A 72,089-nucleotide genomic window follows, 5' to 3' on the forward strand; every position below is an offset into this window, starting at 1 on the left:
ACACTCACTTTCTAAAAACAAAGGATGGATGCCAAAAAAAATGTTAGATGTCACCGTGCCACCCACGGGCACTACTTTGAGGACTCTTGGTTTAGGCAGGGCCTCAAATTATGCAGGATCTCTAAATACAAAAACATGACTTAATTTATTCTTGTGTTTTGGGAGGCTAATGTTTTTGTTTTGTGCTTAATCTTAGCCAGCACCTTTAATTTTATAAATCTGAATAATCTTTTTCCAGATTCAGACTGTGTGGTGTTATCATACAATCATAACATGCATCTAAATGAGTTCAAAACTGCATTTGGGCAGTTGCAATAAACAATTTCTAACCTTTTGGTGATCATTAAAGCAATTAATTTTAGACTTCTTTCATAATTATTTTAAATTATCATGATGATTTAATTGGATCTGTAGCTGAAGAGGAGGGAAGATTTTTTTCAAAATAGGTGGTTTCCAGTTTCTCCTGTTTATGAAAGGGAAGACTAGGGAGCTACACCAGCATTGTGTAGTGGTTATGAGCAGTGGACTCTAATCTGGAGAACCAGGTTTGGTTCCCCATTCCGCCACAAGAGTGGGAGACTTTTATCTGGTGAACTGGACTTGTTTCCCTGTTCCTAAGCATGAAGTCTGCTGGGGGACCTTGGGCTAGTCACAGTTCTTCTGAACTCTCTCAGCCCCACCTACCTCACAAGGGCCTTTTCCACTCAACCAAAATAAAACATTTTGAGGCATGAAATAAATTGTTTAGTCTATGGAGTTCCACATGTTTTTTCCCCCCTAAAATCTTTTATTTTTAGCCTGAAAACATTTTATTCACAGCTTTAGTGATTCTTTTATGGAAATTTTTTCACAGTATTTTCACTTGCTGTGCGTAACTCCTTAAAATGTTTCCCACACCTCTTTGCAGTCCCCAGACTTCCTCCTCAGCACCATTTTCTGAGCTCGTGTCAACCGTCTCACCTGTTTATTTTGTTTTTTATTTTAGGCCCCTTCCTCACGGAGGCAGAAGGGGTTGGGTCGGCGTAATCTACGCCGACCCAACGACGCTGGGATCGTCCACATGGACGGTCCCAGAACCGGCTGGGACAATGGCGCCGTGGAGCGCTGTCGCCTGGCTGAACCGCCTCTTCCCCATCCCTCTCCCGTCGCCTCCGTCGCCCTGCTGGCCTCCGTAGACCTGCCCACGCTGCCCTCCGACCTCCAGGGGTTGGAGGACAGTGAGGGAGGGCCTTCGGAGGCCAGCAGGGTGACGGAGGTGATGAGGTGAGTGGGAGAGGGATGGGGACAACAGCGCATTCCCGGCGGTGCCGTTCGCACCGCGCCGCCGGGAATGCGCTGTTGTGCCAAAAATCTCCCTCCAGGAGGGAGGTTTTTGGAGGCGGCCTGACGCCGCCCTGGGGGAGGGGGAAGGGAGCCAGGTCGGCGCTGCTGCGTTTTGGCAGCGCCGCCTGCGCGAACGGCTCCCTGGCGACGGCGTTTTTGCCATCCCCAGGGCGTCGTTATTGGCCCGTGCGGAAAGGGCCTTAGAGATTTATTCCTTCAAAGCTTTAATTATACATGCTATCATGAATTGCAGCATGAAACATTGAAGCACTGAATCCACAAAGATGTTGAAAAGAACCCAGAAGAATCACAAAATGGTGACCTTGAATCGTTTTGAGGAGTTGAGTACAAACAAACCAGGGGGTGGGGATTGAAAATGTTTTGCAAGTGTATTGCAGACTTTTTCAATGACTTATGTAGAAATGGTCAAGATGTCTGTTGTAGGGAGAGGAAGGGAAAGGAGTTTTCTCTGCTTACAGGAGAGAGAAAGGTGAGGTATAAATCCAAACTCTTCTCTTCTTATACTTTTCTCTGGGGCCCCTAGCCTTTTGTAGAATCCCACAGAAGTATTCTACATTTAATAAACTGCATTACAGGATAAGTTTGAATTGAGTAGATTTCCTTGCAGCAGGAGCAGCAGTGGCGTAGTGGTTAAGATTAGATGCACTCTAATCTGGAGGAACCGCGTTTGATTCCCCGCTCTGCCTCTTGAGGTGTGGAGGCTTATCTGGGGAATTCAGATTAGCCTGTGCACTCCAACACACACCAGCTAGTAGACATTGGGCTAGTCACAGTTGTTCTGAGCTCTCTCAACCCCACCTACCTGACAGGGGGGCTTTCCCCACTTACCATTTGCAGCGCGCTACTCCCAGCGCGCTCCCGGCACGAGTGATTCATGCCGCGGGGTTGCGTTTCCCAGAGCGCGGGGCAGTCAGAAGGTGCCGTTCCTTCAGCGCCAAAAATGACGCATGCTGAAGGGGCAGGAGAGTGGCAGTGTCGGGGTGGCTGCGTGGTTGCCGCCCTTGCAAGTGGGGAGTGCCGCTGGACCCCGCGCTACTTTCCCGAAGTAGCGCGCAGCAAATGGTAAGTGGGGAAAGCCCCAGGGTGTTTGTTGGGGGAGGGGGCGTGGTAAGGAAAGGAGATTGTCTGCCTCTTTGAGTCTTCTTACAGGAGAGAAAGGGGGATATAAATATAACTGTTGTTGTTGTTGTTGGGGACCAGCACTGGTGGGAAAAATATTTTCCTTAGTTTTCTTTCTCCCTAGGTATAATGTGAAAACAAGGTGATAATGCTACTTAAGGCACAGTGTGCTCTGTCTGTATTTGGGTTCTAGTTTTTTCCAGTGTTATCATTCTCTTAGGAGCTATATAGTTGCTTTTTCCCTTGTTTACCCTGTTTTGGAATTTATTTTATTGATTTGTCAGAAAAACATGCTTACAAACAGAAACAAAGTACATCTTGGTGCCTGCAATCAGAATGTTAAGCCTTCCAGGGCCATTCTCCAAAAGCCTTACACGTATAATTTATGATAGTCTACTAGACGTTATAGAAGAATTTCTGTGCTTCTCAGATACTTACAATTCTCTGTATCTCTGAAAGATACCCCATTTTCAAGAGTTTCTACCCACTTTTTTTAGCACTGTAAAAATGAACGGAAATGAGAAGTCTCATACTTTTAACCTAACAAACATGTTATAAGTTTTTTTTTAAAGAAAACCTTTAGCCCAGATATGGCAAAATTAGCTTCCTCTGCTAATGTTAGTAGGTTTGACTCCCCAGGTATGGACTCAGTAGTGACAATGAATGAGTCAGCTAGAACTGAGGAAGGTAAACTGCCCTGAGGATACTCCATTGGTGGAAAGAAATGGGAAAAACAGAAGAGTATGTTATGTTATTGATATTCCAGTTTCTTGACTACCAACTATAAGTCTAGTGATGAATTTCTGTCTGTCTGTCTGTCTGTCTGTCTGTCTGTCTGTCTGTCTGTCTGTCTGTCTGTCTGTCTGTCATCACCAAAGTCCCTGGGTGGGATGCAATCATAAAAACGTGACAAAAATAAAATCATACAAAACCATCCTAAAATCTCATTTAAAAACCATCCTGATCCCCATCCTAACCCACTCACCTAAAAACATAATCAACCAATCTGAATAGCGCCCACCCCAACAATTCCATATATAGCTAGGCACTTAGAACTGGTTTAAAAGGCTCCTTTAAAAAGCAATGATGAAGCCTTCTGTCACCACCCAGGACCAGTTTTCTGCTCAAGTCACCAAGATGCTACTAAAGGTGGCCTGAACAGAACACACTAGCATATTGTTGGCACTCAGCTTGCACTCACAGAATGTGACAGGCAATCAATGACTTCAACCACCTATGCCTTCCCTGACAGGAAGGGTTTGGTAGAGTGCGAAGGGGATTTCCCAGCTATTTGCTATTGTAGGTATGAATAAAATACAGATAGCTAGAGAGCCCCAGAAATTCAAGAATGTAGTCCTTTGCAGGAATGGCTCAGTTCTTGAATCATCTGCAAGAGGGCAACTCACTTAAAGTGATATTTTGTTCACTTTGCCCTTGTTGAAGCTGAAGTCCTTTCTCATTGGAGTCAGTTATAAGCTCATTAATGGACTTCAGCAGGGCAGAGCTTTCACCTCACCATTTTTGTAATTTTCAGCATTTAGAGAGTTTTACAAGGCTATATTTATATACTTGGAGCGCTGCATTTTAACTAATATAAATTTTAACTAATATAAATTTTAACATTTTATTCTATTTATCCACTTGTATTATGTTGTAAACCGCCCTGAGCCCCCTGGGGGAGGGCGGTATAAAAGTGGAATAAATAAAAATGAAATAAAAAATAATATAGTTCTGGGTAAAATAATTATTTTATTCTGTTGCCCAAAACAATGAAAGAGATGGTGCAAAGGAATACTTTTTTTAAGCATGGGTGGCCGAAACCATGAAAAATGCAGCAGCCCCAACCTTCCATACTTGTTTCTTTGTGAACTTATCTACAGATGCATAGCTGGTCCACAATGGGCTATAAATTAGAAGAGCTGATGGCTTATGTTTGAATACTGGAAAAGCTGATTCTCCACCCTCAACCCCCAACACAGAGCTATACTCTCTCCCTTATTTTCATCACTCAGATTTAGACAAACTACCGAGCATATCATAAATCCTCAGAAAGGCTAAGAGAGATGTTCCAAACTGTTTCCAAAACACGGTTGTTGGTGCATAAAAGGCCAGTAAATTTTAATCACCGTATAATTCAGCTGAGTAGCGAGTGACAATAATGTAATGGTGTAGGAGAGATGGAGACAGAGTCCTTTAGATGCTTGTTTTTATCTGTGGAGGGTTTGTCGTGGTGTTTGAACACTTTTGTCTTCTTTATAGCCTCTTTTGTCTTTGTGTTATTTCGGTGTTATCAGTCTGTTTACTGTGGCTGGTCTTATCACCAAGTGATATTCAGAGCATTTGAGAAATTTAGTTTTCATAACAGATGTCAACAGCAGAGTTGGGAGGGGGATTAGACATGGGGAAAGAACAAGCAGAACACACCTGTAGTATGATCACAGTGTGGCCTTGAAGACTTCTAACTGCTTTACAGCCTAAAATAAGAAGTGGAGGGCATTAAGCAGTTCTATAAGAGGTCCTTTTTTTCTCATCTAGAGTGAATTTCATATCCTGCTTAAACATTCCTGGCTTTCCTTCAAATCCTTGCCTTAGATTGGTCTATGTAGGATCCCCACTCTGCTATGGAAGTTCACTGGCTGTTCTTGGGTCAGTCAGGTTAAGATACCTCAGAGCAGTGATGCTGTGAGGATAAAATGGAGGAGAGGAGATCATTGTTGGTTGAGAACACTGCAGCCAGGATGTTGACCGGAGTGGTTCTAGAGACCATATCATTCCAACCTGGCCTATCTGCAATGGCTTCCAATTTGTTTCCAGGCTCAATTCAAGTCTTGACAGTCAAAGCCTTGTATGGTTTGGGACCAACATACCCGAATGACTGCCCAGTCCCTTATGAACATGCCTGACCATTACAGAAATTTTTGGAGGCCCTACTTCAGGTGCGCTTGCCTTCTGAGATTAGGAGGGTGGCAACTCAAAAGAGGTCCTTCTTACACGTAACACTAGAGCTCTGGAACTCTTTCCCCTGGGAGATTTGTCTGTCTCATTTTATCTTCCACTAGTAGATGAAGCCTCTTTTGTTTTGTTTGTCATTCCGTCAATTATCCCTCCTTCCTAACCAATGGTTTTATACTTTTAACTGTTTTTTACTCTTTTAAAAATTGTTGTAATGATGCATGTTTGGGAGGGGGTGTTGATTGTAATGGTTTTATAATGGAATTTAATCTTGAATGTTTTAACTTATCTGCCTTGACAGCCCATGTATGGGCAGAAAGGTGGGATATACATTTTGTTAATGAGTGAAATGTTGGAAACTGCTTTAGCTCCACGTTGGGGAGAAAAACAGCTTATAAGTATATAAATAATGAATGCATATTTTCCTGGCTCTGGTCCTCCCGGGATTTTTTTCCCTTTGAAGCTTCACCCCTTTCTGCTATTAGCTGGTGACACAAGGTTGCCACAATAATGTTGCTTTCATCGCTCAGGTGCTGTGGGGTTGCCATGGTTACAGTTCACATGTCCTTGGGCTCCACCCCATCCAGTTTGGCATCATTTGGTTCCTGGCGTTGTGCTGTTGGATAAAACCTCCATTCACATATGCTACAGCAACCAATTCCAAAACAGTTTTAGGCTGGAGAATAATCAATTTCATATTAGTTTACCACCCTCTAGGCTTTTTGAATTGGCAGCACCCCTCCCCAAATACTCAGCAATGAAATCGTAATACAATACGTTCCATGTGTCGTGGTTTTTATTGTTATTATTTGCATAATTGAATTTTGAAACCTGTTTTTTTTTTCCAAAAAAAAATCCTTCTCCGCAGATTATTCTCAAGAAATTTGTTTGGTGATAGGGAGATGAATGAGTTCAACACATTACCCTCTATTGCCACTATCCTCGTTTTCTGTTGGATTAAAGTTTCCTTCCATATGTTACCTCAACAATCTTTTATTGTGATCTCTTTGGATATTATACGTTTCTGAAATGATTGATTCTGTGGAGACATCTGGTTGGTGTTTGTTTCCTGCTGGGATCCACTGTACGATTTATTTGTTCTCCCTGGTAACTTCTGCTACCATTTCAAAAAGTCCTGTAAGTGGTGATTTCCAAATACTTTTTAAACAGACTGATTAATTCTGCATTGTACTAGGGCCAGTTCTGCACCCACTGAATAGATTATATTTTGGAGTAGTGCCCAAGAACACCTGGTTAAATACCAGTATGTTGCTAGGAAATACCTATGAAACAGAGTCAGGCAGGATTTTGAGTTCAGCTCAATAGGCCAACTTTTGTGGGTGGCCTAGCCACAGGAAACATTTTGCTCACATGGATCTAGCAGCTGATTCCTCTGGTTCTCATCAGATTCTACGTATAGGTGACAAAAATAGGAATACAGTGGCACATTAAAGATGATCAAAATTTATTCTAGCATAAGTTTTTGTGAGTCAAAGCTCACTATCAGGCAAAGTTACGTATACAAGCGAAAAACTGGGGGAGGGACATGTTACAAAGAGAGACTGACAAGAAACAAGATTCAGTCCAAAAAGCAACCAGCTAAAAACGGAATCTCCAGTTCCAGAAATAGCAAATATATGATTGCCTGTAGATACGATAAATGATTGCAGGGAGGGGAGCTATATCCTTCATTCCCTGTTTGTCAGCTACACAAAGGTATCTGGGTGGCTAATGCTGGAGACAGAATAAAGACCAAACTAGATGATACAGGTGATATTAATCGAGTCAGGTGCCCTAACATGACTTGCAGCCACATATATCTTTGAGAAATTAACATTTAGCACATGGAGCCTCACAGAGTGGCCAGGAAGCCCCCCCCCCCCGCCCTGCTGTTTCAGCTTGGAAAATGGCATGGAATGGAAGGCTGAAGTCCCTGCTCTTTCCACACCATGCTTTCAAGATGATTCCAGCTCTAGAACACTTGGGAACAGGAGTTTCCTGAAGTCACATCAACTTGGATCAGGATCCCAATTTGTGTAACATATATTGTCTAGTTTGGCCCTTAGACAGCAGCAATCTTGGATCTTACTGGCAAGTTCTTATGCTTTTAAATTATTGTGGTGATTGGAGATACAGATACCCCTTCATAAGACACAAACATACTGAAATAAAGTGACCTGTATCTCTAGTAATGTATTAATTTCACTCAAAGACACTTAAGAAAAATTACAGCCAGATTTGTGTCTCTGGAATACTGGGCTAAAACATAGATTTATTTATTTTATTTTATTTATTTGTTCGATTTGGTAAACCGCCCTACCCCCAAAGGGCTCAGTTCCTACGGTTGTCAATATGTTTATATACCATTGCTTTTGTTATAATTATAATTAATAGAAAATGCATAAATTAATAGAAAAGAATAGCAACATTTGCTCTTAACATTCATGCCTATTGCACAGCATACCCTTAGATGTATCCAGGAACAATCCTTTGGACCTTGCTGAATCTTGGTATCTCCCTTTTGAAATCTGAAATGGTGTGCCTGCTGAGAAGAATAAATGTTGAGTCAAAGCTGAGCACTTAATCTTAAAGCAGTTTTTCCTGGGGGTGGGGGTTGAAGGTTATTTCCACATCGCTGGGCTAATGTTGCAAAAACATAAGGTTTTTTTACTGCTTTAGATGCATGAACTTCAAGCAGGAATAGTAAATGCTTACTCTGTCTCTAGCAAGTGGCAGCTTAGCCTCATGAAGTATTATGAAATTGTGAACTTTGAATGTCAACATTTTAGACAAGATGGCATCAGACAAAGAGTGAGGGAAATTAAGTCTGGTCATATTTACATTTTTGGGAACCACTTACTCTGTCACCTTTACTAAAATTTACCCAGCTCATTGAAGCGGTAAATACTTTTCACCCCTTCAGTAGGCATGACCTAAGCTGTTACATGTTGATGTTTTCGATTCATCTGGGCTATGAGCCCCCTTTTCCAGTTCACCGATCTCTTGAGTATGCCAAAATGACTAAGACAGATCTGTGGGTCTTTTGCCATGATGCGATTTCCAGTATTGACAGTTCCCAGACGAAAATCCTGTCACAACAATAACTTGAGCTTGAATGATCAAAATAGATCTAAGTAGACTAAGCTAAGCTGGCCATCCTTGGCTCGGTTTTAAATGTTGAGTGTGTGTTGCATGAGTTGAATCTTATCAGTGTTAATAACGAAAGACCGAGCAGGCTTGTCTTGGCAGTAGCACTGACAGAAAGGCTGGTGGAGTCTTCTAAAGCTCCAGTCTGTTAATATGCTATTTCCAATCTGTAATTTCAGTGAGCATATATGAAAACAGGAAAAAGTATACACCATTGACTGCTTTCACAAAGTGGTCTACACTTTAGCAGAACATGCATGTGTTGCATTTATATGTTGCCTTTCCTCCAAGCAGCTCACAATCCCCTATTTGGGCACTGGTCTAACCCAGTCCCGATCATCTTTGTTCTGTGTCTGACTGATCTGCTGAAAGCAGGATGTGAAATTACTACTGCTTTTGATGTTTGAACAATTCTACGTAAAGTAGGGAAGGTGATCCAAAATGCTAATGCAGATGAAGTCTCAGGGACTAGGAACTACGACTACACCTTCCCCTCATTAGCCATTGAGGGTTGTGATAGGTAGAGGGACTGATAAAGAACCCTGCCCATTACAGTCCCTTGGAGTACACACACGGGTAGAAGCTGAACATATGCAGATGGGAGTCTTGTGTGTGATTTCCATATCTCTGTGGTCACCCTTCCATAGATCCCACACCCTCCTCTTGGTCATGCTTGCTTTTTTTTAACTGAGCAGGGCAGCAGAGGACTAGGTAGGGATATGGAAGGAGTGTGAATGCATGGGGTAGTCCCATAATGTGCTGGCATACTGAATGCCCAATGTTAAGTCCAACATTGGGCATTCTACCGTTGTCAAGACAGTGGTCCATCCAACTCTGCATTGCCCAGGCAGCAGCTCACAGGGTCTCAGGCATCCGAAAGTCTCCTCCAGCATCCACTACTTAAAATTCTTTAACTGGATGTCAGGGATTAAATCTGGGACCTTTTACATGCAAAGGGCGTGCTCTATTACTGAGCAAAAAGTCATTTTGATTCAATTATTAAAACCACCGCTTTATTGATATAAGAGTATTATACCGGGAGAGTGAAGTAAGCAGAATGAAATTTATTCCTGAATTCTTTATTTAATTTTCAGGTTACCTCATCCAGAGAAATCCATAAAGCAAGATTTGAAACTTTGTTGCTGCACCTTTCAAAAGTTGCTTTAGCATTTGAAATTTTTTAAATCCCTACTCCTCTCCATAAACCAAAGAATATATAAGGATCTTCAAATAAGAGCAGAATGTGGATTTTCCTTTTTTAATTGTAATTTGACTTTATTAGCATGAAATTGCTCACTCACTGAATTGGAAAGCTGTATCAAGGAACAGAGAAATGAGGGAGGCCTAAACCCTGGGAGATTAGAAAGTTTGCAATACTATTCTTGGAGAGCCAGGTTGATTTACATTCCACTTAAAAATGCTGTGAATGCACGCTCCTTGCCATTCATTTTAACACACCATCGCCTAAGTAAATATTTAACATAGTCTCTACAATCAGGGGACTACTAAATGGGTGGTCTTGTAGGCAGAAGTGCCACACAGGTTCAAAATCACTCTTGGAATTGAAAAAATAAGTGTTTTTGAATTGGTGGACAATATCCATCTCATCTATTCCTACAATGATCTTTGTCATCAAAGTAAGTCTGTTGTAGTTTTAATCAAAATGACAACCTTCCTTTATTTAGTGAATGTTCAAGGGTGATGACCATAGTTGCGAGCTGTATGACTTGGATTCCTGCTCCACAGGGCCAGGAAATGGCTAATTCAGCTACAGAAAGTAAATGCCCCATCATGCATTTTGCTAATTTAGCACCAGTTAGGAGTGATTAAATCCACTCTGGGTCTTCTGCTCATTTGACTAGATCTTGTTTTCATTTGTGGTTCTGCATAATAGACTTGAGCAGCCCTATTCAAGAGCCGGTCACCTGGCCAAGGCACTGCAGTCACATCCTGCTGCCTTCCCCAAAGAGGCTTCCCAGCAGTGTGGGGAGACCTGAAAAGTAAAAAAAAAAAAAAACTTCCCAGCCACCAAGAAGCTTGAAGGGGCCTCAATAGATTTACACCACCCAAAAGGGTGGCTTAAGTCCAAAGTACATACTGCTGGCATGACAGTGGCAATGGACAGGAGGAAGCTGACTCAAGTTGGCTCCTCCCGGCCCCTGCCCTTCCCCAACTATGCCAGCAGTGGTAGGGATCCTGGTGGGGCCTTGGGGGCCACATGCCAGCAAAATCGCCCCTTTGCTGGGGCAAATACCCTGGGGAGGGCGAATCTGCTGGTGTAGCAGCACACTGGTCGGACAAGCGAATTCGGCCCCCCTTTTGGATGGATTGTTGAGTCTTCCAGCCTTTTTTTAAAAATTAAACATCCCCCAAGTTCCTCAATCTCTGTCTCCCAACTGAGAGCACTACTTCATGCATTGAGAGTAATACATCTTTCAGTAATGAAGGAGGCTCTGAACTACAAAAACTTATGCCACAATAAAATTATTAGGTGCCATAAGATTCTTCGTTGTCCTCAGGGGGAATCCTGTCATGAGCAGTGGTTTAAACCTGTGCTCCATTGTATGGACAACAACCCTAAAACTTTCATAGGAAAAATTTAGAGTGCTTATTTTGATGCCAAAAGCCATGACTGGTTTGATTACTGTATTCTATGGCATAATCAAAAAGTGCTATAGAATCTGTTGGGACTATAGATTTTAAGCCCATATTTTGCCCCAAACTTATGTGTTGGGCAGAAGAGCTAGTACCTGTTGATACGAAGCTGTATATGTATATACGAGCTGTTGGATTGGTTAATATCAGCCAAGTGGTGTCTTAAGAAACATATACAACAGACAGGCACTTTGAGGGAATGCTAAGAGAGCAAGTTGAGGCCATGTTTGTAGGTCTGCCAGATATAGGGCTGCCAAAATGTAGGTGGGACCTGGAGATCTCCTGGAATTACAATTGATATCCAGGTGGCATAGACTGTTTCGCCTAAAGAAAATGGCTGCTTTGGAGGGTAGCCTTTATGGCACTGGACTCCAATGAAGTTCTTCCCTGTCACAAACTCTGCCTTCTTCAGGCTCCATCCTGAAGTCTGCAGGAATTTCCCAGATTGGAGCTGGCAATCCTACCGAGGGACATCAGGTTAAACCCTGTGTGAGAGAGCATACTGGACTAGGTGGACTGGTTTGATCCAGCACCACTGGTAACTCTGTGGTAAACAAGTGATCTTGAATCAAAGACAAGAGGATGTGAATGCACCTATGTGAAGACCGATAGTGGAAAAGCTGGGGTTGCCTAAAGGTCATGCTTTTTTGAAAGCAAAATTGAAAAAGAGAGAATCCCCAAGAGCATCAGGTATTTTGTCCATCAGGTATTTTGTTTCAGAACCATGCAAGCAAGGATCGATAAATAACAGGGCTGTGTGAGAATACTGAGCTTATGATGAAATTTCAAATATCTTTTGCAGCAAATGGAAAAGCAGAAAATATCATTTCTGTAATTTTGTGTAAATAGCAATGCCAAGCCAGTTCTGATCTTTCTGGAGAAACATGTATCTGTTTGTGTAAATGGGGAGAGACTCTGCTGTGCATATTAATGGCTGTTTATGTGGAAGAGTATCTTAGACAGTAGGAGAGTAGCCTATCTATTTTGTTTGAATGTCATTAAAACTGTTACATTGTAATTGGACTGATAATTACTTTGATTACATGGCAAGGGAGTCAAAGGCATTTTTATCTACATAGCAGCCCTGCTTATTGAGCATCTTTGGACTCACTGAGGAAACACTGGTTGCCAATCTCCAGGTATAGCCTGGAGATTTCCTGGTATTGACATTTCCAGACTCCAATTTCCTCCCCTTCTCAAATTCCAGCATCCTCAGGCTCTGCTCTGAAATTGCCAAGAGTTTCTCAACCAAGAGCTGACAACCCTAGGAGCTTTCCAGAAAATTTGGAGTGTTTCAGAACATTTCATCAACCTTTGTTGTTGGTTTATGCGGCAAAAGCCAAGGGGGGCAGAATTCTCAAAGGTGATTGGATGCTAGAGCAGTATTCTGATAGGCTTTGCCCTGGACTCAGTTTGTTCGTTACACTCCTCCTACACAGATCACACATATCAATTAATAAAATATGGTGCTCAGTTTCAAAAAAGTGGTGTGTTTATTTTTATGGAATGAATCTTTGTGTTTAGAGTTGCTTTAGGAACTTATTATTTTCTTAAAGTGCCATTATGCCTATGTCCAGCATACTAAGTAACTAAAAGAAGCAATACTACAGCTGTATCATGCACACATTCCCAATGATCTCCAAGCATTTGATGCAATATATAAATGGTGAGCATATACCACAAGGGGACTTTTACTCAACATATTTCAACATCTACTTTTAAATAAGGGAGTAAGGTAAAGATTACATGGGATTGATATACTTATATTGCCATGTATTTGAACATGCATCAATTCTACATTAATTGACCCAACATGCATCATGTTCAGACGACCTCAGCTGGTTTGTGCCATAGACGCTGAAGCTCGATTTGATGATGATGATGATGATGATGATGATGTATCTACTTGCCGGTGGAGCCACGGGACTGTTCACACTGTCTCATGCAGGTGACCCCGAAGCTGCTGCGAACTGCAAACTGGCAGTGTAGGCATGTCCCTTCTCCCTCCGGAGCCTTGGAGGAAAGACAAGGTAAACAAAACACGCAAACAGGCAGCGCCTGAAAGCTGTGCCCTCATGCCACTGCCCTGCACCAGGCTCCGGCAGGAAGATGCTGCTTTCCAAAAAACTCGCTCATGGAGTGAGTTTTGAAAGCAGCATTTTCCCGCCATTTTGGGGGTTGAGCATGGTGCTGCTATTCTGCAGCAATGACAGCTGTGCAAACAGCCCCAGGGACGGTGTTTTCACCATCCCTAGGGCGTTGTTTTTTGGGCTATGCAGAAATGGCCTAAATGCAGTTTTCATGCTGGCATGATTCTGTACTGAAGTACACGACTTCATAGAAAGACTTATATGAAAGGACTGCATATGTGGGAATAGGCCAAATCATTGCTGTGGTGGTAAGCTGATTTCTCTCAAGTTGTTGAGATTGCAATAATAATAAAAAAGACAATCTTTGCTGCAATGGTAGCAAGAGTTTGAACACACAAGAATGTAACTGTTTCTGTTTCTGACAGCCTATGATTCTGCTTCCCTGTAACCTTGTTTGTTTGTTTTTAAAAACAACTCTTTTCTGCTTCATGCAGAATGAGTGGCTTTTTGAGAGGATTCCAGTAGAAAAATGGCTCCAAAATGTTAACTTCCTTTTACAATTAATATGCCAATAACACTTGAATTCTTTTAAACTCATAGACCCTTAGAAGCTAACAAAGAATATTAAGTTTGGTAACAGGGTAATTCAGCTCTTTTGGCCTTGATCAGTTCTGTTTTTGGCACGATAAGAGGCAATATAGAGTTTGTAAAAGCATAACAGTTGTGGAACTTAATTGTGGACTTTCCACACTGAAGAAACCTATGGGTTGTCCTTGGAAAAGCCATTAATAAGATGCCAGCCTTTGTTAATAGTTACTGGTCTTTCATCCACCTTGAAATCAGATGAGCTTGGAAGGAATGGAAACTCGTGGTTCTAGGGGTGAGTATCAGCTCATGTTTTATGGATTCTGAAATAATCTGTTATGTGTGATAACATCATACAAGACACCCAGAAAAGCAAAGTTGTGGTAAAATTAGCTTTTGTAGTGAAAAAACCTCCTCCTGTCATCTGATACATTAAATGTTACTGTGTGCAGGGAGTTTTGTGTCTGTGGAAACATAGATAGGAGAAAGTAATGGAGTTTCAGAGTTCTAGTCAAGATATATGGTCTCTGCCATTGCTGTAGGAATGTGTGTTATGGAGGTAATGAAATATTTCCTAGCATTCTCAAAACACTTCAAGGTTCACAAAGGTTGCCTGATTTTTATTCATTTTACAATTCATGTCCCAGTTTTTTGTTTAGAGCAAACAGCTTTTTATTGATATGATTTACTGAAAACGAGAGAAATGTCCAATTGTGTCCACATAATTGCCAGAAGGGAAAATGGTCCTTAATGAAGAAAGTGTTGAAAGTTAATGATATTTTCCCACATACTTGCTGCTGCCATGTCTCATTTCTTTGGGTTCCATAGTAACAGAAACCAAAAGGTCAGCTTCTATTATAATCTCATTTTTTTGAGTAAGCAAGTTATACAATCCATTATATCTATAATAATAATTAAAAGTAATTGGAACTTTCTCTCTGTTTCATTCATCACATAGACATGAGGTAATGTAAAAAGATCAGCAACATTTCCACAGGTCAAATTTTTGAACTTCTTCGATGGATTGAGTCCTGTTCACGACAGGGGTTCAGTTACTTTTCTAGGTTATACACTTGGAGTAACAGAAATGTAGTTTTGGATTAACAGGGAGATGCAGTCTCTGGAACCAGCAGAGAGGAGTAGCAGCAGAAGAGACTTGGCCAGGAAGAGCAGAGTGACCTGCTGGTGTTCATTTTGGAGGGCTTTTCTCAAAGCCACAGCTTTTAAAACAGTGTATTTTAACAGGGGTTATCTCTTTTTCTCCTTGTAAGGCTGCTGAATCTGGAAGGTGGGGCTTAACAGGGGTTAACGGAGTTCATCTCTTGTTCCTCTTTGTCCTGAGAGGTGGGGCTTTTGTCCTGAGAGGTGGGGCTTTAGTTCAGTCTCTGGAACCAGTGGGGCAATTTTAATTTAATTTTTTTGTTTTTTTAAATTAATAAGGACATATTTGACAGATAGTACGTGCAGATAGCTCCAGGGGGGCAGTGACTAAAAGCTTAATATTTAAATATCTAAACAAATCAGATATGAAGGCAGAAAGCCAGCAGGGGGATGGGGGCTTTCCAGTGTTTTGCACTGAGTGTCACATGTATGACTATCTGCCACTAGGACAGAAGTCGTGGGTGTGCCCTCGCTGCAATGAGCTCCTGGCACTCAAGGAACATGTGCGTTCTCTTGAAGCCAAGGTGGCAGACCTGGAGAAGCTGAAAGAGGCAGAGAGGGCAACAAACGAGGCTTTCAGGGACCTAACAGCCGGGTCCCACTCCCAAGGTGACATCTCTTCAGATGTCATGGAGAATGAAGGCCTTGGGGATGGAGGGTGCCAGTCTGAGGTGGGGGAAGATGCTCCCTTAGATGGGATCCCTTCCTTAACTGGTGATCAGCTATCCTCTCGCACTGAGGATACCCCTCGGGGAGGTGGGGGGCTCCTTGTAGTGGGTGATTCGATCATTAGAAATGTAGAGAGTTGGGTTTGTGAGAGGCGTGATGACCGCATGGTGACTTGCCTGCCTGGTGCGAAGGTTGCGGATGTCACGCTTCGTCTAGATAGGCTTTTAGACAGTGCTGGGGTGGAGTCAGCAGTTGTGGTCCACATTGGCACCAATGACATTGGGAAATGTAGCCAGGAGGTTCTGGAAGCTAAATTTAGGCTGCTAGGAAAAAGGTTGAAGTCCAGGACCTCCAAGGTGGCATTCTCAGAAATGCTACCCGTTCCACGCCAAGCAGGGCGAGCTAGGCAAGCCGGAGATACAGGGTCTCAATGCGTGGATGAGAAGGTGGTGTAAGGCAGAGGGTTTCAGATTTGTCAGGAACTGGGGAACCTTTTGGGACAAGGTAGGCCTGTACAAACGGGATGGGCTTCATCTTAACCAAAGAGGAACCAGGCTGCTGGCGCTCAACATTAAAAAGGTGGCAGAACAGCTTTTAAACTGATCACTGGGGGAAAGCCGACAGGAGCTGAGGTGACTTCGGTTCGCAATACAGTATCTATGGGGATGCAGACAGAGAGGGAGGTTTTTCTAAATCAACCACATACAAGCCAGGAACATAGCAATGTGCATGTGACAAGGGATAGTGTCTACAAAGACTTGAGGGTAAAGCACATAAATCCCAGGTTAAGGACAGAGACAGGGTATACAGGTGTCTCTATGCTAATAGTAGAAGCATTCGACCTAAAATGGGGGAGCTAGAGTACAGAGTTTTGAAGGAGGACTTTGATATAGTGGGCATTACAGAGACATGGTGGAATGAGGAGAACCAGTGGGATGCTGTTATACCAGGCTACAGGCTCTATAGGAAGGATAGGACAGGGCTACATTGGGGTGGAGTTGCCCTTTACATCAAAGAGAGCATAGTATCACATAAAATAGACAATGCAAGGGGAGTTGCTTCCCCTACAGAATCACTGTGGATATCAATACCAGGTGTGAAGGACAGTTTAATATTAGGAATATATTATCGTCCCCCTGACCAAAGTGCACAAGAGGATTCTGAGATGGAAAAGAAATTAGAGAGGCCAACAAAGCAAAAATGTCGTAATGGGTGATTTTAACTATCCCCATATAAACTGGAAAAATGCATGTTCAGGTCATAGTAAGGAGAGAGCATTCCTGGATATGCTAAATGACTGTGGCTTAGAGCAGATGGTTGTGGAACCAACCAGGGGAGAGGTGATCCTAGATCTAATTCTATGTGGGACCCAGGACCTGGTGCAGGAAGTCAGTATTGTTGAGCTGATAGGGAACAGCGACCACAATGCTGTCAGATTCAGTATCTCAGCATGCGAACAAGTGGCAACTACTAATGTAGTTACATTCGCCTTCAGAAAGGGAAATTTCTCAAAGATGAGGGGGATAGTGCGCAGGAAGCTGAAAGGGAAAATCAAGAGAGTCAAAACTGTCCAGGATGCTTGGAGGTTATTTAAAAACACAGTAATAAAAGCTCAGCTGGAATGTGTTCCACAGGTTAGAAAAGGCAGCACCCAGTCCAAAAGAAAGCCACCATGGTTAACAAGAGAGGTTGAGGAAATTATCAGAAAAAAGAAACTGTCTTTTAGAAAATGGAAGTCCAGTTTGACTGATGAAGAATATGAGAGGGAACACAAATGGTGGCAAAAGAGAAGCAAGTTAGCTGTAAGGGAGGCAAAAAAAGGATTATGAGGAACGCATGGCTGCGAACATCAAGACCAGCAACAAACAGTTCTTCAAGTACATCAAAAGCAGGAAGCCAGCAAGGGAAGCGGTACGCCCGTTAGATGACAAAGGAACAAAGGGTGTGCTAAAAGATGGCAGGGAGATTGCAGGGGAGCTGAATGGAGATTCCCTTTGCGATCCTGTCTTCACCCAAGAGGCGGTGAGGAACATTCCTGCCTGCACCTGAACCAGAAGCTTCTCAGGAGGCCCATCCGAGGAACTAGCGAAGATAGTGGTAGACAAGGAAGAGAGAAGTCTCTGGCAGCCATTGATAGAAACTAAAATGTTACCAAATCCCCTGGCCCAGATTGCATTCACCCAAGAGGTTGCTTAAAGAGCTCCAAGCATGGAAATTGCTGATCTTCTCACCTTTAATATGCAATCCTTATCCCCACTGAAATCCAGGGCTCCATCCCTGAAGACTGGAAGATGGCCAATGTCACACCAATCTTTAAGAAAGGAGCTAGGGGGGACCCGGGAAATTACAGGCCAGTCAGTTTGACATCTGTTCCTGGTAAATTAGTAGAATCTATCATTAAAAGATAAAATTATAAAACATGTAGAAAAGCAAGACCTAAGCTGAGAGAAGAGTCAGCATATGGCTTTTGCAAGGAGGCAAATCCTGTCTTACAAACTTACTATAGAGTTCTTTTGAGGGTGTAAACAGGCATGTGGACAGGAGGGTGAACCCGGTGGACATTGTCTACTTCATTGGATTTCCAAAAGGCTTTTGACAAGAAGTTCCTCACCAGAGACTGTTGAGAAAACTCAGCAATGAAGGAATAAGAGGGAGAAGTCCCTCCTATGGATTAAAAAAAACTGGTTTGAGGAAACAGGGAAACAAAGAGTGGAGTGTAAAATGGGAAGTTCTCACAATGGAGAGATAGTCGGGAGTGGTGTCCCCCAAGGATCCAAGGTTTTGGGACCAGGTATGCTCTTTTAACCTATTCATAAATGACCTGGAAGTAGGGTGGGTAAGCGTGGTGGCCAAGTTTGCAGATGATACCAAATTATGTAGGGGTGGTGGAGAACCACAAAGAAGGATTGCAAAAGAGCTCCAAAGCGGACCTTGATAGGAGAATTAGGTGAGAGTGGGCTCCAGGGAAATGGCAAATGCAGTTCAATGTAGCAAAATGTAAAGTGATGCAACATAGGGGCCAAAAAAAATCCAAACTTCACATACACGCTACAGGGGTCAAAAAGTGCTATCAGTCACAGACCAGGAAAGGGATTTAGGCGTCTTAGTTGATAGTTCCATGGGAATGTCAACTCAATGCATGGCAGCTGTAGAAAAAAGGCAAACTCTATGCTGGGGATCATTAGAAAAGGAGAATTGATAATAAAACTGCAAAGATTGTCATGCCCTTATATATAAAGCAAGTAGATGCGACCGCGACCTGGAGTACTGTGTCCAGTTCTGGTTGCCGCATCTCAAAAAAAGGGATATTGAGGGAGATAGGAAAAAAAGAGATGCAGAGAGAAAGGGCAACAAGGATGATTGAGGGACTGGAGCACCTTCCCCTATGAGGGAGAGGCTGCAGCGTTTGGGACCTCTTTAGTTTGGAGAGGAGGAGGCTGAGGGGGATATGATTGAAGTCTACAAAATTATGCATGGGGTAGAAAATGTCGACAGAGAGAAATTTTTCTCTCTTTCTCACAATACTAGAACCAGGGGGCATTCATTGAAAATGCTGGGGGGAAGAATTAGGACTAATAAAAGGAAACACTTCTTCACGCAACGTGTGATCGGTGTTTGGAATATGCTGCCACAGGAGGTGGTGATGGCCACTAACCTGGATAGCTTTAAAAGGGGCTTGGACAGATTTATGGAGGAGAAGTCGATTTATGGCTACCAATCTTGATCCTCTTTGATCTGAGATTGCAAATGCCTTAACAGACCAGGTGATCGGGAGCAACAGCTGCAGAAGGCCATTGCGTTCACATCCTACATGTGAGCTCCCAAAGGCACCTGGTGGGCCACTGCGAGTAGCAGAGAGCTGGACTAGATGGACTTTGGTCTGATCCAGCTGGCTTGTTCTTATGTTCTTATGTTCTTATGCATTGCTTAAACAAACCTTTTATTGAAAATGTCAAACCAAACTTGCATTATATAGATATTTCAGAATATAAAGGATATGCTGTTCACATCTGCATAAAACATGAAATTCAAATTGAAATCTTCAACATAAAGAAAGCTGTTTTATAAAATTAGAGCAGCTGCTGAAAAAAACCTAGGTCTATCAGTGATTCTCCCAACTACCTTATAGGAGGGAATTACAAATATGTTGACCTGGGAAGTAGAGTGTTAATGTTGATAGCATAAGAGGACGAATAAAAGTTGTCATATGCAATTATGTGATCTTTTTTAGTGGAGTGGTAGCAATAGCGTAAGACAGTGAATGTCATCATATGTAGCTGTTTGATCTTGTTTTAGTGGAGTGGTAGCAGTAGCATAACAAGATGAATGAATGGCATGACATGCATATGTTTGAATTTTTTCAGTGGAGTGGTAGCAATGCTGGCCCCTGCCTGGCTTATTTGCAGTGCAATACTGTGTTTGGATGCTCAAACACCTGTCAGATTGGTTCACTCTGAAACAAGGAACCAGTTTTTCAATGATAAGTTCAATTAAAAGTTTGTGATTGTTTGGAAGTTGATTTACTGTGCTTCTTTCTAACTATGCAGCACAGATGAATTGTCTTTTCATACATTCATGTTTTCACAAATCCCAATTAAGTTCTTTTACTTACTACCATGTTTCCCCAAATATAAGACAGTGTCTTATATTAATTTTTGCTCCCAAAGATGCACTATGTCTTATTTTCAGGGGATGTCTTATATTTCTGTATTCTGTTCGTCAGGCATGCTTCCAAACAAAAACTTTGCTATGTCTTACTTTTGGGGGATGCCTTATATTTCGCACTTCAGCAAAACCTCTACTATGTCTTATTTTCCGGGGATGTCTTATATTCGGGGAAACAGGGTATCCTTACAGTGACATCTTATGTTATAGCTAATGTCTCAAGAGTGACTGTTAAAGGAAGATGCTGTTTCCCTATTGTAAATAGAAGAGAACTGTGTAGCAACTCTTATGTGCCATACAACGGCACATAAGCATATGCATGCTCACCACTTTCTTTACCTAGGCAACACTGACCTAAACGGTTGATGAGACAGATGGCATCTGTGTCATGTGGCAGAACTTAGCTATTCTCTGGAGTCCCTGCGGTAAAATATTATGTCGCTTCATGGCAATGAATAGTTTTCATTCATTTGAAAGATTGATTATGGTCTCATCATCTGCTCTAAAGGGTGCTGGCAGGATAGTGAAAACTATTAAAATATCAAATAGCAGAAAGGAGCAGGCTAGATTTTCTACATTTGGAGACAATTCAACCTTTCGATTGAGGACAGTTTCTTTCTATTCCCATCTTTCTTTTGGCATGCACCATTTGAGCTTGGGTCAGAACTGTCTGTCACAGTCAAAGAACTTTCTGAAAATTGTACATGGAAATAGACAATTTAGACAGTGAAAATTTCAAAATGGTTGAACAAAATGCCTAGTTTTTATTCAGTCCCATGAAGCATGCAAAGTCATATATCCAGAAATAGCATGCCTGCCTCCTACTAATCTAGGCAGAATGTTTAATGTGTATCGTGAATATTATACTGAATCCTGGATACATTTGCCGACCCAAATACCTTTCAAATATGACATCTCTGCATAAGACCACTGTGATATAGTAGGTTTATACAAGGGGTTCTAGAGTCAAATCCCTATTGAATCTTCATGCTCACTGGGTGGTTTCAGAAAAGTAATTATCTCTCATCCTAACCTACCAAACAGAAACAATGTGAGAATGAAATTGGTTATGAATGTCCTGTGTATACAGTGCATATCCAAGCTCCTTTGAGGGACCATTGGATCCAAATGTGGCAGTACTTTTCTCAGTCCAGATTTTTTTCTGGTCATTTTCTCACCACAGGTTCAGTTTTCTAAGTTTGCAAAGAATACTTCCTCCAATGTGGAATGAGCGCACCTGAGTTGCTGACAATTTATATGGTTGTAACTGAGTAGCCAAACTATCCACATCTTGTTATCTACAAGCTGTACACATAATGTTGCATTTTATGCTTCTAGCTAGTATGAAAGAATGTTAAATTTGTCTATGCCGTGTTCTGAGGGTTAAACAAAATGCAACACTGGGAGATTCATGACCTTCTCTGCATTTTGAAAATGTAAATGGTGGGACACTGATTCTGATTGGAGCTGTAGTGAGGGGGAGGGAGCATTTAGCACTTCTCTTCCCTTGTAGGTCTAACAATGGCTAAAGTGGGGGCTGGTTGAGAACAGCATGGGAGAAGGGGAAAGTTTCTTCCCTATCATCTCCAAACCCAGCAATCCACATCAGAAGCTCCTAGAGCTCGTATTTCCTTTTACGTACTGCTAGGAAGATCTGCTTACTTATTTCCCAGTAGGTCATTTTGTTTGCTAGCCTGGATGGGCTGGAGAGCATTGGGTTGCTCAGAGACGGGTTGCACCTTCTATCTGAATTAAAGGTTATGCAAAAGGGATGCATCTGCTAACCTGGACAAAAGGTTATGTTTAATACAGAATAGAACAGGGTTGCATCCGGACTGGGGCTCTATTGTGGCATAATCGCCTTAGGATTTTCCCCATGTAGAAGGTACCAAGCAAACCTCGCCACCCAAAAAGGGGGGAAAGATGCTAGGGGACTTTTTTTGTTTTGTAAAGCCCCCACACATTTTGTAGTACAGGCTTCATCAGGGCTATCAGAGTTTCTTGGTGCCAACTCTCTCCCCAACAGTTGTGTTGTATTGTTCAGTTGGTGCGGAGAAGGTCAACACAAGAAACTCTGATCACCCTGATCAAGCTTGTATCATATTGCTAGATCAGCCCTATTTTTTGTTCGTGGATACCCATCACAATCCATAGACGAATACACATGTGAATACATGTATGTGTCTTATACTGAATCAGACCATTGACCTGTGAAGTTTGTATTGTCTACTCTACCTGATATCAGTTCTGCAGAGCTTGAGAAAGAGGTCTTCAATTGAAGATTCTGGAGATTAAACCTGAAATCTGCTGTAAGACACTGAGAGATAGTCCCTTCCCATCAGACAAACCATGTGTGTCAGAAAAGTTAGGTTCTACCCCCAGAGCTGATGAAAAGTTGGTGAGGGAATGGTTAGAAAACAACAGTTAAGAGAGGGAGTTGGCAGTTAGTGAGCGAGAGGTAAAAGAGAGTGTCTGACTGAGTGAAACTGTGGTGAAGAGCTTCTCAAAGCTAGCTGAAAAATGTTAATTTGTAACAAAGGATTCCAGTAGAGGGAATAGGGGAACAGTTCAAAGGTTAAATGGAAGTGAAATGTTGTAACTTCTACCTTACTTTCTTCAGTAGTATGTCCATACCGTAAATACAACATCTGGCCAGACACATATCACACTGGTCTTTAAGGAACTTCACTGGCTCCCATTTCACTCCTGGGCCCAATTCAAAGTGTGGACATTGATATACAAACACCTAAGTGGCTTGCACCCATATGTATCTGCCCAGGTGCTGAGGTCGGAGGGGGAGGCACTCCTGGGGGTACCTCTCCCTGCCAAGGTGCAGGGGATGGAAGCACATGGGAGGGCTTTCTCTGTGATTGTCCCCAGGCTCTGCAACTGCCTCTCCTTGAAGAGTTGCCATGTACCTTAATGGGTATGGGCACATGGTGAAGACCTTCCACTTTGCCCAGCCATTTAGCTAGCCTCCTTGGAAACCCCATCTGGTATGGGGGTAGGGTTGGGGAAGTGGGGGTTGGAGTTTTAAATGGAATTTTATTGTTGTTTTAATTGTTATGTTTTTTGATGTTTTTATTGATGTTTTTAATTGTTTTTAATCTGTGTCAGCCAATTAGAGATATAGTATAAAGTAGGATATAAATATTTATAAATAAATACATATTGTATAGAAGATTAGCCTTTGTATGTGATGGCTGGCAAGGGAGAAAGTGTGATTAATCAGTCAGCAGAGTATGGTTTCAGGATCTCATTTAACCAAGGGCCTTCAAACCAGTGTTGCTAACAATTGCATAAAACTAATCGTTTTATTTTGTTAGAAGCTTTTTACTTGGAGCCATTTGAATTTATTTTTTGCTGATAAAAGCATATTTTTGGATGAGTAGTGGTGGTTCAAAGTAACAGCATGTTAAAACACAATCCAACCTATAGTAATTCCAAAGAAGGTAACTATTGGGCAGTATGTGAATCTGGAAGATTCATGATTAGATTTGTACTATGACTGTGGAAGAACCATTGGTGGGTCTGTGCTAGCTGTTTAATGTTGCCTTGTTTATATGGTGAAATACATTTTCGTTTTTTTTTAAACATTGGGTGTGCAGAGGTGGCAGAGTTGACTCTTCAGGATGGTTGTGTGTGGAAGCAAAATGCATAAGGATACTGTACTTGCACAAGGAAGCAAAATGCACAAGGATCTTGGTGGTCATGCCTTGCCAACTTCACCTCTTGATATGTGGCCAAGACTCTGTGTTCTCTTGAACCCACTGCTGGTGGCATCAGAGGATGACACCCCAATAACAGCACCAAATCCAAATCATTACCCCTCTTTATGCATTTGCCCACTGAATGGTTCTAGAGAGCCCCACCTGCACTGTCTTCATCTTCAGGAGAACATCTTCAGTAATCCCCTATAAGCAATGGTACTTGCTCCACGGCTCATGGAAAGCCACAACTTCAATTATTGTCAACAAAAGAGCCACATATACCTCCATTTCTGGCGTGAGGCCTGCACCTTACGGAGGCTTGATGATCACATGCCCCACCAGACAAGAACCTTGCCCACTTTCCTGAAATATGGGATAGGTGCTCGGGAAAGTCACAGGTGACATAACAAAAGCTCATAAACTACTAAGTGCCATTGGATTATAATAAATGCTTTATGTCTTCTTTTTTGCTTATGTTACTTTGTCAGTGTACCTTGTACACTATTGTACACTGTGTACAAGGTACACAGCGTACCTTGTACACTGTCAGTGTACCTTGTACACTGTATAGATAATACATTTTAAACATTTGCAATCCTACACCCTAGAATAATTGTTCAAAAATACCTCTGAGACATTTTGCTTCTGAGTGATCACATTTCCCACATCTTCCACTGTTGCCCACGCTTTATGATATGGACAGCCTTTCCAAACGTGATGGAGGACAGAGTGCCTATACATCGAATAACCCTGTGCAAGATGAATAGTTGGTAGGTACAATTATTTTTCCCTAACAGCGATGTAAGAGGACAAACAAGGCATCAAAATGCAGGGGTGGAATAGTTGCTTGGGGCAGCATAGTAAGGAGGATACTGACATATCACAGGCTTGCTTCTGGTCAGTGGCTGCATAGGAAGCAATGGGCCATTTCCTCTCTGTCCCATGCCAATCCCGAATGGGTCAGATCCAAGCTCTTTGCAGCATTGTTACATAGACTTAGTTTGGACATAGACTTAGACATAGTTACATAGACTTAGACCCAGGAGCCAATAGCACATGAGAACATAATGGATGCATTAGGGCAACAAATACCTTGAAATGACCCTGTCAAAATGGCCTCTTCAAAACAGCCATTAAAACCACAGAAGCTCCATATCTCGTTGCATCTGTTTTACTTAAAAGAACACAAAGCATCTTCTGTGACAATCTATGCCATCTTTATTCATTTTTTTATCAGAATATTTACTCAGGCCCACAGGGAACATGGGCAGTAACTGCTTCAGTATCTTCCTTGATTACAAGCGAATGCAGATTCAATCTAAAGCTGAGATTAACTTGGAAGTGTGGGCAGATATGACAGGGAATGACTCCTGAGGATATGCATATTACAGCAGGTTCACATCAAAAATCTCTCAGTCTACTCCCAAACCAGATTAGGAAGCAGGATATTATCTTCCTTCCCTCCATAGCTCCCCACCTTATATTGTATTTAAAAATCATTTAATTTTCTTTTCATAATCAGTGCACAGGGTGGAAAAAAGAATGAGGAAATAGACCAAAAGTAGACAGCTGAGACATTTCTGTAGCAGAATACGTTTGCAAGCATTCTTTTTAAATTTATCACCTGTTAACATCTGTTACTATTTCTCACTTCTTTGTGTAAAGACAGATATAATAGATGATAAAAGAAGGCACAGCATGTTCTTCACCTGTGGTGTGTGCTCAGCATCCTCCTGCCCTCATAATTTGCATGACAGATGAAGATGCCAGGGAACAGAACACTGGTTCAGCTATTGATTTTGCTTCAGGTGAGCTACATACCCTTTTCTTGATGTCTGAATAGCTACTTGTGTTTTAATTTATTTGTTCGTTCACTACTGTGTTTAATTAAAAAGCAAGCATTTGCAAATGTTGCAAAACTCTAAGGGTGGCAGCCATACTGTTATTTTTGATGCTTAGATTGACAGGTCTCTTCCATTTGAGGTCTACCAACTTTTTTAAAAAACTGCTTGGGGATAAAAAGTGTGCATAGATCAGAAGAAAATAGGCCTGTTTTTTTAAAAAAAACTTTTTCCAGGTAAGAAATGACAAGAGTACGATGTAGAAGAATCTGATAATGCCAACTGCTATTATAGGTAAATCAGGAACTGGAGGTGGGGTAGAGGTTTATGGGAATATCTTGAAATATTTCCTTCTGTTGGAAACAGATCTATATCAATCTAAATCAGATCTATACCAAGTGTATTTATTTATTTACTTTATAACTCACCTTTATAATTGAGACTCAAGGCAGATTATGCAGTCTAAAACAACTGTACTATTATAGCATGAAATAGTCAGTATCCAATGCACAAATATGAGAAATAGTACAAAAACAACAAATATTAGGCGACATCAGATTATCTAGTTTCCTACCTGTCCCCACCACTCCTGCAGCTAGAGAAAGAAACTAATGTAAGAAAAAAAATTGCTGGAGGCAAAGCTGGGGCATCACTCCCAGAGGAAACCCAGGAGGGATGTCACTCTATGGTAGGAATCCCTGGAAACTCTGTGGTTTTGCTTCTGCTGGTTGCTGGCTGCTGACTGGCAACTCTTGGTAAAAAAATACCATAGACAATGCAGTAAGTGCTGACAGTGCTTACAGTAAACAGTGTAATAGACCTTGAAGCTCATTTACGGGGCCTGGGATAGATCATGTTGGAAATTTTAGAATATTACAGGGAAGGTAACCAGAACTGCAATTCTGAACTGAGCTCTATCCTTCTAAGCCCATAGACTTCAATAGATTTAACAGGTCTCAACTTTGGTTAGGATTACAATGCAAGTCATTAAGAAATCAGCCTCACTAGTTTGGTCCCTGCCCACTTACAAATGTATTGATTTTTATATCCCACAATGAAAGGTTCCTAAGAGGCCTCCCATCCTGGTACTAGCTAGAAGAGCTCAGCTTCAGCAAAGCTGCAACATTTGTCTTCCAAATGTATATTAAGGTCCTTAGAAAGCAGCAAAAGTTCCTGAATGCTTGGCCACAGCTTTATTTGAATTCTCTATGATTTAAATATTCCATTTAAAGTTAATAATGGAACCTAGTAGTAACCCATTGAAAGAGCCACGAGTCTCCCGAGCTTGTACGTTCCATCCATCCTGTTGATAACTGTCTATTCTGCTGACCCAACTGTCTTTGGTCCGTTCCACACAGCCTAAATAAGATGTCCTGGGGATGCTTAAAAAGGTGTTTTGGCAAGGTAGTCTGCACAGCAAGATGTCCTGAAGAAGCCTTGTTTTAGCTCAAGGTGTCTTTTTTGGAGAACACTTCAAAGTGAACCTTTCCTCCAAGCTGCCTGCAAGACATTTCCTGCCTGGCTGTACAGAATACAGAGCTCAGGAAGTGCCTTATTTTTCCTGCCCAACTGTTTTGCTCTCTGGTCAATTTCACTCTCAGCTTGACCTGACATTTTGTGTTCAGCTGAAGGGATTCTCCCGGCTGACATTTACTGAAGGTTGCCCCAGGACGTTTGCTCTGCAGGTTCTGATCCTGGGTGCCCTTTCAGCGCAAAAAGTACATTGTTGTACTCAGTTGGTCCTGCCGATTCCGGCAATATATAGTTTTCCTATTTTTGTTTATTTTCAGTGAGTCACCTCCTTAGCTATAGAGGCACAAATACAAAAAATTTAGCCACTCGGAAGACCCATCTACCTCCTACTGAGCATTGGGTTGATCTGCTCTATGTGGACTGACTTAGATTTTCTGTGCAGTAAGAAAAAAAAACTGTTGGTCCACAGAGGGCAGGTCAACCCAATGCTTTTCAGGGCAGGAAATTGCCTCTTTTCCTCTCTGATGACTTTGCTGTCTATAAAAAGCACACCAGAAGCCATCTTTTTTTTTAAAAAAAATGTCCCCCAGATGTCTTACTTTGGATGCGTGGAGTGAAAACAGGCAATCTCCTCTTTTTCAGACATCCCACAGACATCTTTGTCGTGCTGTGTGGAATGGACCTTTGGCAAGTATTGTGTTTCACAAACGCAGCTCTCAACATACATAAAACGTAATGGGGACAGTGGGAAGATGAAGCCGGGACACTTCTCATAACCGAGTGGTTTATGCCTTGAGGAGACAAGTGGTGAGTTAATTAGTGTTTCTGAGAACGTCTTTGTTTTATGACGAATAGAAGGAAACAATATCAAAGGCAGTTTCTTTCTGGATGTATTTGCTTTGCTTTGGTTCCCGAGAGTGAATAATGGAAGGGAGAAAAAGTAACAAAAATGTTTTGAACTGTAGATGTACCCTTACAATTGGAAAGTGGAATTTGCAAACTGCGTGGAGAAGCAAGGCGAATCATCTTCAGGCTCGCTCAGCGTTCCTTTTGGTCGAGGAATGTTTTTTTTTGTAGCTTAAGTTTAGCTGTGTGTTTTTGCTTGACGATAAAGAAGCGGGCCATTTGTCTATGAAACAAACGCCAAAACTGCAAAGTAAGGGCATTCTTATTCATAAATAATTTAAGCGAGTCTATTATTTCTTCTGCTCAGGTTCTTTTGGAAAGGGTCCAGTTTGGCAGCTGCATGGTCTTTTTATCTTCAAAGTTAGTTACATATTGCTCCTCTATATATTACTGCAGCTCCAAAAGCTTTAAGGGTGGGCAAAATGTGAAAAAAAAAATCCCAAGAAACTTAGAAAATAAGACTTGTACAGCACAAATATAATTCAGAGAAGTCCTGTTACTGATGGATAACAGGTATGATGTCCAGCTGCAAACGTGGGAAGGGCTTTTGTAACATTAATGGTGGAGTATGTGCTTGTATTTCACATAAGGATTTCATCCGGTAACTTCTGCCTTAACTGCTTTCTCTTCTCTACACACATCTGGACAGAGCATTTCACCAGGCAGGGGCCAGGAATGAAAAGGCCCTGGCCCTGGTTGAGGCAAACTGGACTTCCCTTGGGCCAGGAATCTCTTATGTGTAAACTGACTTTGTAGAATTTCTCACTTTTTAACCAATAAGCTGAATAAGCACTGCTCTGATAAATACAGAAGGAGAGGGAAAGGGTAGTATGGGAATACAGCTTACAATTTTTTCATTTCTTTCTCCCCCCTCCTCCCCAAGAGAATCAGGGGGATGTCTAAGAGCATCGTGAGAAAGTGTAGTGGGAGGAGGAATTCTTCTCATGGTGGCAGCTGATGCTGGGTAAGGGACTCTCTATAGCTGTGGTGGCGAACATTTGGCACTCCAGATGCTATGGACTACAATTCCCATCAGCCCCGCCCCTGCCAGCATGGCCAATTGGCCATGCTGGCAAAGGCTGATGGGAATTGTAGTCCATAACATCTGGAGTGCCAAAGGTTCGCCACCACTGCCCTATAGGGTAGGAAGGGGTTGGAAAGTATAAAGGTTTTTTAAGCAACTAGTTCCACTGAGCTGTGAACAAACCTAAATGCAAAAGTGGCCTATGGCCAAGCAGACAATTTTGATACTACTCACTAGTGTACCAGTACCCAATTGAATGTTGGGTACAAAGCTGTAGTTTTAAAGTTCATTCAGGTCTTCTTGTGTTGTGCTTGTGCCCTTATGAACCTAACCCATTGTGACCCACCAATTATCTGAATAATCCATGCAGTCTGCACCCAACTCCACTCAGTTTAGTCCCCCTGCTTAAATCACACACCCAGCTCTTTTCCTGAAAAGTGGGAAAGACTGAATTGATGGCAGTTGAAGATGGATATTATGGCTTTCATTAAGGGCCCCAACCTATTAATGAAGCTCTGACCTGCAGATCTTGTCACTTTTATCTTAATGCGTCATCTTCCCTGTGTCTGTTTCATCAGAATGGGACACTATAGTTGGCCTCCTGTGCCTTAGGACCAAATTTTGGCCCAGTAAATTATATTTAAACAGTAATTGCAGAGATAGTGTTGTATGAAAATCAATAAGAGCCCATTCACAAGTCAAGCTCAGCTGCATCAAGCAGTGCAACAAGATGAAGCTGTTATGCTTACTGTTGAGAGGGAAATGTGACGTTTCTTTTTGCTAAAAGGAAACAGATGCTGTGCTGCTACAACCTCAAAGTTGGGCTGATTTGTTGAATAAGCAGTTGTCATTTTTTTGTAGTCGCTGGAGAAGAATTATCCTTTGAAGCGGCTATAGTAGCTGACATGGTCTGTCTTTTTGGTGCCACAACTTGCTGATAAACGGTTTTGTTATTTCCTGATCCTGCATTCTGCAGTCAAGTGGGATTTCCATTCTTGTTCTTCTGTGCAATTTTTGCCTAAAGGGACGTAGACTTGAGCTTGGTTAAGAAGGCACAGACTCTCTTTTCTGGCATGTATTTAGCTGAAGCTTCCTGATTTGCTGCTGGACAACAAATTACCCACTTGACGTAGTTTGAAGGGTGAACTCATGGACCCATGTCTATGGGTAATGAAGCAAGGAAGGTTTAAATGAGGGAAATCAGTATTACTTCAGTCCGTGTCCTAATGAGTTTGGGTATGATAATGTTTTCCCAGGATATCCTATGTTCCTTCTGCTCATATGTACCCTGATATTCCACCTTCAACAGATATTGGTTTCTCATTGCAGATTGCAGGCCATGGCCTCTTTACAACCTCAGTACAGTAAGGGATGTACTTCCAAGTAGCACTTTTGGAGGCTAGAATATGTTTTTACCTCAGAGGATTTCAGTGGGGCTAGATCATTACTAGCCACTCGTTGCTAGGCATAGTCAGCCATCTTTGCTGGTTCATCCTCCTGACTGCTATCTACTTTGGATAAGCCATCCTGTTTTATGGAGAACAATGTGGCTGGTGCCTTATGAATGGTCTACAAGGCCACCTCTTTCCATTGGTGCCCACAAGGCTGCTCCAGTTATTACAGCAGGGATTATTAATAGGTCTCCTATTCAGATTAGCATGAACCATTTTTGCTGGGGGATCAGGGTTTCTTGGTGGCTGCTCCTTTGAGGAATAGTCTTCCTGAAGATGTGAAGAAGGACGTTACCCTTCAGAGGATCTGTAAAGCAGGGCTTTCCTGGTGTTCTCTTGGTGGCTTATAACAGCCCAATTCAAAGGAAGTGGGTGGTGGAATGGTGTCCAGGAAGGGCGCCACAGTGCTGCCTGCAAAGAGGCAATTGGCGGCACTGGTGCTGTGGGAGAAGGAGAAACTCCTTTCTCCCTTGGGAAAGTCCATAGTGGAAAATGAATTATGCCATCTTTTTTGGTGGCATAAGCCTGCATCACTGAAGGGGGGGATTTCTGGACTGGAAGTCTTTCCAGTCTCCGCTCCATGCCAGCACGGGCATTTGCAGTGGCAGTCAGCCACCACAGGGGGCAGCTTCCAGGTTTGAGTGCTGTGGTGGCCAGCTGCCAACGTAAGTCCCTCAGCACTTGCATCCATTCCAGTTTGCACACCACTGGTGATATGGATGGTAGTGCAACCCTACTACTGCTTCCAGTGTAGCTGCAGCCCCTCCCCTTTGGATTGCCCAGTATGTGGAGGCCAGTTGTTTTAATGGGATATTTTTGTGCCATAAGATTTCAACTGGTTTTAATGAGATCAGCTTTGAGTTCCATGGATCAAGAGAGAAATGGGATATTGATATTTTAAATATGTAAATACGTTGCGAGGGTGGCAGATGTGGGGGTGGAACATAAGAACATAAGAACAAGCCAGCTGGATCAGACCAAAGTCCATCTAGTCCAGCTCTCTGCTACTCGCAGTGGCCCACCAGGTGCCTTTGGGAGCTCACATGTAGGATGTGAACGCAATGGCCTTCTGCGGCTGTTGCTCCCGATCACCTGGTCTGTTAAGGCATTTGCAATCTCAGATCAAAGAGGATCAAGATTGGTAGCCATAAATCGACTTCTCCTCTATAAATCTGTCCAAGCCCCTTTTAAAGCTATCCAGGTTAGTGGCCATCACCACCTCCTGTGGCAGCATATTCCAAACACCGATCACACGTTGCGTGAAGAAGTGTTTCCTTTTATTAGTCCTAATTCTTCCTCCCAGCATTTTCAATGAATGCCCCCTGGTTCTAGTATTGTGAGAAAGAGAGAAAAATTTCTCTCTGTCGACATTTTCTACCCCATGCATAATTTTGTAGACTTCAATCATATCCCCCCTCAGCCTCCTCCTCTCCAAACTAAAGAGTCCCAAACGCTGCAGCCTCTCCTCATAGGGAAGGTGCTCCAGTCCCTCAATCATCCTTGTTGCCCTTCTCTGCACTTTTTCTATCTCCTCAATATCCTTTTTGAGATGCGGCGACCAGAACTGGACACAGTACACCACTGCTTTATATAAGGGCATGACAATCTTTGCAGTTTTATTCTCAATTCCTTTCCTAATTATCCCCAGCATAGAGTTTGCCTTTTTTACAGCTGCCATGCATTGAGTTGACATTCCCATGGAACTATCAACTAAGACGCCTAAATCCCTTTCCTGGTCTGTGACTGATAGCACTGACCCTGTAGCGTGTATGTGAAGTTTGGATTTTTTGCCCCTATGTGCATCACTTTACATTTTGCTACATTGAACTGCATTTGCCATTTCTGAGCCCACTCACCTAATTTATCAAGGTCCGCTTGGAGCTCTTTGCAATCCTTTGTGGTTCTCACCACCCTACATAATTTGGTATCATCTGCAAACTTGGCCACCACGCTACCCACCCCTACTTCCAGGTCATTTATGAATAGGTTAAAGAGCACTGGTCTCAAAACAGTTCCTTGGGGGACACCACTCCCGACATCTCTCCATTGTGAGAACTTCCCATTTACACCCACTCTTTGTTTCCTGTTTCTCAACCAGTTTTTAATCCATAGGAGGACTTCCCCTCTTATTCCTTCATTGCTGAGTTTTCTCAACAGTCTCTGGTGAGGAACTTTGTCAAAAGCCTTTTGGAAATCCAAGTAGACAATGTCCACTGGTTCACCCCTGTCCACATGCCTGTTTACACCCTCAAAGAACTCTAGTAAGTTTGTAAGACAGGATTTGCCTCTGCAAAAGCCATGCTGACTCTTTCTCAGCAGGTCTTGCTTTTCTACATGTTTTATAATTTTATCTTTAATGATAGATTCTACTAATTTACCAGGAACAGATGTCAAACTGTAATTTTCCGGGTCTGAAGAATTTCAGGTTTGGGGTTTTTTTTAACCTGGAAATTTTTGGTAAAGGCATTGGCTTTATTCAGTTATTAATAAAAATATTTGGGTTAAAAACCTGAACCTGAAATTCTTCAGTCCTGTCTGTGCCATTTCCGAAGCCCTCAGGTGAAGGGTCAAATCTCCATGTGCCCTGCTGAGCCTGCTTAATGCAGCATGGAGAGCTCTCCCTCCGCCCTGGCTTCTGAGTCCACATGAGCTTGGGAAATGACCACAAGGGGAGGGAGATTTTAAAAGCCGAATGTTATTGTGCTTGTTTAGGCCCCATATGTACTTGGCTTCTCAAATATACCTGGATTTTTCTATTGGTAAAAGAAAAACCTGAAGGTGACTCAGGTTTACCAAATCATCAAGTCTAATTTCAAGTACCTTTCAGAAATTCGGACAGTTTCATCCAGACCAAATACCTTTTGTGCATTTGCAAACATGGCTGTTGGATTTTTGTTGCCTAGTCAATGATTGCCAGCTGTGAAGTTGCAAATTGAAATACACACAAGATTGAAATATACCTTTTTTTGTGAATGGAGCCAGGGCAAGGGGGGCTGATTTGTAAGGGAAAAAAACCAAGGGAGTAGGGCAATTTAATGCAGGGCCTGTTATTTTTTTTAAAAAAAACCTTAGCAGTTTTTTTATTTATTAATTACAAGATTTGTATGCCGCTTTTCTCACAGTGTGATAATGGAATGTGGATGATGAGTACACAACCCATTAAAGGAGACAATTTTGAGATTTAAAAACCACATCAAAAACATAATAAAGCTTACAGTATTGACATTATCTATAAAATTGTACAGCATTAAATTTATGAGCTGCGTTTGCTGAAAATGACACCCAAATGACAGAGAATAAAACAAGGCGCTTTAAAAAAACCAGAGAGGTACTTTGAAAGGTATTTTATATGATCCTTTCTAAGACTTTGATGGATTTAGAATGGTATAATTCTGCTTAGAATGGCACTTACCGGCAGTTGCCGATTGTGCAAATGTTGCTATTTTGACTGGGAATGTTTAAGTGTTAATTTTTTCCCCTGAATTCTCTTTTTAATGTAATGTGCAATATGCAGATGAATAATTATATGACTGAGCATGCAAAAGGGTAAGTCAAATGAACAGATGGAAATATTTTATCTCTGAGATAACTGTAGATGGAGCATTCAAGCAGGACATTTTTCACGTCTCTTTTCTAGTCAATCAGCACATCTCAGAAATTTCTGTTCCTGTTCCAAAAAGACAACACTTGCCCAGAATTGTTAATTTTCATAAAGAGGTCATCTGTTGTTCATTAAAATTCACGGCTGTTTCCTAATAACGGGATGTGAGTAAATATTTTCCCATGCTATCTGCATAATTAATGAAATCCATTTGGTATCATAAATTGGATAAGTGTTAGTGAAATGGACCGTAAACTAAAGATTTGAAATAAACACAACGTTATCTTGTTTCGAAGCACACTAGGCATTTTATCAACTGTAAATTCAATCAGGGTGTAGTTATGCGGCCATGATATTTAGACATATTTAAAAATGAAGGCAAAACATAGAAAATAAAAGCAGACTCGGGGCACCATCCAGTCTTGCTGAAGTCCTGTGGAAATGAGCAGCACAAGAACAGCAACCAAAAAACCCGTCGCTGTTCTGTTCCCTTTCATTTCAGCGGATCATAAGTGAAGGCATTTTCTAGTGTCATGTGCCCCAGATCATAGATCAGTGGTTATAGCTCTGTAAAGAAAGTGCAGAAACAGTGTAGATGTGAAAATAATACAGTGATCCCTGAAAATAATACAGTGATCCCATGGCAATCCACTTGAAGAAAAAGTTGTGCATGGCAATGGCTTCAATTTGCAGTCTGGTAAAGAATCAGATTTCTAAGAATTTCTTGATTTAAAACCTGGAAGCATAGCTGCTATACACTCATTACTCTATGTTTCTCATTTTCCTCCTTTGATGTAGTTTCCACTGTAATCCTAAACAGAATTGCAATTTTCTTAAATCCAATGAAGTCAATGGCCTGGTGACACTCTATTACTACCACTGTTCCTGACTCTCTGATAGTGCAGCATCACTATAACAATGACAGTGTTTCCTTTCTCTCTGATGATAGGGCCATGGCTGTCCTCAAGTTCTGTTCTTTCTGGCCTAGTATCATTTGGTTTGTGCATCTGAGCTCCCCCCTCCCCAATTTGGCCATTCTGGTGGTCTATTGGGAAAGTGAGTGAAAGGACTTGGACCCCCATTCAAAAGTACAGCTGTCTAATGTTACCTGATAGTTAAGCTATTTGGACTAATCTCTGTAGTGAAATGAAGTCAAACTATGATTGGGTACAAAATACAGACATGAGATGGGATGATGGTGCAAAATATCAGCTTAAATCAGTGACTTAAACCGCTGAGTTTCTGGTGAAGTGTCCATCACTGAGCTCATTTGGTACTTCAACAAAGCATCTCTTCCCCAAATCATACAACCAGTCTTGGTTTTCCTTCACCTCACCTTTTTGAGGTGCTGAGTGATAACCCATTCAGAAACATCTGCCTCTGTTGTTGAAGTCTGCTTGGATTGTAACATCCCAATGTTTTCAAATTGACCCCAATATCTTCCAGCAGCCGTTTTGTTATTGCCCCCTGTGGTAGTCATTTTGTGGCTATGACCACTCCCCATCCTCAAAATTTAAAAACTGCCCATATGTTCAGCAAGATTGAAAGCCCCCATCATAAGTTATACATGTGAAAAAAATAGCCATTGTTCCTGAAGCCACTGTTTTCTCTCTGCCCTGAAGTAAAAAAAATCTCAACATAATTGAGGAAGTTATGTCAGGGTTTAATTTCTCTTTAAAGGAGAGGCATAGCCTATTACACAAATAAAAAAGGCACAATAAAAAGACACATGGCTACAAGGACAAAATTCTTTAAGAGATTTATTTATTTTTCCTGATTATTCCACAGCTGTATTGGAAAACTGGGAATAAAAGGGAAGGGGAAGGCATTTTCTGCCATTGCCCTACATATGAGTGCATTCCCTTTGCTATTTATTGTAGATGAGAGGAAGTTGTGCTACATTCGACTCTTCAAACTAATTGGTGGTATCAGTGAAGGCTATGATATTTCATGCATTGACTCTGCAAGAAGTTAGGATAATTGCTGAGCACTCCTGAATATCCCCAGTGCTTGGCTCCCCACCCCAACTTGGCCTAAATTCTCTTCTTGGTAGAAGAAAGAGAAATATATGTACAACAGAAAGGGATTTCTCTCTCTCTCAGCCAGCAAATGATATTCAATTTTTTCTTAATTAAAAGAAAACCTCCAACAGAAAATATCCCCAAAGAATGAATAACAATATTACATGAAGCAAAACCTACAACTGTTTGGTTCTCTACATGTACCCAAGCACAAGGATTTGAGGGTTATATAGATGCCTGTGCGTTCCAAATTCAAGAGCAGACAGTTCTATTATGATGGTGTTTATTTCATTTTAGCACTGATTCAATGTGATGTACTGAATCAGCTTATGATTGTGGCAGCCAGATGTGAGCATCCAGCAGATAATACTTTCGAGATGGATGCAAAACAATAGCTAAAAAAATTCCACCGAAGAACTTTTTTTTAGTATGGCGTTATGACTCCTCATCATGGTGTACTTGGAGCTTTAGGAAGCGGAAGAAGAGCATCTGCTATTGCCCCACGTTAACTACCCCTGCCAGCAGCACCAGAAAATAGTTCATCATATGCTCTAGCAGTAACTTCTTTGGCTAAGTAGGCAAGATCAGCTGCTACTGAAGCAAACTGAACAACAGCGTCTTTTCAAAGTTATTGAACTGGAATAGAGTGTCTGCTTCACATTCTCCTGTCTTTTCCTCTTAAGGGTAAGCCAACCTTGCCATCTGTTTACTGCACTGATGGGTGGGTGGTCCTCCTTTCCCTTAGAATTCTAGACAAGCAAAGGCAGACTGTGATCCTTCCAATGCAGACAGGACTCTTAGGGGTGGCACCTTATGTTTTGGAATGCCCTTGGCTTTGAGGCTTGCTTGTTGTCTACTTACCTTCTTTTAGGTTCCAGACCAAGCCATTACATTTTGCCTAGGCTTTTAACTGAGCAATTGTGTCCTCTGTAGTTTGTTTTTCCAGTCTGCTTGTAAACCGATGGTTTAATGAATGCTGAATGTCGTTGTTTTTTTATGCTCATGGTTTCTCTTGTTTTATGATTTTGTTGTGTTTTTACTTTGTGAGCCAGGCAGGTCTTTGTTTTCTAATTAAATTAACAAGTTATGTAAATAACTTGATAAGGCTGAATACTTGCAAGGCTGGCTGAACAAAGTAGAGATTTCATTCATCAGGGCATGATGCAAGCAACCGCAGACTACATTTATCCTCCTATCAGAAAAGTATCATTCAGGACAACATGAAACCAATGAGCTGGTTATTCTGTAAAACCAGGCACACAGCAGCTTTCAGAGTGTTGACCAGTTGGTTCTGTTGGTAAAAATCATATAGTGGGTTTGTCAGGATAGTTTCAGAGGGTAGCTGTGTAGAACACTTCAGTCCTGTAGCACTTTAGAGACCAATGAGATTTTTTGGGTATGAGCTTCTGAGAGCCAAAGCTGACAAAAAGAGCTTTTCCTCTTGAAAGCTCATTCCCTGAAAATCTTGTTGGCCTCTAAGGCATTACTGGACTTGAATTTCATGGTTTAATGCTACATGGCTGATGCTACTTGGGAATCTGATACAGAGGAAGAAGAAGTAGAGTTTGGATTTATACCCCACCTTTCTCTCCTGTAAGGAGACTCAAGGTGGCTTACAAGATCCTTCCCTTTCCTCTCCCCTGAACAGACACCTTGTGAGGTAGGTGGGACTGAGAGAGTTCAGAAGAACTTTGACTAGCACTAGCCCAAGGTCATCCAGCAGGATTATAGAAGTGCGGAGACACATCTGGTTCACCAGATAAGCCTCTGCCACTCAGGTGAAGGAGTGAGGAATCAACCTGGTTCTCCAGATTAGAATCCACCTTCTCTTAACCACTACACCACTCTGACTCTTGATAGCATGCACCTATCTCACCTGTTGTGGGCGCTGATGTCCTTCACCAAGGTTGTAATGAGAGAGAAGTCTTATTCTAAGTCCATGTTGTGAATGGAATCCAGACCATGCATAAAGAACTATGATCTGATCTGTCTCCTACATCACAGCCACCAGTCCGGGCCTTTGGCAATGTGGGAGAGAGAGGACACCACCCTCTGATTTGTACCCTGTTTCTCAAGTAGAGATCAGATGAGGGCTAGTGGATCTGCTGACTTATAGGAGTGCCTCATATTGTTGCCAGCAGCTGATCTTCAGGCAACCACGATCAATTCACCTGGAGAAAATGGCTGCTTTTGAAAGTGAACTGTACGGCATTATTCCCCATTAAAGTCCCTCCCCTCCCCAAACCCCACCCTCTCCCGGCTTTGCCCCCCAAATCGTCAGGCATTTTCCAACCTGGAGCCGGCAGCCCTCATTCCCTTGGTGGGTGGACGCTATGGCATTATACCCCACTGAGATCCCTCCCCTCCCTAAACCCTCCCCTGCTCCAGTTCAAATATCCAGGAATTTCTAGTCTGGAGTTGGCATCCCTAATTTGGATTACTGGTAGGTAGAGCAAAAATTGCAATGTCTGTAGTTCTCTTTCGTGCAAAGGAAACTAGGTTTCATCCTAAGTAGGCCTGCTCAGAATTCTATTCAGGTCTATTCAGTGAGGTTTACTCTCAGAGAACTAACTCTGGGATTTTGCTGTAAAAGAGTCATCCTGAAAAGGTATACTCAGGTAATTCCTGTTCTGGTGTACTGGAAATTCCTAACCTGAAGAGTATCTGACTGCCTTGATCAAGGCCAGAGCCTGCTCAACTGTGACCCTGGCCTGGTGGAACTCTCTGTCTGGAGAGACCTGGGTCCTGCATGACCTAGCTAAGTTCTGCAGGGCTTGTAAGACCAAGATGTTCTTCCAGGCCCATGGTTCAGGGCAGTGATGAGTTATTACATCAGCTGTCTGTCTCATCCACCTCCCTATATTCCTTTTAGGGTATTGCTTTTGGTCTCCTATAAGAGCTATCAGGAACCACCAAGTATGCCAACTACCCCTCGACAACCTTAGTACCAACCTAGTGCCAGCATTGACTAGGTCTCCTTCCCTTCCCACAGATAACTGACCAGTGTTATAGCTAGACTATCTAACAGGATAGGGGAGGGATGGAAAGATTACATGCCACAGAGTTTTTTAGGGTTATGTTATATTTATAACTTAATATATTTATATATTGACTGGATTTTAATGATATATGCTATATGTTAGCTCTCCGGGGCCCCACTTATGATTATAGCTTAAACCTTGCAGCATTCTCCCCAAAACTTCTCAAGGTAAGGTTGGGAGTGCCTAAAACTGGAATCCACAGCAACTTCGTTCTGCTTCCCTACCCCATATTCTGTTCAGAGTCTACAAAAATCTGTGCTTTCCCTTTTTGTAGTGTGTTGCCATAAAATGGCTACAGTATTGCTGCTCTTGGAAAAAAGCTGTTATTTTCCTGACTTGTTAAGCAATGTCTGTTTGCTTGAAGTGGTTTGGAGAAATATTTATTTGCTGTGAGATGCTGAGATTGCTAATCCATACAGGGTATGCGCTTTAGTAAAGATATTAAATTCTGATGCCTTGCCTGAACTACAGCAGTGCTATCATTTTCACCATGAGTGCATGGAGAGGGAAAGTGACTGAAGAAAAGTGATTGCTATGAATGTCAATCTTTTGCTATCACTTTTTCAGCTCGGTATTATAGATTAGTTATTAAAGAGACTGAGTGGGCTGTCTTTTGCACTGGTGTGTGATTCCGGGCAGCTAAACTGTACAACTGACGGCAGCTTTGAATTCAGATTTCTGTAGGCCTCAGCTTTATAAAATGGCTGATGTTTTGGCCAATGTGGTTAGCAAATGCCCAGCAAAGGAGTTAGTGGCATTCCCAGATTCAAAGAAAAAATATCCCCAAGGAGAAGAACTGGCATAAGAGCAAGGCACTGCTCCACGGAAAATGTCTCAGACTTTTGGTCCATCTTATGTGTCAAAGTCTGTGGGAAAGAGGTTGGCAGCTGTACTTTTCTAATGGTGCAAAGTATGTCTGGCTGAACAATTGGGCTAACTAATCTCCATTGTCTCACCCTCCTATTATCTGTCTTATGTTAATGGACCTTTCTATTGTTAATCACTGTACTTTGCAACATAGTAAGCAGGCATCCTCATCTCAGGTCTCCGGAAGGGGGGAGGATAGAGGGCTGAGAATGAAGACTATTGCTTGACCTTGAGACACTTAGAATACCTAAAAAAGCTATTCACACATGATTATTCTGTTAATCTGCGGGAAGACTGGGTGTGGGGGGGAGTTCAAGTGGGAAATGTGGGAATAAATGTGTTCGCAGGAACCACAACCCCCCCCCCCCCCCCCCCCCCGATCTGGCTTCCTGAGGTATTGGTCTCTGTGACTGCACAATAAAGACTACTGAATCCCCTATCTAGAGTCTGGATTATTGACTGGTGTACCAGGACTTTACAGCTCCGAACAAACCATTGCTTACTCTAATGGGCACCCATTTGCACTCATCGCAGCATTTAATCAGTATTTGGGATAGTAGCTCAAGTGTTTTTTTGCATCCTGATGAACCACCAAGCCTCTCCCCTCTTTTTATTCAAACCAGGGAAAGGCAATCAAATCTTTGTCTCTAGCTTTCCTCCCAGTTTATCTCAACAAACACCCTGTGAACCCTGCCCCTGGACCAGTGATGTAGGTACAGATTTTTTATGGGGTGGGTTTGGGGGCGGGGCTCAGGGGGCATGGCTATGCCTCCCCAAGCCCCCCCCCCACCTCAGTGCTTATAAAAGCAGCTCTCTGATGTTGGGGATGGCAGAAAATGGTGGATGTGAGCTGCTCAGTGAAAATTGAAAGTAAGAGCTTTAAACTGAGATGGGAGAAATAAAGCACTTCCTTGTTCTGCACAGTCAAGTGAAAATATCTTTAATCCATTCTGAGGAAAAAAGATCACTAATTTAGTGTTTTCTAACCTCCACCCACCCACCTCCCAAAAAACAAAAACAGGTTAAGCTGAAAGTAAAATGTCCTAAGGATGTTTTGGGGGAAAAAACAGTACTGATTTCCTCTCTAAAACATTTCTTTTAACATCCTCAAGGTGTTTTATTTGTGCTGTGCAGAAAGGGCCAAAGTAAAGAAAAACTGAATGAGAAAAGTTCTGCTTCCCTCCCCCTTTCCTAAACTTTTTGACGTTTTTTGCTAACGTAGTAGCTTTAAAACAAGACTTATTTCAAGTGCCGCTGATTGAGTTGCAGTTTCTGACAGCGCGATAACTTATACCTTATTGATGTTGGCTTACATCCCTGTCTGATGAATCTCTGTGTTACAAAGATATTGTCAAGATTTAACTTTGTACAGTTCATTGACCATTACTGAGGAGACTTATGAGATGAGGGATAGATGATACAATTAAAAGAAAGGGTATTAGAAAATTTAATTACCCAGAGTCTGATTTGACCCTGATCTCGAGCCATGATTTTTATGCAAAGATCACAGAGGATCAAAGATACCTAGTCATGGTTACAGTTTGTGGATGTGGGAAAACTCAAATGGAGGTTAAGTGGGTAAAACAGCAATAATGGTCTGTTTCACACAGCACAAAAAAGATGTCTGTGGGATGTCTGCAAAAGAGGCGACTGTCTCTTTTCACTCCACACACCCAAAATAAGACATCCGGGGGGCATCTTAAAAAGAGGCTTATGGAACTACCAGCAGCAGGACAGAGAGAAGACATTCATGTGTCCCTGTGTCTCAAGCAGATGATATAAGTTATCATAGATGTTTCTGACTATTACAGTTTGTCACTACCTTTTAGCAATTTGATACATTAGAATACTGACTCTAATATAAGTTACTTCTTCACTTCATTCATCATTAACGATTGGAGGGCACATCCCTACAATGCTGCACAACTAACACATGGCTCCTTGCACTATCCTCACCACAACTACTGCTTTGTGAAGTTGTTTTGGGACTTCTGCTGCTTGAGGCAAGTTCTGTTTCTGCAGAAGAATATTCCCTGTGGCTTGGTTGAGCCGAGGGCACAACTTCTAGCTCATCAAGGTAGCGGTATTACCCCTTAAGGGAAATGTTTTTAAAATTGTGTTTAATCTCTCATGCATTCTTTGCCTGTAGGGTTCAGTCCTTGAAGGCCTTGATTGTTGACTGCTGATTTCTGTGTGCTTTAAATTCCCTTTGAATTCATTCATCAGAACTGAACGTGCACACCCTCGAGAAGGATTGAAATATTCATGCTGCGCAATAAATGTAAATGTTTTAAAAATTGATTTAGGTGAAAACTAATTGCTACTTTGAGAATAATTAATGCATAGTTTTAGGATTTGCATATAACCTGCCTCTGTTAATTATGTATACATTAAATTACAAAGTTGTTTATAGATGTTTGCAACAAGGCAATCCCAAAAACGCACTCTGTGGTCATATACTACTTGGACTTTTCAAAAGCGGAGGTAACATAAGGATTTGTCTCTGGTTGCATTCTTTTTGGCTTTTTAGACCGACAACCTTAGCAGATGTCCTGTCCTGCTATATGACACCTGTAGTTGTTTACTTATTTATATGACTTTATGATGCATGCAAAAACACTTCAATACAGAGTGCCGTCCCTGAAATAAAATGTAGCAGCAATTCTCTCTACTTCAACAGAAGTGAGAACCTACCAAATCTGACACAGCTTTTTTTTTTTTGCTGTGGTTTGTGTGCAAAAATATTGTCAATCTGTCACTTGTCTACTTGGTACTCACTTACCTAGTTGCGTTAACACTAAGTGAGATCGATACTGATTGTGTGTCATTGCACTGGCTTACCCGAAACTGCCTTTATTTTTGGCATCAGCTGCTCGGTCTGGATTCCTGCTGTGTGTGGAAATGGCCTATGCAGAAAATGCAGTTTTGGAATGTGAATTGATACAACTTGGAGCTGTGCTGACTGAAAATGCTGTGAAAATCTTTAAAAACCACTTGGGGAGGGTCTGATGTTCCAACCATGTAAGGAAGAGGGAGAACCCCATATGGTATCAGTGGAAGCTGACTTACAGAAATACTGAGAAAACTGAAAATCCTAGATAATAGTTATTTAAATATCTGGGCGCCACTTACAGGGCAATCCAGATCTCAGAGGTGGCCAAGGATGACGCTCCTCTGGTGCCACTCCACGACCTCCAGAGGGCTTTCAGATGGCATGGGGAGACAGAAGAATAAAAAGCCTTCCTGATCGCCCAAAAGCTCTCCATAGGGGAAAACAGTTACTCCAAAAGGGTGGTATAAGTCTGTCCTCCCCATCGTTGGCATTTCTGAGGCGAGAGCCAGGTGGGAGCTGACTAATGTCAGCTCTGCCGCCAGAAACACCTCTTGGACGCCCCCAGCTGTCCCAGCCTACAAGTTAGGCTGACACAACTCTGGAAGCAGCAGCCAGAGGCGAGTTGGGCATCAAGGAGCTCCATGGCATCCGTCTGTCTCCTGATTTGCCCTCCTGAACCTTGCAAGTTCCACTTACGCTAGCCGGGAGAGCAAATATGTCGGAGCGAGCTTTTGCCATCTCTTATGGCCATTCTGCCCAACCCATCTGGATTGGGCTGTAGTCAACCCAGAGGAACCCAAAGTAGTTTACAACATTGTTCTCCCCTCCTCCACGTAGGTTAGGCTAAGCCCAAGGTCATCCAGTGAGTTCCCATGATGGAATGAGGATTCAGACTGGAGGTTTCTAGATCGTAGCCTGACATTCTGCTCACTGTACCACACTGGCTTGTACTTTGTAATGATTTAAACATTATGGGAAGTTACAGTATATTTGTAAACTCACATTTACTTCCTGGCATATGCTTGCTATTTACTAGAGTCTGGATGTAGGCTCTGACAAAGCAAACAAAGAGTAATCAGAATAGCTGCAACCTTTTGAAAACATAAATGTGGGGAGTTTAATCATGGAGTATTCTCCCACCCCTATCGCTTGACCCATGCTGATTGCATTTCAGTTTATGTATTCATATAAATTCATGCAAATCCAATGATATTTCATTGGATTAACCTCCATGTACCACAGATGGAAGTTGCTATCAGAACTGCAACTTTCCTGTTTTACCCAATGGGCATGTTAGCCTCCTAAAAGTGCTATCTCCTGTGGGGTGACACACATGGACATAAATCTCTACAGCATAAATGGCTGCAGGGAGGAAGTAGGTGAAGTTTCCTCTCTTTGCTGCTTACACCCATGGGGATCTCTTGCAGCAGAAAAAATGCCACTGCCAAAAGAGGAAGGAAGGGTAATTTCTCTCTCTCACTCGCTTTTTTTTATGATTGCATATACCAGCTGATGCTACACTAGTTGATGAGGAGGTTATGATTTACGTTGCAACAGATGTGACGGAAATATAACTTAGTAGTTAGGAAAGCAAATTGTAGTTAGGACCGATTTAGATAACATGGCAATAGGCAAGAGCCCTGTAATCACTTTATAATGTTTTCAAAGTTCATAGCAGTTGCAAGAGCATGTGTGCCCAATGAGTTGAGGAGGATAAGGATTTTAATCTTTTTCTAGCTCCACCTGCTATTTTCAGATGTTATGTTGTCATGTGCTAGGAGGCCAGCAGCTATGCATATCATGAAATCATTCCTCTCTCCTAGTCTGAACAGGGCAACTGCATGTATTTTGCATGTGTACAGTATGCACAAAAACTTTGGTATACACAAAATGTAACTGTCACTTCTAGCTCAGGCATCTCCAACCTATGACCTCCAGATGTTCATGAACTATGATTCCCACCAGCTCTGCCAACTGGCCATGCTGGCAGGGGCTGTTGGGAATCATAGCCCATTAACATCTGGATGGCCATAAGTTGGAGACCCCGGTCTAAATTCTGGTTTTCATGTACTGAAGTTGTATTCATATGCAAAATGTACATGGTGCCCCAGTTCAAACTATTTGGTGTTTGGTGACGACATGTATCAGGAGGAGATTGCTTCCAATAGGTGTGCTTGCCAGCCTCCGCATATGCATGGATATAATGTATTATAAAGTAGGAAAGGACTAAACGGGTACCTGTCCTTGGAAATCTATTGGACTAGATTGGCCTTTCTAGGCAGTTTTTTAAAGCTGTTTCTTAGGAATCTGGCACTCCATCCTCCACTAAGTTTTACTAAATATGTTTGCCACTCTGGATAAACCTGTTCTGGACACCCTGAAGTCCAGCTCATTTCTCAGAGGAATTCTCTATTTTCTATACTGAGCACAGAAAGACATGAAATAAGCCGTGGTTGAAAGGCCTGACATAGAGTTTGCAGCGGGAAATACGCAGAAATGGAAAAACAGCAACTTCCTTGTCCTGCAAGCAATTCGCTATTTGCACTGTAAGGCAGATTCTTGCAATTTCTTGTGTCAACAGAGAAATTATTGATCTACAATTTGTTTTTCCGACATAAGCTTCCTTAGGAAAAAAAACAGTTTAATTAGACCTCCAGTGACATTGTTATCCATGTTTTATTTTTTGTAAAGGTCTTTGTATGTGGCACTTTTGAAAGGTACAATATTGATAGGAGTGCTCTGTTTACCTAGATGCAATAAAGGTAACAATTGTACAAGGGATTCTCAAGTTTTCTCCAGCTACAGTACGTGTCTACTATGATGACTCTGAGAATCTAACAGTGGGCCAATTAGGTCTTCTTGCTGACTGAACTTTTTGTCATAGAGGTGATTCTTCATAAATAAGCCACTAAATAGCAACTTCTATAGATATAATTCAATGAAAGTTAAGCACTTTTGAGTCTAATATACTGGGTTCAATGGGAGAGTTAAGAAAGTGCTTAACCTTCATGTCAATAGGAGGTAGAAGTTAAGATTTCTTTCTTTCTTTCTTTCTTTCTTTCTTTCTTTCTTTCTTTCTTTCTTTCTTTCTTTCTTTCTTTCTTTCTTTCTTTCTTTCTTTCTTTCTTTCTTTCTTTCTTTCTTTCTTTCTTTCTTTCTTTCTTTCTTTCTTTCTTTCTTTCTTTCTTTCTTTCTTTCTTTCTTTCTTTCTTTCTTTTCTTTCTTTCTTTTCTTTCTTTCTTTCTTTCTTTTCTTTCTTTCTTTCGGCTTGAGCATATGCCCAAGCCTAAGAAAATGAATGGTAAATTGTAACACTTGGTTAATTGAAGCTTTTGCCCCATCAACAGAATTGTGAGATGAATTGTGAATATACTTTTTGTTAGAGAGATCTCATTAAGTGGTAACATATCCTTGTAATTTATGTGAATTGATGGCTGCTTATAAAGGTGCCCCGCTTTGACAAAGCACTTCTGTTACTAACACTTGGTTTTTGCATTTGCAGAAATTCCAGGGTTCTATTTTTTTTACATGGGGCACATTTAGAAAAATTATAGCATGTTCCCACTTGTAAATATATTCCTGTAAAAATAAATGAAAACATTCACCCTAAGAATGTAAAAAGCCCATTTATTCAGTTGAAAAACCTGAGACATGAATTTACCTCTGTTGTATACAAGCAAGACTGTATATAATATTGAGAACTCTACTCCATATAATATCGAGAACTCTACTCTGGAGTAGTGGGCATCAATATTTGGATGACACCTCATCTGAACATGGTGGTCAAGTAGTGGAGGGAAAGCTTGCTGAAGATGGATCCGGATAAGGTGGAAGTGATGCTGGCTGGAAGGCCACTGATTTAAATGGGATTGTTCTTCCTACTATTGATAGTGTACAGCTTTTACCGAATGACTTTGTTAAGCTTTTGATAGTCTTGCAAGATTCTGATTCCCTTTGAAGAAACAGGTATCTATGATTGTGAAAAATGATCACCCCCAGCTATATCTAATTAGGAAGCTGTCTCCCTATTTGCAGATTCCTCATCTGGCTACACTATTCATATGCCAGTAACCCTGAGTCCATATTCCTGTAACATGCTGTACATGGGGCTGTCCTTGAAGACAATTTAGACACTACAGCTGGTGCAAAATGCAGCTACCATGTATTATTTGGGGCTAGCCAATAGGACCATGCCACTCCTTTGCTGACATCCCTTCATGGACTGCTGATTAGTTTCCAGGTCCAGTTCAAGATGCTGATACATACTTTGAAAGCTCACTTGCTTTAAGAATTACATCTTCCTACATATTCCCATGCAGCACCTGTGTTCTTCCCAGAAGGGTTGACTACTGGTGTATTGGTATTATCTTTGTTTCCATAGGCATTGTGGTGGTGGTGGGGGGGGGGGGCAGAGGGGACACAAGCCCTGAGTGCAGCTTTGGTGGGGGGGCGCATTTGACTGCCAGCCCTCCTCCCTCCTCATGCCAGGAGCAAGGTGCTGGAGCATTGCAGTCCCTGCTGCCTCCTCCTCCTGCACTCCCCATCAGCCTGCTCCTGCTTCTGCTGCCAGACACCTGCCTCTCCTCCAGATTGACGCCCCAAGGAGCAGTAAGCAGACTGCTGCTGCATGACACAGCAGCTGGGCAGGGGATGGAGGCATGTATGTGCACCTGTCTGGCTTTCTCCCAGCATCACTTGCCCTCCTGTCCACAGTGGCACCACTGCCAGTCACCTGCCCTCTGCTCGGCCCTCCATGCAGGTGATCAGTGGTGGGCTCAGGTGGCAGGCACACCAGGAGTGAGGCAAGAAGGTGGGATTGCCAGTGCTAGCCTAAAGCTCACTCTAGGCTGGAGAGTTGAGTGTGGAGGAGTGCCCCAGGTGACTAGGTGAGCAGGTGATCAGCAGCAGGCCCAGGTGGCAGATGCACCAGAAACAAGGCAAAGAGGTGGGCTGGAGGGTGAAAATGGCAAAAGGGCCCCAGATGAACATGTTGCCCTTTTAGAAAGCAAATTGTGGTTGAAGACTCCAGGAGCTGTTAAGATTGAGTCAGAGTTGCGCTCAGGCCATTCCATTGGGGAGGGGGGAATCAAATACCTCAAAGGTCTCGGTCGGTCGGTCGGTCGGTCTTTCTCTCTCTCTCTCTTCCATTCCTTCCTTCCCTCCTTTCTCCTTCCTTTTTAAACAACTAGGGTCACTCAGCACTGCCTCCCCCAGATTCCACTGCCCTACAGTGGGGGCTGTTCTGGGGCAATGTAATCTGGGGGAACATAATTTTGGTTCTAGCATTTTATGTAGCTATGCCCCTGTTTGTTTCATACTGTTTGTTCTTAATAACATCACAACAACATGTTCTTGGGTGGCAGCATATTACACTGTATTTCAGTTCATTTCTTGCTGATATAGGATTGAAGCCTATGACTAGGGTCAATTAGCCCTGTGCTGGCAATCCACTGGAGTTTTTGAGGGATGGACTATGGAAAGGGGAATATTGCTTACACAATGATATCACTTTTGGGTGATCATGTGGAAGTGATGTGATCAGCTCCTGATGCCTCTTTAGGAATTTAATCAAAATCTATATTCAAGATGATAGAGATTGGGGAAATTCCTAGAGTTTTGCAGACACTGTGACTGGAAATGATATTGGCACATTCGCTACATTATCCCCATTTTATTTTTTCGGTTGCAAGAGAGGTTGAGAGTGGGGGAGAGTGGGGGCAGGAGGAAGCAGGCAACCTGTGAAGCCTATCTATGATTCTCTTCTACCGGGTTTTCCTGAACAGAGAAAGTTTTCCTTCAACAAAGACTATTCTCCAAAACAAAAGTAATTGTCATTTGGAGAAGGTTTTCTCCCTTGAGGGAAGAATTACTGGTAGGGAGCAGCAGTGGCGTAGTGGCTAAGAGCAGGTGCACTCTGATCTGGAGGAACCGGGTTTGATTCCCAGCTCTGCCGCCTGAGCTGTGGAGGCTTATCTGGGGAATTTAGATTAGCCTGTACACTCCCACACACGCCAGCTGGGTGACCTTGGGCTGTCACAGCCTCAGAGCCTTCAGTTCCTCACCATCTCACAGGGTGTTTGTTGTGAGGGGGGAAGGGCAAGGAGATTGTAAGCCCCTTTGAGTCTCCTACAGGAGAGAAAGGGGGGATATAAATCCAAACTCTTCTTCTTCTTCTTCTAGTAGAAGGAAGTAATAGGATTCAGCTTAGTGGAAGGGAATTGCAGGTGCCAACCTGTAAAGATATGAATAGCCAGAACTCTGCCTGAAGCACAGTGGCTATGATCCAGAACCCACATGCTCAGGGAATTTCTGTTGCTGGTTATGACCGATGGGGTTCTGGAAATGCATAGCATACATGTCAGTGCCAACAATGGAACAACCATATTAAACATACATCGTGGGTATTATCATGACTGAAATTCCCCATTTTTATGAGTGACAGGTACCATAATGTAGTTATTGTATGGCTGTTTTTCAGAACCTGGTGCAGATTATGTTCATGAGAACACATTAAATACCATCTAACCCCAAAGATGAAATAAAGAATGCAGGCATTGCTAACAGAATTTTTCTTGACAACTCATTTTTGGGAAAGTTTTCAGTCAGCTGGCATTTCTAAATATCCTATTGATTTATTGTCAGACAGCCCAAAATCTTCCAAAGGCAGGTCAGAAGAGAGAATTTATGGACAATTTATGACTTGGATTGAAGAAGACAATTTTTTTTTCAAACTGACAAGTTAAGATGTGGATGTGTGTTTTTGTCACTGAATGTGGAATAGTGATATTTCATCAACTGTAGTAAGTGATTGTGGTTTTGCACTTTCAGACATTTTATCCACTATTCTTTCTATTAAAATGTGAAGAAGTTTGACATTATTCAACTATTTTTCAGACCCTGCAAAAATTTACAGTAGTGATGGCTCTGAATTTGAGCAGCATAGACAAAATAATGTCAGATGGGGAAGGAGAGGGCACTTAATGACAGATGGGGAAGGACTACGACTCAGAAGCAGGCAGGGGGAACTGTGCTTGGGGCATGTGTGCGCCCTCCGCCCCTGCTGCGGCATTGCCCTGCCCCAGAACATCCCATCCATGCCCCGACCATGCCACGTGCCTGGGGCATCATGCCCCTCCTGCCCTGGTAGCGCTATGCCATTGGTAGCAGGGCACTTACTTGGCATGAAGAATGTTCTGTGTACAATCTCTGGTACATCCTTTTCAAGAATTTCAGCTAGTACCAGCTGACAAAGACCAATTGGAGTGGAAAACATTGAGTCCAGTGGAATATTGTCTTGTCTTGGGATAAAACTACTTCATATTCTATCATAGAACTGACGAGGGATATGTATTACTTTGGAGTACAGTTCTCATGGCACAGGAGCAACTGATATGCATACTGCAATATGAATGTGCCTGTGCAAAATAGTGTTGTAAAATGATGTGCAGAATGAACTGTTGTTTAAAACATTGCTGCATTAAGAATTAATAGTAGGTGGTGGTAGTGAAGAAGGAGGATGAGGTGGTAATTTTGAGCCAGGAGTAATGGTAAATTTTGTCAGGCTTGAGCACATTCAGAGCTCTTCACCAAACCAGGCAATGATAATAAAGGTTTGAATAGACATGGGGCAGTATTTCCCATTTTTTGTGGTCAGGTTTTTCCATTTTTTAAGCTTGAAAGTACTTGTGCACAGGGGTGGATGTGAGGGAATCAGATCCCACTCTGGTGTTGGAAAAGAGGGGGTTTAGCATGTTTCTTCTGTATTATTTTACACACTCACTCACTCACTCACTCACTCACTCACTCACTCACTCACTCACTCACTCACTCACTCACTCACTCACTCACTCACTCACTCACTCACTCACTCACTCACTCACTCACTCACTCACTCACTCACTCACTCACTCACTGATCTGGATAGCCCAGGCTAGCCTGATCTTATCAGATCTCCAAAGTTAAGTGGGTCTGACCCTGGCAAGTATTTGAATGGGATACCTCCTAGAAATGCAAACCCCAGAAGCATACCATACAGTGGTTGTTAAACTCACATGAGTTAGTACAGTATGCCAGTTTAACTCTAATTCACTATCATATTTTTTTCTACTCAGGGCTGAGAGTTTAGCATTCAAATAAAAGTCTGTTATTTTTTTCTACAAATTCTCTTCTTGTTATTTTCTTTTGCTTCCATACCTTGGCAAAGATTAGTTCAACAGTGGAAATGGTATATGGAAAAATTACCTGGAACTTTCTTGGGATCAAAGCAATGAAATGTAACAAAAATATTTGGGTTATTTAAATTATTTACTTCCAATCTTCTTGTCAATATTATAGTTACCATTTTTTCAATATTTGTCTCAACTTTAATGCATAGGATTATTGTGTATCCCCATACCAATATACATCACTAACTCCTGACAAGTGAAAAGAAAGGTTTGATGAAACATTTTTATTGCATTCTCTCTTAAACAAAGATCAATAGGGAAAGACATACAAAAAGACAGTAGAGCATTTCAAATATGAGTATCAACTTCATAACCTATAACCATCTGTATTGTTTTTTTAAATTAAAAACACACCATCCGCCCCGAGCAGCTATTTGCCTGACAATGTACATGTGTGGCATCTCTGGTGTTTTCTCCGTGGACAAAATATCCTGGGATAGACCCAGGATTATATATCCCAGGGCGTTTTTATCACAGTTTCTCCCAGTGGCGTACCTAGGCAAACTGGAGCCCTGGGCAAAACCTGAGTTTGATGCCACCCTCCCCCATGTGACCAAACAATGATTTTTTCCACCAGATCGTTTCGAAGACACCATCACATTATAGAACATGCCCCAACTGACAAATCTGAACACAGCAATGGGCCATTCCACACAGCAGAAATATTTTTGAAAACATTTTAGTTTAAACAAGTGATGCTGGAATCCACCCCCAAAAGCATTATTTTTAATGGTGTTTAAACTAGGGAGCCCAGATTCTCCTTTTAAATTCACCTTAAAGAGAGAATCTGGGGTCCCCAGTTGAAATAACATTGAAAGTGATGCTGTTTTGGGGTGGATTATCCCCCACCCTGAAACAGCATCACTTTCAGTGTTTAAACTGGGGACCTCAGATTCTCCCTTTAAATCCATGCCAAAGGGGGTGGATTTAATAATGATGATAATGATGATGATGATGATGATAATAATAATAATAATAATAATAATAATAAAAAACCTTTATTAGGCATTGAGAGAATAAAAGAAAGAAAGAAAACAAGCATTGGCAGGAAGGGATGGATTTAAAAGGAAAATCTGGGGAAATTTAGGGGGTGCCTGCTGTCAAGTGTGCAATTATTAAGATAGCAGCACCAAAATTTCAGAGTATCTTCGTGAGACCTGACTGATGATAACATCCAGGTTTGGTGTAGCCCCCGGTGTAGCCCCCCCATCTCCTATTAGCTCCCATTGGAAACAATGGGGGATGGGGCAGTCCCTTTGGGAGTCCATAACTTTGGACTATTTAAACCAAATCTCACCAATCCTGGGTGATATTATCAGGAGAGTCTCCCGAAAAATCCCTGAAATTTTGGTGCTGCTAGTCTAAAAACTGCGCCCTCTGCAGACCAAAAACCAAAAAACACTGAAAATACAAAAAATCCCACAAACGAACCTGCAGTTTTTGCACCCCCCACAAGGCGGCGCCCTGGGCAACTGCCCACTTTGCCCAATGGGAGGAATGCCTCTGGTTTCTCCCTTCACACGACTGCCCATCAGCGGGGGGAGCAGGCATCAAAACCGGAAAAATAAACCAGCCCGTCTCCCTTGGTCTTTGCATGGGAGTGGGATTGGTGTGGGATTTTTCAAAAGAACCACCAATTTCATCTTTTTTGAAAGCCACGAGCCATGGGATAAGGGAAATCTCATGGGGCTGCCCCGAGTTAGGCCTGGAAGCTATGCAGAAGCCATGTCTGAACTGGGATGTTTCACCTCCTTATCCCAGGAAATGTTATCTGTGGGAAAAATGCCTGTATCTTTCTGTTCCATATGCCCCAGATGGAGGTAGTATCAATTTGGGGAGTGATTTAATGGGTGTAAAAGGGAGAAGGCCTCTTTCTTGGCATTGCTTCCCTCAAACCAGTTCTTTCCTCCCACCAGTGGTCTTGATGTAAAACAATAAGCAATGGAAGATCTGGATCATCTGTCTGTTATGTCTCAACTAGTTTTGCCCTAATATTTAAAAACTTGAAGTTATTAGGTTTGTTTGACATATGGGCATATTTCAGTACTTTTAACACATGCAGCTCTTCAGGGACCACTTGATGTTTCTCCTGGGTTCTGATAAACAGAACTCCCACCTAGGTGAAAGCACTGTGAACCAACCCTTGAGTATGTCATAGAATATAAACTTTGTACATGAGATTTACTTTAAAAGAAGATTTGCCATTGCAACCATAGTATTAGGGGTGACAACAAAGGGAAATGGAAGAAGTTTTAGCTGAAAATATCTGATAGGTGTTACAGTTTTCAAAGCATTTAGAGTAGTGGGTGTAGCTGAAGATAGTCCAAAAGAGTTTGGAGCATGCGGCAGATGATCCAAGTTGGCCCCCACTCAATAATATGTTAAATAATCAGTAATTTGTGGCCCTCAACTCTCCATCTTAACATGGGCCACCTTGCCTTGTGTAATGATAATTCTGACTCTGGAGTTCTCCCAATGCAGGTGTTACTATTTGGAAGGTTGAAATGCCCTACCTCTTTCTACCATGGACTATGCCAAAGATCAGGTAGGCTGAGAAATTCTGTAAGTCTCACAGGTAATTATGGTGTCTCCCATTACCAAATAACCATCTTCTTTGGGGTGACCTTCATAGCAAGTTTCTAATCTGATCTCTTAGATTATCTAATATTAAATTATTGGAAATTTCTTAGGGCATAACCAAAGGACAAAATAATGATAATGTGTGGTGTAATAATAAAGCCAGAATCTAGGAACAGAATGATATATCTGAAATATTACTTGTCTCATGAAATGAGGAAGTTGAGATTGAGTGTTCTATCTCAAAGACTGGAAATAGAAAAGGACAAATAACCTTTACAGCAAGTGAAATTAACTCCCTATTTAGAAATTACTTCCCAGATCTCCCTTACACACACTGTCACTCAGGTGCTGATACATGAGGTGATTGCTGATAAATGACATTAATCTTTCATCTCCTCTACAAGAAGATAACATTATTCTTAATCGAGAGTACATTAGATGATACCAAATATGTAATTGACTCTTTAGGCAAAGCAAAATCACTAGGACCAAACTGCTTTGAAGGGGTTTAGAAAAATAAATTATAACAGGGAAATGCTAGTCCTTTTGCTGGTAATATATATTGTGTCAAGGTCTAGTTCGTAATTCTTTAATCTGCTTCTTTCTGACACAATTGATTGCCATGTCATTTCTTGGGTCATCATAGTTTTATCTATGTTAATACATACAGCAGCATGGTTTTATGTTTTCTGTCTGTGGATGCTGTGATTCCAAAGCAAATACACCTATGGAATATATTAGGAGACCACATCATAGCACCCATGGGCACCATGATGCTAGCCAACACCTTTCTGTGTGCCTGGCGACTTTGTTTAGAAAGTGGATAGGGCCAGGTCAGGCCTTTGCCCATGAGGGCAAATTCAAGATTTGAATGGCTGTGCAGATGTTTAAAAATGTTTTGGTGGCAACCACTACAGGATTGGCATTTGTCTGTCAAACTCCTGTTTTTTAAAAAAATATCGCCACACTTTCCCCCTACCTTTGGGCTTCCTCTGTGTGAGGGTTTTTGTGGCTCCACCTCTGTAGCATCCATTTCATGTTTGACTCTACCTCCCATAGCAGCCATTTTATGGTTCCACAAACCATCCTGTTTCAGACCTGCTAAGGCATCCACAGGCTCAAAAAAGATTGGGGATGCCCAGCATATATACATGTAATTCCCATAACACCAAGTCTATGCACATTTTAATATAAATAACACATACATGTATATAATGTATATATTCTGTAGTATTATCAATAATAATAATGCTATTGATAATAGCTTGAATCCTATGGCACCTGCACATAAGGACATAGTTATTTCCTCAGGGAGGGAGGAAGCTCTTGAGATAGTTAAAATGCTCATGTTCAAAGCTGTGGGGCTTTCATGGACAGAAAGCTGTGCAGTCCAGTGGGCTGCAGTGAGGCGAAGGAACCAGGCAAAATTATCTTCTTCCCTTATCACCAAAGGTGCTAGGGTGGTGTTAGTCCTCTCCTTACTGCAGTCCCTGAGCCATGTTATTTTTGGTACACGAGTGTCCCCCAGCCTACAACATTAACAGGACTTGGGGAAACACTGATGGGAGATAAGGGATGAAACAGAACTGTGTTCATACACATCTGGTGTTAGATAGCAGGCTGAAATGGAAAAGATGATGTGTGTCATGCTTACTGACTAAATAAACATCTCCTAAAACAGATTATCCTCTCTGGAGGGCCCAGAAAAATGGGATCTGGATTTGTAGTTTCTGTGCTCTTAGAATCTTGTGTAGTCTGTGTCTAGGGATGTTGCCCTGGACTCTTGCTCCTCCCGGAACAGCCTTGTGGCCGGGAGGAGTACTCACCTTCCAAGCCCCCTGGGGAGGGCGGGAACTGGCAAGAGGGCATCACTATGCTTGTGGCTTTGGGGAGGAGTGCCAGGAGTTCCTGAGATGCAGCTGCAGCAGAGGCTGAGGCCTGGGGAGATTGGCAAAGTTGGGTGGCTGCCGGCATCAAAGCTGGGGCTGGCCTTATGGGGAAGGAGGCTGGCAGCGGCTGGTGGCAGCCAGAGCAAGGGAGCAGCATCTGGCAGCCCCACAAGGAGAGCTGAGCAGACCTGTGAAGGTAAGAGCTGGCTTAGTATGTGGGCCACACAACAGGGAGGAGGCCAAAACTGGTGAAGGCCAGGAAAGGAGATCCAGCCAAGGAGCAGACTGGGGAATGAAGCAAAGCAGCCTGAGGAAAGGTCACAGGGCCCAATGGCTCCCCCAGAGGCACCTTGGAGAGAGGGGAGGGCCCATGGGAAGTGGTGGGGAATTTGTGGAATGGATGAGACATAGGGTGGAGAACAGGAAGAGCACAAAAGGGCGTTGAGCCTGGATGGCCAGGGAGGTTAGAGGGCTGGCTTCCCAAGAGGAACTGAAGAAAGTGAACTCCATGGAATTATGCCCTGTTGAGGACCCCGCCCACCTCAGGCTCCATCCCCAGGAATTTCCCCACCCAGGATCGGCAACCTGAAATCAGATGCTAAGTATCATTCCATGTCAACCACAAAGTATCACAAATATCAACTATCAGATGTGAAGTAGAGAAATACAATCTCATGGGATGTGAAATATACAGACCTAAAACTCAGAGAATATTCAGGATTTTGGAGGATGTCCATTGAGAATTTGGAAGAGATGTTCTATTGCAGCTCTCCTATATGTGCAAAAACAGTTACTATTTCGTATTACTTTGATATATTTTTTTTAAAAAAAACCCTACATTTTTTGCAGAAAGTTAAGACAGAAAAAAGAATTGCCCGTGTGCTTTTTGGATGGATGCTGGTTTCCACTGCCTCCCTCCTGGAAACGTGAGTGAGTTTGCTAGCCTGGTGTCTAACTCGTTAATTATTGGGGGGGGGGAGCGTATTGATGGAGCAAACACAATGACAGCTGCTATTTTCGATTTAAAAATGGCCTTGGAATAGTGATGTGAGAAATGGCACAAATGTGAATTCGGAAAAGGACAACACTGACTTGTCAGAAGATTGCTTTATTTCAGTGGAGTGAACATTAATCTTCTATTGTCAATGTGATGATGAAGAGAACTCTATAAGGGATGCTTCTAAGTTACGTTCTTAAAAAAAAGCTGTAACTAAATGAAAGTAGCGTGAAAGAGAATGCTGATTTTTTGAAATCTCAATTAAAGGTTAAGGAGCTCTTGGCAGCCTGACACATGCTGGAGGCCCTTGGGGGGTCTGCTTCACTCAGCTATGGCAACAAACTGATGTGATGTTAAAGTCCTACCCTGATGATGTTTGCTAGTGGTTTTTAAATGTTTGTCTTAGCATTGCAAATCCCCACCCCCACCCCCACTTAGCCAGGAGACTGATTCCTATCTTTTAGTAGCTTTGTATGTTACAAAGAATGGAAGGAGGAGGTGGAGAAAGCACAAGACTCCTCTCTTGGACCAATCAGTGGTGTTCAATGCCATTGGCGTTTTATCATTCTAGAATGACTAGCTGTGCTGGAAGTTGAGGACATACCATTCTACTCTGGAAGGTTACCTGGAGGATTTACCTGGAAAGTTCCAGAAGATGATGCTGGAAAGCTACTATTTTTTCTGGGCAGGAACTCTCCTGGGGAGTTTGTATTGCCCCACATGCTGTTTAAAATCTATCTACATGAAACCACTGGGATTTTTTGTGGTTTTAATGGGTTCCCATTAGGATGATATTTAGCTGTTACTGCTTTCTGAGTTCTATAATTATTTTCTGTCAGCATCATCATTATCATAAGGTATGGTTGGAAGATACATGATATAGTCAGAAACTGGCTAATGGGAAAGTATTTCACTTATCTTAAAACAGTTATATTGGCTGCCAGATGGTGCTGGTAATGACATTACAAAGCCTTTCATGGCCTTGGACCCACAAATATAAAGGATAACCTCCAGTGTAGTGTAGTGATTAAGAGCAGGTGGACTCTAATCTGGATACCTAGGTTTGATTTTTCCACTCCTCCACATGAGCAGTGTATTCTTATCCGGTGAATCAGAGGCTGTTTCCGCATGGCCACGCTGGGGGTTGGGCGTACATGACGCTGACCCAACCCCCCCAGAACCGTTTGCACGAAAGGTCCCGGTTGCGGTGGGGAAGACGGAGCAGCCATCCCCCAAATGCCTTACTGTGTCCTCCGGTCTCCGGCGCGTCGCACAGGCCAGGGGACACGCCCCCTTGCCCTGCGCGACAGCTTGAAAGTCGTAGGGCAGGGGGGCGTGTCCCCTGGCCTGTGCGACGTGCCAGAGGCCGGAGGACATGGTAAGGCGTTTGGGAAAGAGGGGGAATGGTGCCTTCCAGCCGCTGCCGTTCGCACGGCAGTGGTTGGAAGCCGCTGTTTCCCAAAAACCTTGCTCGGGGAGCGAGGTTGGGAAACAGCTCTGAGGGGGAGCAAGGGCAGCGCGGCTGCGATGCAGCTGCGCCCCCTCATGCGAACAGCTCCCTAGGGACAGCGTTTTTGCCGTCCCTAGGGTGCTGTTATTGGCCCGTGCGGAAAGGGCCAGAGACTCCTGACAAGAGAGAAAGGTGGGGTATAAATGCAAACTCTTCTTCTTTTTTTTTATTTTTCTTCTTCGTCGTCTTCTTGATTTTGCCTGGTGTATTGGCTAATATATAATTTCTCTGCTTACAGTTTTTCCTTGTAAATTTTATGAATGCTTTTAGCTTGTATTTGGCGGGGAAGGGAGGGTTTGCTGTTCTGTTGCCTTGAGAATAATTTGTCAAAAAACCAGATTGTACACTTTCTAAATAAACTGGTAATCTATAATTTCCTCCTTTCCACTATGCTTTTGGTAATCATGAGTGAAGGGTGGGGGGGTGCTGTGGAAGCTGGGATAGCTTGTATAACTATGGAGGAAATATAAATTTTTCTTTTCACACTTTACACTGAGAAGCAGGATTAATACGCCCTTGTTCGCTGTCCCCTTTTCATGTGTTAAGATATAAAGCTAGTTTGCCTTGAGATAAGGAATTAGCCTTTTCCCCTACATAAAACAGGCTGTGCCCCAGCTATATAACTAAGTACTGAAATATCACTTTCTCTAAAAAATAGTCATTCCACAAATTGTGAGAAATTGTCAAAATTAAGCAATAAAACATTAGTAGACTTTTCTTTAAAAAACCTTGGAGTGTTAGTCATGGACGAGGCACTGTTAGAATTGCTGGGGATAATAAGTAAAACCTACTTTTTCTGAACTGGTAGATGAGCACATAATGTTGAACTAATATTTTTATTCATCAGTACATGGAAAAAAAATGTTAGGAACAGTCTGAGCAGTTGACCAATCTCTGTCTCAGTGAAGCCAGCTTGGTTACTGCTATGCTTTTGCCAGATGGTGAAGACTGTTTTTCTTCAACTGAGATGCAGGCATGTGTGCTAAAATGGCTATTTGTATAGGCTCTATTGTTTCAGTCAGCATGTGTCTATAAGGTCCTCTGTGGGCTTGCAAAACCTTACCTCAAGTATTAGGCCATGGATGGAAGGAAGGTGGTTTTACATTTGTATGAAACCTAAGCAGCCTCAAGGCCTCCAGGGAACTGCCAGATGGGACATAGGGCTGAGCCTGCAATAATCATGGGGAGGAGACTCTTGATTCAGTGGTACTTGCTGGATGGTCCATTTGGCCTAGCCACAATTCTGAACAGACTGGTATATAGGGTCAGAAATGACACTTGTCGAACAGCACTGACTATTTTAGATGGCTTGACAAGGCCTTTGTATTAAGTTATTTAGACATAGTCAGCTTTGGACTGACTGACAGAAAGCACTTGTGAATGCAACACCTTCCCCTTGATTTAGCTGCACAACGAAAAGCACTTCAGAGGTTTTCCATGTTATTATCTGGAGCCAGAGAAGGGAAATTAGCTTTTAAAAGGTTCCAGAAAGGACTAATTCAAGACTTGTGGCTTCTGTATACCAGGGTGAATATCAGTGGGGATACCTCCAATAAATTATGAAGCGAATGATAGAGGGTAATTATAAACACAAACAAATATCTTTATTGTATATAAAATGAAATAAAAAGAAATTAAAATGGAAAGAACCTTCACTAGGCATCTGAGAACCAACTCCATAAATATTCAGACACACAAATACTGGCTAGCTTGGTTCAAACATTGAGAAATGGATCCTTGATCTTCTGTCTACATATTGCACCAGGCTTGACATTTTCAAGTTGCTAACTATGTGTGAGTGTTAACTCCACTGAATACTTTAAGTTCAGTGTCTCCTAAATGCCCAAGCAATCTTACAACTCAGAAACCCATGGTCTAATCCCTGGTAAGATAAGAGTACCACAAGTAAACTTCCAGGTGTGACCAGGAGTTCTCTCAGAGTTACAGCTGATTTTCAGACTAGAGAGATCAGTTCCCCTGGAGAAAGTGGCTACTTTGGGGGGTGGGGTGGTGGTGGACTTCATTGCATTTTGCCCAGCTTAGATCTTTCCTTTCCCCAGACCTCTCCCTTTCTAGACCTCCTCTAGAAGGTCTAGAGGAGCAGCAGTGGTGTAGTGGCTAAGAGCAGGTGCACTCTGATCTGGAGGAACCGGGTTTGATTCCCAGCTCTGCCACTTGAGTTGTGGAGGCTTATCTGGGGAATTCAGATTACCCTGCGCACTCCCACACATGCCAGCTGGGTGACCTTGGGCTACTCACAGCTTTTCGGAGCTCTCTCAGGGTGTTTGTTGTGAGGGGGGAAGGGAAAGGAGATTGTAAGCCCCTTTGAGACTCCTACAGGAGAGAAAGGGGGGATATAAATCCAAACTCTTCTTCTTCTCCTCCCATTCCAAATCCCCAGGAATCTCCCAATGTGGAACTGGCAACCTTAACTAAACATCCAGCAATAATATTTCACTGAATTGATTATGGTGGCAAACCCAAGATAATTCTTTCCCTCCTGTCATTCACCCTATAGCAGGATTTACTCATCATCCCAATGGCAGAGTCCTGACTTCAGGGGCAATACCGGTCTGAATTGGAAGCACTTTTGAAGTGCTACCATGCTGATGTCATGTAGGCTATCTGAATGTCAGTGAGAAAAAATAACTATGTTTACCTCTTACTTCTTCCAAAGAAGGGAGACCTCTTTTGACAGGTGAATCCTGGGAGATCTGATCAAAAGCGGACTGCAGGCTTTCTGATCAGAGTGGTGATAGAAAGCTTACAGGATCAGGCCACTCCTTCCTTCCTTCCTTCCTTCCTTCCTTCCTTCCTTCCTTCCTTCCTTCCTTCCTTCCTTCCTTCCTTCCTTCCTTCCTTCCTTCCTTCCTTCCTTCCTTCCTTCCTTCCTTCCTTCCTTCCTTCCTTCCTTCCTTCCTTCCTTCCTTCCTTCCTCCCTCCCTCCCTCCCTCCCTCCCTCCCTCCCTCCCTCCCTCCCTTCCCTGATTATTACTGATTACTGAAACCTAGTATTAGCGATTATTACTGATTACCAAAATCGATTATTATCAATAACTGAAACAGAGTATTACAGATTATTACTAATTACTGAAACCGATTATTCCTACCGATTCCTACCGATTCCTACCGATTACCAAAACCAATAATTACCAACTATTGAAACCGATTATTGCCGATTATTACCAATACCAAAACCGATTATTATCAATGACTGAAACCGAGTATTACCGAAGATTACTAATTAATGAAACTGATTATGACCGATTATTAATGATTACCGAAACCAATTATTTCTGATTTACTGAAAACGATTACTGCTGATTATTACCGACTACAAAACCGATTATTATTGATTACTGAAACCGATTATTACTAATTATTACTGATTACCGAATCCGATTATTACCGATTACTGAAAACAATTACTGCCAACTATTACCAATACCACAACTGATTATTGCCGATTATAACCTATTACTGAAACAGATTTTTACCTATTATTACCGATTACTGAAACGAGTATTAGTGATTATTACCGATTACCCAAACCAATTATTATAGATTACTAAAACCGAGTATTACCAATTATTGCTAATTACTGAAACCAATTATTACCGATTATTAACGATTACTGAAACCGTAGTACCAATTATCACTGATTACCAAAACTGATTATTATTGATTACTGAAACCAAGTATTACAGATTATTACTAATTATTGAAGCCTATTTTACTGATTATTACTTAAACGGATTATTACCATTAATAACTGATTATTACGACTACTGAAATTGCTTATTACCGATTATTACTCATTACCAAAACCTATTATTACCGATACCAAAACTGATTCTTACCACTTATTTGAATGGATTATTTCCGATTATTACCAATACCGAATCCAATTATTGCCAATTACTAAAATAAATCATTACTGATTATTACTGGCCCCTCAATGATGCGGCTGGCCTCCACGCGGGCCAGGGCCTTTACGGCTCTGGCCCCGGCCTGGTGGAACACTCTTCTTCAGGCTGTCTGGGCCCTGCAGGACCTTGGCGAGTTCCGCAGGGCCTGTAAGACGGAGCTGTTCTGCCGGGCCTTTGGAGGAACCAGCCGCTGAAGGTGCTCCCACCCCTTTTGGCTTTTAACATCTGGGCCCTCTTTCATCTAATGGGACTTGCCGTTCCCTCCCTCTTGGGGAAGATTTAAAATTGGGGTTATTTGGACACCTCTTATTATTCTTACTGCTGTTTTTTGAAGGTTTTAGTAATTATATTTATTGAGATTTTATGCTGTACACCGCCTGGAGCCCCTCGGGGATGGGGCGGTATAAAAGTCTAAATAATAAATAAAAATAAATAAATAAATACCAAAACCAGTTATTACCAATTATTACCAATTAACAAAACCTACTATTATTGATTACTGTAACTGAGTATTACAGATTATTACTAATTACTGAAACTGATTATTACTGATTACCGATTACCGAAACCAATTATTACTGATTATTGAAAGCCATTATTGCCGATTATTACCGATACCAAAACCGATCATTATCGATTACTCAAACCGAGTATTACCAATTATTACTAACTACTGAAAACGATTATTACCAATTATTACCGATTACCAAAACTATTATTACTGATTACTGAAATGGATTGTTACTGATTATTACCGATAACCAAACCCGATTATTATCGGTTACTGAAACTGAGTATTACAGAATATTACTAATTACTGAAACCGATTATGACCGATTATGACTGATTACCAAAACCAATTATTACCGATTACTGAAACCGATTACTGCTGATTATTACCGATACCAAAACCGATCATTACCTATTACAGAAACGGATTTTTACCTATCATTACTAATTACTGATACTGATTATTACCAATTATTACTGACTACCAAAACCGATTATTATAGATTACTGAAACCGATTATTACCGATTACCAAAACCGATGATTATTGATTACTGGAAGTGAGTATTACCAATTATTTAGTCAATAGCTATCCTTGTAAAGATTTGGGAAGGAATTGCAAAAGTGCAGATTAGTTCTTGTAAGTGCATCTTTGTCTATATGTGAGACCTACTTGAAGATATACTGGGGCATAACTGAGACATAGCCCTTTTAATGTATTTATTGTTGATGTAGTGAACTCACAAATTATACAGTCTATAACTGTTATCTGTGTTGTGTGAAAATACTTGCTTGTTTGGCTATATTTGTTCTACCCATGGCTGGAAACTACATAAACATTTTTTTAAAAAACTGTCTACATACTAAGAATATGCATTCTGATATTTTATGTTTGAAACCTGTTCTGAAAATCTTTGTTTCTAAATGTAGTTGTAATTAATAACTAAACCCTAACATGAAACAAGAGAATCTTCAGATCTGTCTGTTATTTTGGTACCTGGTTGGCTGTTTTAGAGTTTAAATGACCATCTTATATTGTAATGACCAGAAAGGGTCGTTACTCATAGAGAGTAGTCAGATGAGGAAAGAAGACAGAGAAAGGCCTGTCAGATATGTAATGGACAAGATATTTTTCAACTACCAAAGTTATACAGGTATTGACACATAAACAAGATTGGACTGATAGGTTTGTCGTGCCAGAAAACCATTACACTAACTGCATTATTAGCTTGCTGGCTTGAAGGTGGATTTGTTGAAGCAGTGGCTTCTGTTTGTTTAATTGCTGTGTTTTCTGGTCCTGTTAGACCCAGAAGCGTGTAGACAATGCTGCAGAAAAAGTGGAAAAGAATTGAATTCTGTGGTTGTTCACCCCCTGTCACATACAACACTGTTGCTCTATTGGTCAGATAACTAAATGTTTTGCTTATGACTACAGGCTTGGGAATGGGGCAAAGCTACACTTGCATTTGTTGTATTCTTTCAGTGATGTATATATACTGCAGCCATTGCTACACAGACAGTATAGTTCTTAGTGAGTATAGAAAAATGTAGTTGTTACTTTAGTTGTAGTTTGACCCTCAGAGGAAAGAAAGGGAGGGACATCAGTGACACAGAACAAAGCGACCTACATTAGTCTTGTTATGCAAAGATAGCCCCATGTTGCTGCTAAATGTGATGCCTGCCTAGTGATATGTTCATTATTTGTTCGAACTCGACCGTCCGATCTGCTTTCTTGGATTGTGAGATGCCTCCCTGGACTACCAACAAAGAATTGGCTGTGAAATGAGGATATCTTGAATTTAGCAGAGAGGATTTCTTGAATGAGGGGCACAAACCCAGAGAATTTTATCCCAAGAATGGGAAAAGTTTGCAACTGGAAATGCAGTTCCCACCAAAAAATGAATTGAGTAGCTAGCTGTAAGTACTAATTTTAAATAATGAACTGAGTGAAATAGGATCAATGAAAAAAATCTACACACATATTTTAATTGGTGCACAACTTTGTTATGTATGAAGAAGAACACTAGAGAAGGTATACTTTACAAATTACACCTAAATTAGAAAAGGGCTATGAAGTTAAAAATTCAGTAGTGGGATATTAAATAAATAAAAACAAAAGCAAAGACATTATTTAAGTGATCACTTAGTTGTTCTCCTTTAAACTGGAGTAAAGTATTTGATTTTGGCCTGTAACTATTCAGAAGGAAACATTGCTCAGTGCCATAGCTAATACAGTTTATAATTTGACAAGTTAATTGGGGACCATTTTAGACATACCTCCCAGGAAAATCAATTTCTCCATCAATTTACTATTATAGTGTTCCCCCCTCACCTGAGTAAGAATGTAACTGGAAAATAAAATGGGGGGGGGGGGGTTGTAAATGAAATCAGAAAGCTCAAAACATTGATGCTTATAGATACGTAGAGAGGTATCCAAATGGGGACAACACTTCATAGTTCAAAAGATGCTATGTGAATTCTGCATGTCTCTGCACTTAACCGTCTAACCAATCTTTCAGCAAATATTTGAACTCCACTATGCTGCCGCTTCAATGATACAGTGGCAAGGGCAGTCCTGGATTTACCTATAGGTTTGGCAGGCTGAAGCCCAGGGCCTCAAGACCTAGGCAGCCTCTGGACTAGGTATATCATATTTTTGACACTGTCATTGCCGAGGTCTGGCTGTTGGCCAAGCAGGAGAGGTACAAGACCCCTGCTTGATTAATGAACAGTCCAGAGTTCAATCACGGTGGAGCAAACACAGTCCCAAAAACGGAAGGCAGAAGCAGTAGTCAAGGCACAGTCCCAGGTCAAGGTTCACGAGCAAACAGTACAGCAAAGTCCAGAAGAGAAGTCCAGGGCTGGTTCTGAGTTGAACAGTCAAAGAGACGAGCAGAGCAACAGGGATGGAGGTCCAGAGCAGAGCAGCAGCAAGATGAGGTGATGTATTGCCTTCTGTGGAGGGACAGCCATTTGCAGCCTCTAGTTTATTGGACGGGGGAGTGGATTGCATCATCTTGCCTTGTTCTTCAGAACCAATTCTGTGAGCCAGTTACAACCAACAGACCGGTGATCTAGCTGCCTTTCAGTGCTTGGCCAGGTTGGAGCAGTGCTGGTGGCACCATTGCTCCAATTGGAATAGTGGTCAGGAGGGGGCGCTTGCTCTGGGAGCTGGTGACATGCTATGAAAAAGGGCAGGATCACCAGGGAGCCAGTAAGACGGTCCTAGCTAGGAGCTGTCATTGCCAGGTGATGCTTCCTAGTCGAGTTGGTGTGCTTGTGTGGCAGGCTGATCTCTTATTGGCAGATCTAAATGGCCCTAATGTCCCTACTGACAGCTGCCACCTCTTCTTTGTCTAGGCTTTTTCTGTCATCTGGCTCCACTTCTGCCTGACTTTTAAAGCTGAGGAATGACTCCCTGCTGTTGGTGAAGTCGAGGGCAGGGTGCGGAATGTGGGCCTCACTTTCAAAGCTACAAAATGTGTCTCCACTGTCTGACAAGGGATCAATGGTGGCGCATAAGAGACTGACATTGCTCTGGAAGTCATGGAATTTCCTGTTGCCATCAAATGAGGCACTGAAGGTAAAACGCAGGGGCTGGCCATGACAGTCAAAGGCCAGACCACAGCCACATAGTCTGGAAAACCCACAACAGCCAGTTGAATAGGGCTAGGAAACTCTAAAAACTTCATTTTTTTGGAAGTAAGTTGGATAGGGCTGCTCAGGAAGCAAGCTGTGTTTTTAGTAAGGCAGCTGTCTACCTGTAAAAGAGACTTAGTGCATAGTCTTTGAATAGCTGATGATATCTTCGCTTCTGTATCTGTCTTCTACTTGGACAGATCATATTATTTTTTATTAGAATTTGTGGGGGGGAAAGGCATGGAAATGAAATCCCATGTGAAATTTCTTGAAATTGCCTTTCACTTGCCTGAATAAATTTGTTATTGATTTTGCCCTTTTCTAAGAATGAAAGGTTAATGAAAACAATCATGCTGTTTTCAGCCCACAGTGGAGATTATGTAATGTATATATATATATAGATGGATAGATGGATAGATAGATATAGATACACACATACACACATGATTTGGTACCTTTTCCAAACACAAACATTAGTGTTAAGATTGCAGCCTTATGACAAATTAACTTGTTCGATGAGGAATGAGCTTTGCCTGCTGAGTGACAAATTAATAACTCAGTTTTACATTTGCCCTCCTTTTAAAAACGTGCCTGCATTTACCAATGGCAGATAATTCTGGAAATGCCTCTATGTGCCTTTGAGGCCATACCTAAAGAAATTGGAAGCATGAAAAAGCCCTGTGTGCACACCTGCAATGTCCAGGATTTCCCCCTTGCACAATGCTGTTTTAGTCTCTAGAGTGATAGCGCTGATGTGAACTGATCAGGATGCCCAGGTAGCTGCATTGGCTTCCAGTTGAGTTCCGAATCATCTTCAAGATGTTGGTACTGACCTTTAAGGCCTTACGCAACCTGGAACCCTCATACCTTCGGGACCGTCTGTATCTAAATTGGTATGCTGTATATAAATTGGTTTAAATTATTTTAATTTACCATATATACTTGCATACAAGTCGAATTTTTCAGCACATTTTTTGTGCTGAAAAAGCCTCCCTCGACTTATACGCGAGTCAGGTGTATTAATTTTTTTTAGGCTTTTTACTTTGTTGGCCACCAGGGGGTGCGTTTTTAGGATAGCAGCACCAAAAGTTCAGGGATTTTTCAAGAGACTCTCTTGATGATACCACCCAAGTTTGGTAAAGTTTGGTTCAGGGGGTCCAAAGTTATTGACCCCCAAAGGGGGTGCCCATCCCCCATTGTTTCCAATGGGAGCTAATAGTAGATCGAGGTACATTTTGAGGGTCCATAACTTTGGAGCCCTTGAACCAAACTTCACCAAACCTGGGTGGTATCATCAGGATAATCCTTTGCTGATACCAGCTAGGTTTGGTGATGTTTGGTTTAGGGGATTCAAAGTTATGGACCCCCAAAGGGGGTGCCCCATCCCCCATTGTTTTCAATGGGAGCTAATAGTAGATGGAGCTACATTTTGAGGGTCCATAACTTTGGACTCCCTGAACCAAACGTCACCAAACTTGGGTGGTATCATCAGGAGGGTCTCCTAAAGATACTCTGTAATGTTGGTACTGCTAACATAAACATTCCTCCCCTGACCAAAAATCCAGTTTCAGAACCACACTTCTCAGACTGACAAAATGGACCCCCTGAATCCTCACAGGAAAGAGTCAGGAGAACAGTTATCCACTTCTTCCTTTTCATTTCTCTTAAAAAACAAAAAATGTAGGCACTTGAGAGAGCCACTCTTCTAGTCACAATAAACAAATCAATAACTCCTCCATGAAAATACCTCTCTAAGGATTAGATATAGAAGGATGGGGCATCTTACAAGCATTGTCCCTACTCAAAGAGGTATGAAACAGGGCTATGCTTTAGCTCCAGCATTATGTAATTTCTAGATAAATGAGCTGGTCAAATGCTTATTACCTCCATCCAAAGGGGAGGGGATGCTAAAAGGACTCTTGGAAATGACCTACCTTGTGCCAGCGCATTTGCCCTCCCCAGGGCAGAACTGATGTTAATTGGCTCCCTCCCAGTTCTGGTTGCGTGACACACTAACCCTTGGACTTAGGCCCCTTTTTTGGTAGCGTATGTCCTTTAAACCTTATGGGGCTTTCTGGTGGTGGGGGAGTTTTGGGGCTTTTATGAACTCCCTGAATCTTCATAAACCCCCATTGAAGGTGGTGGAATGGCACCACACTGGCACCATGTCCCACTGCCTCCAGGTTTGGATGGGGCTGTTAGTGGACAAGCATGGTGTAGTGGTTAAGAGCAGGTGGACTCTAATCTAGAGAACTGGGTTTGATTCCCCATTCCTCTACATGAACAGCGGACTATTGTCTGGTAAACCAGTTTTGTTTCCTCACTCCTACATTCCTGCTGAGTGACCTTGTGCTACTCACAGTTTTGTGGAACTCTCTCAATCCCACTTAACTCACAAGGGGGCTTTCCCCACTACAGAAGGGAGCTAAGGTCGACTCGGTTCCCTTCAGTGGAGGGCGATTCCAGGCTGTCCCCACAGCAACTGAGTTGGCCCCCTGGAACCGAGCTAAGTGGGCAAGATCATCTTGGTGCCTGTTTTGCTCCTTGGTTGTGATTGGCGCTTGTGTTACGGTGGGAAACGGGAGCATTCTTTTTTTTACAGTTTTTACAGTTTACAGTTACATGCGCTTTCTGCCCGCCATGACTCTCCCGTTCTGCACATGCCACAAAAGCGGCTCGTGATTGGTTGAATGGATGAGGTGTCATTTTGATGCTTCCCCACTTCGAAGCTTCGAAGTGGTATCGCATATACTGTTCCGGCGAAATGAAAAGTGTAGTTCATAACTGCGAACAAGGATGTACTTGGTAGTTCTACTACTAGGGAACTGAGACAAAACAATGTTGAGCTCGGTGGCAGTGGGGATTCACTGAGGCGACCCTAGGTAGAAACCAGCACAACTCTGTCATTGGGGAAAGCCCTAAGGTGTCTTTTGTGGGGAGAGGAAGGAAGAGAGTTTGTAACCCCCTTTGAGTCTCCTTGCAGTGTTAGGGTTGGGCAGTGGCGTTCTACTTACCTAAGGTTAGGGGGTACCCTTGTGTCCCAGACTTTGCCCCCCCATTTGGTCACGTTGGAGGCGCCAACATTTCAGGGTTTTTTGTGTGTTTTTACATTTTTTAAGTGTTTTTTTTTCACGTTCTCCAGACTGCAGGGGCGCATTTTAAGGCTATCGGCAACAGATTTTCAGGGTAATTGCTATCCAGAAAGACTGTCTGAATGATTACCACCCAAATTTGGTGATAGTTTGGTTCAGGGAAGCAAAGTTATGGACCCCCCCAAAGGGGGTGCCCCATCCCTATTGTTTTCAATGGAAGCTAACAGGAGATGGGGGCTACCCATTTCGAGGGACCATAACTTTAGTTCCTGAACAATTACTCTTTCTCAAACTTGGGTGGCACTTCCTACTCGAATAGTTAACAGATGATACCCTGAAAATTTGGTGTCACTAGCTTTAAAAATACACCCCTTCCAACACCCAAGGGAATTTGCCCAAGATTCTTTGTTTTGCAGTGACCTTTGCTCCATTGTAGCCAATGGGGAATTTCTGGAGTGTGTAGGCAGGCTGCACATTTTTTTTTTTTTTTTTTGAAGATAGGAGGCACCAGACTTTCAGGGTGGCTCTGGGAGGGCCTCCTAGTGTGGCATCCAGGTTTGGAGACGCTTTGCTTCTGGGGTTCAATTTTATGGGCCCTCAAAAGGCTTATTTTGTTTCCCAGCTCCTGCACATGACTGTTTTCGTGGGCTGAGTTCTCTCAGAACTCTCTCAACTCCCCCTCACAGAAGCAAGCCTTCACCAAGATTGGATGTTATTATAAGGCCTCTTGGAGCCACCTTGAAAGTCTGAGACCTCTATCTTCAAAAAAATGTACAGCCTGCCTCAGAAATTCCCCAGAGTAGCTGAAATGGAGCAAAGTCACTGCAAAACAAAGAATCTTGGGCAAATTTCCTTGGGGTGCCTGGAAAAGGATGTATTTAAAGCTAGTGACATAAAAAATTTCAGGGTATCATCTGTTATGTACTATTCTGCAAGATTAGTGACCTGTTATGTTTGAGGACCAAATGTTATGGTCCCTCAAATGGGTAGCCCCCCATCTCAGGTTGGCTCCCATTGAAAACGGTGGGGATGGGGGCATTCCGTTTGAGGCGTCCATAGCTTTGCTTCCCCTGAACCGAGCATCAGCCAAACTTGGGTGGTATCACTGTGGGCAGAATCTCTGGATGATGCCCTAAGGAAAATCATGGTGCTTAGCTTTAAAAATGCCGCTAACTTGCAGGCTCAAGCACTAACAAATAATTCCGAAACTCCAAATACTTTGCATTCAAGCATTTGTTAATTTTGGGCAGTGACATAATCAGACAATTTTTTGTCTGAATATTGCCTTAAATTTGCCCAGATTCAACCCGAATCTGCATATTTGTTTCATCTGGCCCATCTCAACCCTCAAGCGTGATGCTGTTTCGGGGTGGGAAAAAATCCACCCCCAAAACAGCATCACTTTCAATTTTGTTTAACTGGGGACCCCAGATTCTCCCTTTAAGGTAGATTTAAAAAGAAGAATCTGGAAGCTCCCTAGTTTAAGCTTACCGTCAGTGAAAGTGGATTCCACTGGAGGTGTGTTTTGTGAGAGATGATGCTGACATTTGTTTGGTTAAATGTTTTGCTAGGGTGATTTGGTGAGAGGTTTACATGCTTAATGCCCACTTGCACTGGCTTGGAGTTGTTTCTCAGGCTAACAACCTACCTCATAGGGTTGTTGTGATTAGGAAATTAGGAAAAAAGTTGGTGGGTAGAGAGCCATGTATGTTCTGATGGGAGTGGGAGGTGATTTGTGAGCTGGTACAAAAAATCATTGTTTGGTCATGGTGGGGGCAGGTGGCCGCCCATACACTGGGCCGGGGGGGGGCGCCAAACTCAGGTTTTGTCCACGGGCACTAGTTTGCCTAGGTACGCCCCTGGGGTTGGGGTTAGGGTTATAATAAATCCAAATCTCCTTCTTCCATCCTTCTAAGTTACATCATCACCAAATCTCAGTTTTATTATATGCAGACGATACTGCAATTTTATCTAAAACCCCAGTTTGATTAAAAACAGCCTTAAAGTCTCTGGAAGCACATTATATGGAATTTTCCTTTACAATAAATTATACAAAACAAAAATAATGTTTTTTGCAGAAAACAGACGATTAGAACATGGACAATTGGGGGCAATAAGATTGAACAGGTATAAACTTCTAAACATCTAAGTTTGTGTAATCTTTCAAGCCTCTGGATCAAATAAAGCCCATAATGTTCAAGCAGCCAACAATGGTCAAAAATCTGTGCAAAGCATTCTTAATTTTTTTTTCAAACTAGAGGTGGCCATTGTATACCTGGAGCATTAAAACTAAATAAAGTGAAAATTCTAGTCCATTTTTTATATGGAACCACCGTAGGACCTTCTTCTTCCCTCTTCCCTTCTAAAGAGCAGGTTCAATCAGAAATCTTAAGAACACTATTATGAGTCTCTAGGTGTATATCAAATGGTATGTTATGACTGAAGTCTGGGCAGGTCAGTCTTAGAAGAGCATTACAAAAAGATTCCTTTTGCCCAAAGGCTTGGCCCCTATAATGATGGAAAGACTGAGACAATGAACCATGCTCTTTTACACTGCCCTTTTT

This window comes from Sphaerodactylus townsendi, linkage group LG08, assembly GCF_021028975.2.
Source record: "Sphaerodactylus townsendi isolate TG3544 linkage group LG08, MPM_Stown_v2.3, whole genome shotgun sequence".
NCBI lineage: Eukaryota > Metazoa > Chordata > Lepidosauria > Squamata > Sphaerodactylidae > Sphaerodactylus > Sphaerodactylus townsendi.